The 72,089-nt window shown below is 38.9% G+C and overlaps 1 protein-coding gene across 9 annotated transcripts; it reads right to left on the reverse strand.

The window, feature by feature from the left end:
- Positions 1-3,462: 3,462 nt before the first annotated feature.
- LOC142166963 (peptidyl-prolyl cis-trans isomerase FKBP16-1, chloroplastic-like) lies at positions 3,463-19,367 on the reverse strand. 9 transcript variants are annotated; one of them, XR_012697486.1, is made up of 8 exons: positions 19,223-19,367; positions 17,745-17,933; positions 17,599-17,633; positions 16,469-16,562; positions 16,292-16,352; positions 4,094-4,139; positions 3,873-3,979; positions 3,463-3,724 (listed from the first exon to the last, which is right to left on the reverse strand). XR_012697486.1 is itself a non-coding variant. In XM_075227034.1 (8 exons), the coding sequence occupies exons 1-8, from the start codon at positions 19,285-19,287 to the stop codon at positions 3,647-3,649; spliced, it is 639 nt and encodes a 212-aa protein (XP_075083135.1). In that variant the 5' UTR covers positions 19,288-19,367; the 3' UTR covers positions 3,463-3,646. The 9 variants fall into 9 exon arrangements, 3 of the variants coding, with proteins under 3 accessions (XP_075083135.1, XP_075083136.1, XP_075083137.1); XR_012697485.1 differs by having other exon boundaries at positions 3,873-3,988; XR_012697483.1 differs by having other exon boundaries at positions 3,873-3,943; positions 4,071-4,139.
- Positions 19,368-72,089: the final 52,722 nt, after the last annotated feature.

Consider the following 72,089-nt stretch of genomic DNA (forward strand, 5'->3'; position numbering starts at 1 on the left):
GAGCGAGCCTAAGTTGTACCATTTGTTTGTAGATTTGACATTAAATGGATAAAATTCGCGAGTAAAAAATTATGTGAAAACAGAATATAAAAGGTAAAGTCAGGATTTGAAATTTATCGATCTATAACTCGTTTCAATTATTATGTACGAAATTAAATATTTATACATATTAGAGTTATTTAATACAAATGCAGAGTCTAATAAAAAATTACTAGATTCGACTGAATCCATAGCAATATTGTGGCTCAGCTCCTAACAGTTTGTTTGGATTACATATCGTTTCATAATGTATCGTATTGTATTGCACTGTATTGTATTATATTGTTTGATAAATATAATGTTTGGATAGATTGTATCGTTTGTTGTCATTTTATGATGTCACACACCAAGAATATGAAGAATAAACTTGCAACATTACTAAAAAAAAATAGAATACGAAGTAGAATTATTATATAAAAAGTAGGATAAAGGATAAATTATGATTATTTAATAAAAAAGGGCAAAATAAGAGAAAAAAGCAAGTTAACGCGTAACTTGCTTTATCAGTCGTTACATAAAATGACACTTTTCATCGTTATGTAACAATGGATTTAATGATACAGTACAATAAAATTTAAGTAACAATCAAGACAACATTATATTTAAAGTAACAATACGATACAATATAATAAATAACAACCATCCAAACAAACTGTAAATTACTGTCTTTGTGTTGGTAGATTTTTGGAGAAGGAAATGTTTATTAAATTATAGTTCAAATAATTCATGCTCTTGTAACCTTTTGTCAATTATTTAAGAATTTCGTATATTCTTGTTTTAATTGTCAAAACTTTCCTTAGACAATAAACAACAGAAATTTAAAAATGGCACAGAAACCGAAACATATTTTAGCTGGAGTCTGTTGATAAGTGGGCCTCGTTATTCTTACATCTTGGGGATCGACTTACTATTTTGGTAAAGCTGTAAGCTCGTACTTAATTGTGACTTCACCCCTTATTTCTTTTTTAAATTTGTTTTTATCGCATTTTGCAAAATTTGAGGAGCCTCAATCTGCCTGCACAAATGTCGACTTGACAGAGTGAGATCTCAAAAGTGTCTATAAGCCATGAGTCCGGAATCAAAATACGATATTTTTTTGAAGTTTTTAGCCAAAATTGTCCCTTATCTTTGGGTGTAAGTCTAACTTTGTCTTTTATGTATTGCCCTGAACACTTATTGACCTTTAAGTTTGCTAAACTTGAGTGGGTTTAGTCCATTTAACAAAAGATCCAAAGGAAGACCTAAAAACTAACAGTGATTTCACTGAGTCAACTGAGTAAAGAAACTTTCAGTACTCAAATTTTACAGAACCGATGTAGTGAACCTAAACCTGTTTAACGGGCCGGGTTGACCCGGTTCCGGACCGGCCTAGGACGATATTAAACCGGCCCGGCCCGGACTGGTGGAAAGGGGCCGGGTAGGGTTGGGTTTGGGGGGTTAAGGGGTTGGTTCGTATATAATTTTTTATCGGTTAACCGGACCGGTCAAACCCGGTCAATAAAAATTACTGTTGAACCGGTTAACCAGCCCGGTTGAGAAAAATAGTGACCGGACAGTCACCAATCCTGGCCGATTACCGAGTTTTTAAAACCGAGCTTAATGGGTCCGGGCCTATCCGATGAAAAATTAGGCTCGGCCCGGCCCATCCCTTTGTCACCTTTAAGATTGTAGAAACAAGTGTGATAATTTAAAATAAAAATAAAAAAATAGTCGTTGAACTGGGCCGGACCGGTCCCGTTAACCGGTTCAACAATAATTTTTATTGACCGGGTTTGATCGGTAAAAAAATATATACGGACCAACCCCCTAACCCTCCAAACCCAACCCTACCCGACCCCCTTCCACCGGTCCGGTTTACTACCGGTCTAGGCCGGTTCGGAACCGGGTCAACCTGACCCGTTAAACAGGTTTAGGTTCACTACATTGTTTCTGCAAAATTTGAGTAATGAAAGTTTCTTTACCCAGTTGACTCAGTGAAATCCCTATTAATTTTTAGGTCTCCCTTTGGGTCTTTTGTTAAATGGACTAAACTTGCTCAAGTTTAGCAAACTTAAAGGACAATAAATGTTTAGGGCAATAGATAAAGGACAAAGTTAGACTTAACCCCAAAGATTAGGGACAATTTTGGCTAAAAACTCGTCTTTTTTGACTCAAACGACCGAAATGCGTGGAAAAAAGATTTAGTGACCAAAATTCATATAGCACCCTTTAAAAGAGCGCTATATGAATTTAATGTACCAAAAAGAAAGTAGACTGCTGGGTGATGCAATGGTTAAAGGTTAGGAGATATGTTAGTTTTGTCCTTGAGGTCCAAGGTTCGATTCCCTCTAGCAACATTATTTTGTTTTCCTATTTCTTTTCATTATTTGGTTTAAGTATTTAGATATAAATACTTTAATATTTATAAATACTTTTCAATGTAATAAAAATAATTATTAAAAAATTAAGATTTTTGAATTCGAGCCTTGGATCTCAATGACAAAACCAAGTTATTATCAAGTCTTTAACCATTGTACCACCCACCAACCTGCTCTTCTTTTGGTACATTAAATTTTATTTATCTGATTTTCCTGCGCCATGTGTATAAAAGGCTTTAAACATATAGCGCCCTTTTATGAATTCTGGTCACTAAATCTTTTTTTCACGCATTTCGATCGTTTGAGTCAAAAAAGACCACAATTTGATTCCAGACTCTATAAGCCAGATCTCTGATACCTTGGTAAATTTACTAAATATGAGAGTTACTTCTTAAAGCGAATTCGATCCTATAACCATCTTTATTCGAAAAATGCACGAGGCTATGAACTCGAAAGCTCCTCTTTCTAAATAGAAAAAAAAATTATTTATAAGACAATATAGACTTTCTCAAAAAGCCTTCGCCCTCCTATTCAACGAGGCTGTTAGAGAACCATTTTCCTTCCTTAACTTCTTTTCAGTGAGTAACAACATGAGATATCAGGTTAAAATTTAACTATAATACTCTGTCTGAGTCCATTTGGCCGTTCAATAAATTAGTTAAAATGTATAGAGTCATGCCTCTTTATAACAACATGCCTATATAACAACAATTCACTATAAAAGTCAAGCTTTTTTCGGAACCAATTTTCATGTTATGTTATAATATATATTCTCTATAACAACACTTCACTATAACATACAAAAATAATTGGAACAAACGAAGTTGTTAATAGAGAAGTTTGACTGTATAAACTGATTTTGATATTATTGCATCTAACAAAAAGATGGTCATTCATTCACTGAAAAGAAGTCAAGGAAGATGTTATTGCATCTAAAAAAAGAGGGTCACTCACTCATTTGCATCTGCTGAATGTGTTATACTCTCACATAAATAAACTCGTATGTGAAATTACTACTAATGGTACTAAACAATATGTACTAGTCATTACAGTAACCAAGTAGAAATTGTGTCTAAAGAATAAGTTCCCTTAAACTAGAAATAAAAACAATATAACCAGTTTTGGAACATCCTGCAGCAGACAGTTTTAGCATATCTTGGCAAAAATTCAGTACATTGTTCAAGAGATCAAAGTAATGGAAGTTAATAAACTTACATAGTATAGTTAAGCACCAACAATAAGTATGATACTCATAAAACTTTCAACAGCTGCACTTCAAAAATTAGAGGCTCCTTCACATGAGACATAAGGCTACGCCTTGGTCCAAACTGCAACACGACAAATATGCGTTTGATGAACCAATAACATCAACTATAAAGCAGAAAAGGAACATATAATCATAGATTAAGATAGTTGGAGAGTGTAGGATAAGGGTACCAAAGGATGTTAAATGAATAAATTTCTGAGAACACATACGTCTTCAGGTACTGGTTTTAAGTTTTCATTGATGTATCCTAGCGAAGGCGGGATCAACGCTCTTCTTTTTCCTTGCAGTACAGGCCTTACAGCTCAAACAAATAGAACTGTATATTCTGAAAAATGGCAAATAAGTTTTCCTGGAGATCCTGTCATTTACTAAAGTTTGAATATATTTTGCAAACAAAAAGTGAATACTTTTTTAAAGGAGCAGGCACAACCTCCAGGCTTCATTCCAATCAAGACTTCCTTCAGACCTTCAATTATCTGCAGATTCACAGAGACTTGTAAGAAAAACAAGAATGCAGTTAATTATCAACTACCCCCTGTCACACCTCCTTTTTCCCCAGGGATAGGGGAGTTTTTCCAATTAAATTGACATTATTTATTTAATCAGAGTCGCCACTTGGAATAATTATTATGGTGTCCCAAGTCACCGGTTTATTTTCAAATCCCAAATCGAGGAAAAATGACTCTATTTATGGTCCGCGAACACAGAAGACCGTGTAAGAAATTCTATTAACCCGGGAGAAGGTGTGAGGCACTCCCGAGTTCCGTGGTTTTAGCACAGTCGCTCAACAATTAATACCTGACTTAATTATTACATGTTTTAGAACCTTTTATGCATTGCCGCTTTTAATGATTTTTAAACAATTATGGAGTTGAAAGTTGTTATTTTTGTACACATCGCAAATCACGCCATGTGAAACGTACCCGTAATTCACAACATGTTTATATTATTATTTGAAGTTGGGGTCAAGTCGCGTGAAACGTGCACTTGAGTTGGGATTTACGTATCATGACTATGCCACGTGAACCGTACCCATAGTCACGATGATTTATTTAAACGTGCCTAAAGCAAACTACGAATGGTTATAGGTTGATGATTTCCTAAGATTTGAGGCCACGAATTATGGATAAGATTAGGAAGAAGTAGGGATTGGATTACTAAATCGGTCATAAGATTGGGCGTGTTACATCTTAGTAAGTTGTTAATGCTTTACCTTTATCTAAAAGTGCCAATTGAAAACAGTGCCTTGAGCTAAATCTTTTGCTAATATCATAGCCAATTACCTTGATTCCAAACTTTAAAGCAACATACTAAAGCTGACGGTCCAACCAAAGTATAAGTCATGCCTTAACTGATTCACAGAAGAGAAATTACGAGATTAGCTAAATCATATTCAACCTAATCACACAACTACGAGAAAGTAAAGTGGATATCAATTCAGAATTAAGCCTAAGAAATCAATGATTTTCCTAACTCTTGTGATCATGTCCTATTACAATAATAACCACGATCTACAACTACAAGGATTACCAATTTATATTCCAACTTCACTTACATCTCACTCCAACATGAACCCTTTTTTAAAAAAAATCAAAACACTGATTTTTCATGTAACACTACAGATCTGGTGATTAAATAGCTAAATCAACAAACTATCAGTTTCAACATTAGATAAACAATCAGAATCAAGCATGACTTCATATTAGGCCAAATCTGAAAAAATACAAGTATAGGGAAGACATACCTAATGGTGTAAGGATTAAATCTAGAAGAAAAGGGGGGCCAAATAAAGGCAAAAAATCCAGCGGGTAAGAGTTCAGCAACCAGATTCTAAAGCAAGCACCAGAATCGAGCAAGTGATTTGAGGTAACATCACTTCTCTTAAACCTAGAATATGTAGAATAATCAACAACAGTGAATTAACTTTAAAAATCTCCTTTGGATCCCAGCTTTCTCTATTTTTGAAACCTTTTTTGTTGTTTTCAGCTCTCAAAATCTTCCAGAACTTTGATTTTTTTTTGTTGCTAAGTGCTTTTTGTGTGTGTTCATGAATGAGTGTGTCTGTGGGGCGAATTCTGATGAACCTCTATAGCCGTCTCTCTATCTCTATTGCGTGTGTGCTGGTGAGCGCAGATGAATGAGAGTCAATGAATATTCTGTCTCCCTCCGCGTGAATGTGATCTCTTCCTGGAGGAGCTCTAGATCGGCCATCACCTGGCGAGCGAAGGACATCACGGAAGCAAAAAACATAGATCTGGTCATATCCTCATATTCATGGTATTTCATTGCAACGTAATCGGCTATTTCTTTGATTCTCATTCTAATGACACCATTTTCTTAGAGCAAGCGTCCAATTTGCTGTGCACGGGCTTCCAACACTTGCGTGGCTATGTTGTTTTGGTCTTGCAACTTCTGCACGCTATCTTCTAATTGGTAAATCAGTGCATAACAATGTTCTCTTTGTGTTTTGAAGTCCTTTGTCTGCTGAACTATTTCATTTTCGAGGTTGGCCAGCTTTTCCCTTAAAATCGTGACTTCTCTATCATATCTTTGCTTTAACTGGTGGGCTGACCTTGCCTGTTCTTCTGCACTTTTTGCCAAGTCTTCCTCGGCCTTTGTCAGATCAACCGCATAATCATGCACTTTTCGCCTTAGGTTGCTTATGATCCTTTCATCTATTTCACTTCTTACCGGCGTTTCGGCGGCTATTTTCATTTTTCGGATCTGAGTTCGGAGGGCTTCGTTTTCCCGGGTTAACCTCTTCTTTTCTCTTTCATCCTCAGCAGCTTGCAACCCACTATCAAACTTGATGGTTCTTACTTGATCCTCTAGTTTGCTTATGGTGGTTCGATACATCTTTTTCTTTGGCCAACCAAGCCCACTGTTCTTGTGCTTCGTCCGTAAATTGTTGGACATAGGGCCCTTTGGCAGGCTGTTGTGGCTCTTGATCAACCCGGGCTCTCTTGCCATACCATGCAGTGTAATTAGACTCTACCTCACCAGAGGATAGATCCCGCATCTGAGTTGGTGTCTCCAAAAACCTACATTGGTTCCAAACCTGGCGAACCCTTTCTTCCGGGAATGCAGCCCTTGGGCATAACTCAATAACATGTGCACTCAGATCTTCATCGTGAGGGACTGTTTGATACCTACCCAATTGGCGTAGGACCCGATGCAGAGCATATGACCGAATACTCCGAAGACCCATCAATAAGAGAAAGCACACTTCGGCAGACATATAGATAACCTCGCTAACCGGAAGCCAACTGAAAGTCCACTCAATTTGCTTTGCGGTCAAAGAACCCAGATATGTGAACCATGCTTCAGTACCCTCCGACAAATCATAGCCATTTACCCTGTTTCCGTACTCTTCAATGCAATTGAGTCCGGTAAATCCGTAGTTCATGTACCTCGGGCGACGACAGAGATGTTCCACCAGCCACATTTGCAAAAACAAGTTACAACCCTCAAAGAACCTTGCACCAGCTCGACAGGCGCTTAAAGCTCGATAGATTTTTGCGAGAATCATTGGTATAAGAATACCATTGGCCTTCTTGACCATAAAATCAACCATTCCTGCCAGTCCCAATTCTATGTGTCTGTCAATCCTCAGGCATATCGGAGTGCCTAAGAATGCGACTACGAAAGCTAAACTCTTGTGCGCTTCCCACTTGTTTTTCTTTCCCTGGTGACTCAAACCAGTGTCTGGAGCCTCAAATCCGTGGGAATCCCCATACCAGCTATACAAGAAGTGGAATGTACAAACACTTTCGGCCAAATTCTCATTTATAACCTGCCAGTTAATACTCAGAAGGTCAAAAAACTTATGAGGGGTCACAGTTCTGGGTGCTAGGTGCTACTGGATATTGGTGCCTGAGATTCCCGTCAAACCAGTGTATCCTGCCATCTCTTATAGCGTAGGGGTCAATTCAAAGTCGGAGAAGTGGAAAACATTATTTGTTGGGTCCTAAAATGGTATCAGGGCCTCAATTAGATCAACCCTGGGCTTAATCTTCAAAAGACCGGTGAGCCCACCTAAAGCTTTAGTCACGGAACACTTGCTCACCTCCCCCAGGTCATTCCACCATATGTGGAGTCTTAGCGGAATCTCATCTACGACCCGAAAAGGTACGTTCTCAACGGTGCTCGTTCTGCACACAAATTGAGGACAAAGATCAAAACCGACACATTTTCCAAAAACACAAAGTGGCTAATTTTGAAAATTCAAATCAGTAACAAAACAGGGGTTGTTTTTGCAAATACGACCCTTCAACACTTGAGGAAAGTTTTTTGGGTTGTTTCTGCCAACTGAGGTTGGTTATAGGAGAAAGGACTGACTTGGGTTTATATTGCGGCTATTCTTGTGAAGACAGCCTTGCGGCGCCTCAGAAGAATGTTTTAAGGTTGTTTTGACAAGAACGGCTCCGGGTGATGATCATGTTTCAAAAGGTTCTTATTTTGGTGAGTTTCGCAAAAAATGAGGTCGTACCTGATAGGGGTTGCCTACGTATCTCACATCTGGTGAGAATCAGACCCGCGTAGTTCGGTAAGAAAAGCATGACCTCTTTTGAAAATATTTGGCGTATTTTGAAATGACTCCTACGCTGGAGGAGATAGCAGGGTACGCTGGTTTTGACGGGAATCTCAGGCACAGATCTTCTGAGTATAAATGAGAATTTGGCCGAAGGATTTTGTACATTCCACTTCTTATATAGTTGTTGTGGGGATCCCCACAGATTTGAGACACCAGGCACTGGTTTGAGTCACCAGGGAAAGAAAAACAAGTGGGAAGCGCGCAGGAATTTAGCTTTCGTAGTCGCATTCTTAGGCACTCTGATATGCCCGAAGAGTAACGGACACATAGAATTGGGACTAGCAGGAATGACTGAATTGGGACTCTTATACCGATGATTCTCGCGGAAATCTATCGAGCTTTAAGCGCCTGTCGAGCTGGTGCAAGATTCTTTGAGGGTTGTAACTTGTTTTTGCAAATGTGGCTAGTGGAACATCTCTGTCGTCGCCTAGGTACATGAACTACGGATTTACCGAACTCAATTGCATTGAAGAGTACGGAAACAAGGTAAATGGCTATGAGTTGTCGGAGGGTACTGAAGCATGGTTCACATATCTGGGTTCTTTGACCGCAAAGCAAATTGAGTGGACTTTCAGTTGGCTTCCGGTTAGCGAGGTTATTTACATGTCCGCCGAAGTGTGCTTTCTCTTATTGATGGGTTTTCGGAGTATTCAGCCATATGCTCCGCATCGGGTCCTACGCCAATTGGGAAGGTATCAAACAGTCCCTCACGATGAAGATCTGAGTGTACAGGTTATTGAGCTATGCCCAAGGGCTGCATTCCCGGAAGAAAGGGTTCGCCAGGTTTGGAACCAATGTAGGGTTATGGAGCCACCAACTCAGGTGCGGGATCTATCCTCTGGTGAGGTAGAGTCTAATTACACTGCATGGTATGGCAAGAAAGCCCGGGTTGATCAAGAGCCAGAACAGCCTGCCAAAGGGCCCCATGTCCAACAATTCACGGACGAAGCACAAGAACAGTGGGCTTGGTTGGCCAAAGAAAAAGAAGTATCGAACCACCATAAGCAAACTAGAGGATCAAGTAAGAACCATCAAGTTTGATAGTGGGTTGCAAGCTGTAACGACCCGACTTGTCGTTTTAAGAATTTACGCCCCGTTATGTGATTTAAGTATCGAGCAGCTTCTCAATATGTATTATGACCCGCGGGGTGTGATCGAGTTTGATTTACTAAATATTCGGAATTAAATTAAAAGAACAATCCTGAATTTGAAGCTTAAATGGAATGAGTTGACCGAAGAGTTGACTTTTGAGCAAACGACTCCGGAATGGAATTTCGAGGATGGCAATAGTTCCGTATGGTGATTTGGGACTTAGGAGCGTGTCCGAAAAATTATTTGGAGGTCCGTAGTGGAATTAAGCTTGAAATGCCGAAAGTTGATTTTTTGGGAAGTTTGACCGGAGAGTTGACTTTTGAGCAAACGATCCCGGAATAGAATTTCGAGGATGGCAATAGCTTCGTATGATGATTTCGGACTTAGGCGTATGTTCGGATTTGGATTTGGAAGTCTGTAGGACAATTCGACACATTTTGGCCAAAGTTGAAAAATATAAGATTATGGAAAAGTCCGACCGAACGGTGAATTTTTGATAACGAGGTCGGATTTTGATTCCGGAAATGGGAATAGCTCCATTAAGTCAATTATGACTTGTGTGCAAAATTTGAAGTCATTATGGATTGATTTGATACGTTTTGGCGCAAAATATAGAAGTTGGGAGATTTGAAAACTTATAATTCGATTCGTTGCGCGATTCGGAATTTCGACGTTGTTTGACGTGGTTTGAAGCCTCGACTAAGTTCTTATTGTATTTTTGGACATGTTGGTATATTTGGTTAAAGTACCGAGGGCCTCTGGTGAATTTCGGAAGGTTAACGGAGTTGATTTTTGGATGAGATAGCTGCTGGAAATTGCTGTTGTTTCTGGGCAGCAGCTGTTTGTTTCGCTTCTGCGGATGTTAGATCGCAGAAGCGACCTTGCAGAAGCGAGATGAAGCTCGCAGAAGCGAAATCTGGGCAGGCTGGACGTTGGTCGCAGAAGCGAGGGTCTGGGCGCACCTGCGACAGCGCAGGAGCGGAAACAAGCACGCAGAAGCGGAAGAAGGCAGCTGGGCATGTCTTCGCAGAAGCGATCGTTTTGTCGCAGAAGCGACATCGCAGATGCGCATTTTCTTCCGCAGATGCGAGCTCCTGTTGGGCAGTGGACATTGGGACTTCGCAGATGCGCATTTTGGCTCGCAAAAGCGAGTCCGCAGATGCGCAAATCTACAGAAGCGGAACTGGGCAGAAACATAAAGGACCAAAAATGGTCATTTCGCCATTTTCGATTGGATTTTTGGAGCTCGGTTTTGGGGCGATTTTGGAGGAGTTCTTCACGACTTCAACCTGGGTAAGTATCGTATATCCAAAAGTAATTATATTTCATAAATTCATGGTTATATTCATCATTTAATTCGGATTTAAATGGAAGAAATCAAGATTTTTATAAAATCTTCAAAAAACGAAAATTTAAGATTTGGAGGTCGAGTTGTTATTGAAATTCGATAAAATTGGTATGGTTGAACTCGTATCGGAATGGGTATTCGGATTTCATGAAAATTATGTTAGGTTCCAAGGGGCAGGCCCCACATTGACTTTTTGGAATAAATTTTTAAGTCGACGTATTATTATTTGGAATTGTTTCCGACGAATTTTAATGGAGTTATACAATTAATTTGGATAGATTTGAGCTGTCCGGAGGTCAATTCAAGCAAGAAGGCTTTTTGGAATATCGGCCTAACTTCAAAAAGGTAAGTGTCTTGCTTAACCTCGAGTGGGGGAATTACCCCTTAGGCATTGAGTCTTATGTGCCAATTGTGAAATGTGAAAAGCCGTGTACGCGAGGTGACGAGTACGTACTCGGGATTATATGCAAAATTCATTGAATTAAAGTCTTAGGTATTATTGTGTAGTAAATTAGGAAATTGTGAAAAATTATTAAATTATCTGTTTGCCATGCCTAAATCCTTATTGTTGAATTTGTTTTTATATGATAATTTGATGTGATTGTTACTTGAAATATTTATGAAATTTCGTGAGTATTGTTGGTTTAATATTTCTTGAGAACTTATTTCCAATATGAATTTTCCTCTGCAAATAATTAATTAAATGAGCTTAAGAATAGGTGTTAATATAATTATTGAAAATTTGAATTTAATGAAGACTTTGATTTATGTTGAGTAATTTCTATCTCTGTTAATTGTTTTTGGGTGTTATATATATTGTGTGGAGCCTTGGGCTATTTGTTGTGAAATTAATTGATTTTGTTATATCTTTGGAATTTGGTTGTGGCCATTGGGCCAATTGTGATATAAATTGATTTTATTATGTTGCTGTGATAATTTCCCGTGTAAATTGTTGTGTTGTGCGAGTTGTTATTTTGGGGAGATGAGGGTGGCATTTCACCGTTGATATTATGTGGGTATAAGGGTGGCATTTCACTGTTGTGTTTGTTGGAATATTGTCTGGGCGAAGCGATAAGGGTGGCTATAGGAGCGATAAGGGTGGCAATAAGAGCGATAAAAGTGGCTATTGGTATTGTTTGGGCGGAGAGATAATGGTGGCTATATGAGTGATAAGGGTGGCTATTGTCAGGGATGATATTTGATGATGCGGGGTTGTGGTGTTGATGATTTTCATGTGATGTGATTTTCTTGTGTTTATTTTTATACCTTGTGCAATTTGTCTTGTTGTTGGTAAATTGATAACAATCTGATTTATGTTGAAATTGAGAGCTTGTGGCTATTGCCAGGCGGATTATAAAATGAAATATGGGCACGAGGTATCATGTGTAAATAATGAGGATATTTGGCACGTGAATTGTCTGTGTAGTTGTGATATGAAATGTGGGCACGAGGTGCTGTGATGAAATGATAATGATATTTGGCACGTGAATTGTCCGTGCAGTTGTGATATAAAATGAGGGCACGAGGTGCCGGGGAAATATGATGATTTAATTATGGGCACGAGGTGCCGTGGAAATATGAAAATGGGCTGAGACCCGTGTTTACGAAAAATATGAAAATGGGCTGAGACCCATATTTTTATGATTATGAAATGAGGTGTCACATGGTGACTTTTTAATTGAAAGAATTATATTCAAAATATTTATTTGGAAGGATTTTTATTCAAAAAGAATTATATGAAAGAATTGTATTTGAAAGATATTTATTTGAGGAAATTATATTTGAAAAGATTTATTGAAAGAATTATATTTGAAAATAATTATTTGAGAAAACTACATTTGAAAGAGAGTTATTTGGAAGAATTATATGTGAAGGATATTTATTTGAAAAACTTGAATTAATTAGGCGTATATGTATTTATTAATTGTTGAGGGATATTTATGGTATTCTTGTTGTCTTGCTGCGCATACCACTAGTTGTTTTATCCTGCCCTTATTGCTATCTGTTTCCTAGTATTTTGTATATTATATTGCACAGGTTATTAGACTAGTGAGTGTCTTGACTGCACCTCGTCTCTACTCCATTGAGGTTAGTCTTGATACTTACTGGGTACCGACCGTGGTGTACTCATACTACACTTCTGCACATTTTTTTGCAGAGCCAGGTATTGGAGATATCGGACTCGAGCAGAGTTAAAGCGGGATCGTAAGGATTCAAGGTAGAGCTGCTTGGCCGTCGCAGTCCCTTGGAGTCTTTTCATTTCATTGTACTGTTAATTTGTGATCGAACAGTATTGTATATTCGGTCCTCGTGATCATTCCATGTATTCAGTTAGAGTTCGTGACTCAGTACTACCAGTCTTGGGAAGTTGTATATTGTAATTATTTCCGCTGTTAGTTTTAAAAAAATAAAAAAAATGGCTTCAAAATGTAATTGAAATTGGCTTACCTAGTCTTAGAGACTAGGTGCCATCACGACGCCTGTGGTGGGATTTTGGGTCGTGACACAAGTTGCTGAGGATGAAGGAGAAAAGAAGAGGTTAGCCCGGGAAAACGAAGCCCTCCGAACTCAGATCCGAAAAATAAAAATAGCCGCCGAAACGCCGGTAAGAAGTGAAATAGATGAAAGGATCATAAGCAACCTAAGGCGAAAAGTGCATGATTATGCGGTTGATCTGACAAAGGTCGAGGAAGACTTGGCAAAAGCTCGAGCAAAGTTGGCAAACCGTGCAGAAGAACAAGCAAGGTTAGCCCACCAGTTAAAGCAAAGATATGATAGAGAAGTCACGATTAAAGGGAAAAGTTGTCCAACCTCGAAAATGAAATGGTTCAGCAGACAAAGGACTTCAAAACACAAAGAGAACATTGTTATGCACTGATTTACCAATTAGAAGAGAGCGTGCAGAAGTTGCAAGACCAAAACAACATAGCCACGCAAGTGTTAGAAGCCCGTGCACAGCAAATTGGACGCTTGCTCCAAGAAAATGGTGTCATTAGAATGAGAATCAAAGAATTAGCCGATTACGCTGCAATGAAATGCCATGAATGTGAGGATATGACCAGATCTATGTTTTTTGCTTCCGTGATGTCCTTCGCTCGCCAGGTGATGGCCGATCTAGAGCTCCTCCAGGAAGAGATCACACTCACGCGGAGGGAGACAGAATATTCATTGACTCTCATTCCTCTGCGCTCACCAGCACACACGCAATAGAGATAGAGAGACGGCTATAGAGGTTCATCAGAATTCGCCCCACAAACACACTCATTTCATTCCCTAAGACACTCATTCACGAACACACACAAAGCACTTAGCAACAAAAAAAAATCAAAGTTCTGGAAGATTTTTAGAGCTAAAAACAACAAAAAAGGTTTCAAAAATAGAGAAAGCTGGGATCCAAAGGAGATTTTTAAAGCTAATTCACTGTTGTTGATTATTCTGCATATTCTGGGTTTAAGAGAAGTGATGTAACTTCAAATCACTTGCTCGATTCTGGTGCTTGCTTTTGAATCTGGTTGTTGAACTCCTACCCGCTGGTTTCTTTGCCTTTATTTGGCCCCCCTTTGCTTCTAGATTTAATCCGTACACCATTAGGTATGTCTTCCCTATACTTGTATTTTTTCAGATTTTGCCTAATATGAAGTCATGCTTGATTCTGATTGTTTATCTAATGTTGAAATTGATAGTTTGTTGTTTTAGCTATTTAATCACCAGATCTGTAGTGTTACATGAAAAATCAGTGTTTTGATTTTTTTTTTTAAAAGGGTTCATGTTGGAGTGAGATGTAAGTGAAGCTGGAATGTAAATTGGTAATCCTTGTAGCTGTAGATCGTGGTTATTATTGTAATAGGACATGATCACAAGAGTAAGGAAAATCATTGATTTCGTAGGCTTAATTCTGAATTGATATCCACTTTACTTTCTCGTAGTTGTGTGATTAGGTTGAATATGATTTAGTTAATCTCGTAATTTCTCTTTTGTGAATCAGTTAAGGCATGACTTATACTTTGGTTGGACCGTCAGCTTTAGTATGTTGCTTTAAAGTTTGGAATCAAGGTAATTGGCCATGATATTAGCAAAAGATTTAGTTCAAGGCACTGTTTTCAATTGGCACTTTTAGATAACCGTAAAGGTAAAGCATTAATAACTTACTAAGATGTAACACGCTCAATCTTATGACCGATTTAGTAATCCAATCCCTACTTCTTCCTAATCTTATCCATAATTCGTGGCCTCAAAGTAATCTCAAATCTTAGGAAATCATCAACCTATAAACATTCGTAGTTTGCTTTAGGCACGTTTAAATAAATCATCGTGACTATGGGTACGGTTCCCGTGGCATAGTCATGATACGTAAATCCCAACTCAAGTGCGCGTTTCACGCGACTTGACCCCAACTTCAAATAATAATAATATAAACATGTTGTGAATCACGGGTAGGTTTCACGTGGCGTGATTTGCGATGTGTACAAAAATAACAAGTGCGCGATACCGCGACTTGTTTAAATCAACTCCATAATTGTTTAAAAATCATTAAAAGCAGTATAAAAGCGGCAATGCATAAAAGGTTCTAAAACATATAATAATTAAGTCAGGTATTAATTGTTGAGCGACTATGCTAAAACCACGGAACTCGGGAGTGCCTCACACCTTCTCCCGAATTAACAGAATTTCTTACACGGTCTTCTGTGTTCGCGGACCATAAATAGAGTTATTTTTCCTCGATTTGGGATTTGAAAATAAACCGGTGACTTGGGACACCATAATAATTATTCCAAGTGGCGATTCTGATTAAATAAATAATCTCATTTCGAATAACATCACTTTAATTGGAAAAACTCCCCTACTTCCCTATCCCTCGAGAAAAAGGAGGTGTGACAGCTCTGACAACGCTGCTAGGGATGTGAGTGGGGGACATGAGTGGGGAAAGTGGGAGGGTGAGTGGGGGAAGTGGGAAGTGAGTGGGGGTGTGGGAAGTTAGGTATTGGGAAGATGAGTGGGGAAAAATTCAAGCATGGTCAAAAATTAGGTGCTCACACCCCAACCCTCCCCAAACTAGACGCACAGAAAGAAAAGTTAGAAACGTTTGAGCACAATACATCTTTATTGTTACGAGGTGACGGCAGTATAAATTCTTTATCTGAAAGATTGAAATAATTTTGTCGCTCAGCAAGACAGCAGCTTGTCCTGGCAGCACAATACGTTACCTAAACAAAGGTTATTCTTCTCGTTACTAGTTTAGCTTATTACTAAGTTTCTCTGCGTTTCTTCTCTCCACTTTTTTTCTTGTGTATGTCCTTCGGCAATATGTACCAAGACTTTTCTAGCATGTCTTTAAGGAAGTGTAAGAAGATAGGAACAAAGATATTTTTGAACTCATTAAGAAACCTTGTTTACAAGTTACCTCGACCTATTTGATTAACGAAGTGGCACTATTGGACCACACATTTTGAAGGCACAAACGAGTTCATAAAAAAATAGATGCAATATAACTTCTTGACAGCTTCCAGCCATGCCACATAATGGAAATCAGAAGGTTGCTATCTGACCTTTAAGATGTTCTATTTTAAGCCCAAAGCTATAACAAAAACGGTAACCTGTGTATCATCCAAAGGAAGTATGACAGGGGCGCTTTCTCCGCTGAATTGGTCCACAGTACTACATTGAAGCAAAATGAAGAAGTTCAATGTCAATTCCACAGAATAAGAAAGTATGACATGGATTTACTGACGAACAAATATCTGGAGGAGCAGTACATAAACTGAAAACAGTACCTGTGGACAAAATATCCATTTGATCGTCGGCAGACATAATTAATTTCGACGCTATCTCCTTCATGAGCCTCTGGTCCTTCCCCTTCAACAACATCTTTAGAAGATGCAACAACTCATGTTAATACTCGGAAATAAAATAAGAATGACACCGAGGGCTTGATATGCCCCCTTCCCAGCATAATATGAATGACTTCTTCATTAAATGGAACTTAAAACTGTACGGAATGAGATCATTAAACAGTCATTTTTAAATGTAAGTCGCTTTTCCTCTTAACCTTATATATGGCTGTATGCACGCTCCAAGCGTTAAAACATATTTAACTGCAGCACGTCAAACATGGAAGCATGTTCAACTCAATTAGAACAGCTCGAGCTCCAAATGATTGAAAGAGTCCGGAAGAAAACTCAAGTGGACTTCCTGTAACATCAAACTTGACTTGTTTCTTCAATAAAGAAACACACGCTAGACTATTTTCTTCAACTTTCTCGCTGGGTCAAATTATACAATTTCTTATCCTGTATATATGCTGTATGCTTGATCCAAACGTTAAACATATGAAACTACAGCACGTCAAACATGGAAGCAAGTGATCATCTTCCATTCAACTATAGCAGCTCAAGCACTAAAATGCTTGAAAGAGCCGTGAGAAAACTCAACTGGAATCGTGAAAAATCAACCTTGACTTGTTTAATGAAACACACACTAGGCTATTTACTTCAGTTATTAACCAAGCCAAAAAACTCGTCTCGACTCATATAATGTTCACCAATATCTTGAACATGCATATACATTTTTATTCACCACACATAACTCCTTTAAGTCACTTTTGTTTTCAATTATTAATAATTATAGAGGGGACACTTGATAATGAAATCACACAGCACACTAAACCTTTGTTTCAATTTTACCACATGCAAGCCCCTAAATTAAGATTTCAGGTTTTGATGATATTGTCCCTAACAAGCCAAGCTAAGCTGGAGCTTGAGCTATACTATTCATTAAATAAGTCAAATAGCAATGAGAACAGCTACAGCCAGGGTTGTTATTAGCTCGAAGTATAGCTAATAAAAAATCTTAATTAGAAAACTGCTTGAAAATATTTGTTTTATAACCTTAAAAAGGGATGTACCTTGTATCCTCACTCCACTAGCAAGCTTTAGAGTCCTGAATGCTTCAAATCCAAATTAACAACACCATTAAAATAATGACAGCACTTATTCTAGGCCATATAGACAATTTAATTGTGGAGATTAAAGAAATGGAAACAACATTTACCGGATAACATCAGGTTCTTTCATCTCCTGAACTGGCGCAGATAAGACAGGACGAGTACTTATGAAAATAGGACTCAATCCAACAAGTTGCAGAACTGACCTTCTTAGCAACTTTTTGACATTTAGAGATGGCACCCTTTCATCTGAGCTTTTAGGTGCAGCAATCTTACAATGCTCAATGTCTTTAAAACTGTTAACATAAACAAGTTACAAATTACAAGTAGGATTAAGCAAATGAAACATCTAATTTTCTTCTTCTTTTCTTCTTTCTTTGTCTTCTTCTGTTTTTTTCTCTAACTACAAAAATTCCATTCATCCATAAATTGGACCATCTTGCATCAAGTTTGTAAAATCTAGGCTCTAACTATTCCGTGGTGGAGCCGTATGTATTGAATCTCCTTTATCCGAAAATTATATTGTGCTAGTGGTGCCAAAATGGTTAAAAGAAAACAGTTATCCACCCATATTATCCGGATAACCAATGGATAATTAATGGGTTTAACTATTACATTTATAAAGCCTCAAATTTGGGGTTCCTCAAGTTTGGGAGACTAGTTATTCTCCCAAAAATGATCATATTCAAGAAGTCATGGATAATATGGATACCGTTTTTTATCTGTATTAAATATGAGTCGGGTTGGATAATTTATCTGTTTTGCATTACCCGTTTTAGACCCGCGATATCCGACCGACCCGCCCGTTTGCCACCCGTACAATGTGCAACAGGATATTATAATTTTTTGTCTATATATAAATTTTGAATCCCCTTGAATTTTTTTTTACAAAAAGCTTCTAGTGGAGTTGCAAAAGTGGTTCAGAAATATTAGGGATATTGGTCCTTGTGATATATGGTTAAGCATATTCAATTAACTATAATGTGCACTTTTGATCCCTGTGCTTGTGAATTTTCATAGATTTAATAAATTATTAACTGTTAAACTATTTAATAACTAAAACAATAGTGTCTTCTGTCATATGACCGCCACAAACCAAAAGCGAATTCGTGCATATAGTACTTTTAACCACTACTCCTTCCCGATAATAAATGCGAATTTAATATAAATACATCATGAAACTAACGATTTCTGGTTAACAAACAACTAGATAAACTAAAAAGTATTTTGAAGCCGGGATTTCAATTTCTACGTGTTTTTAGAACAACGATTTTAAATGCTAATAAGTTGGTTCTAAATTTAATATTTATACATACAACAATAATAACCCAGTAAAAATAACACAAGTGGGGGTCTGGGTAGGGTAGAGCATAGTCACACGTTACCCCTGACCCGGAGGGGTAGAGAGTCAAAAATTTTCATGAATATTTATACATATTTAATGAAAAATTTAATACAAACACAGTGTTTGAGCAAAAACTAATGGGTTCAGCCCAACCCGTATTCGGGCTTCTAGCTCCACCCTTGTTCCGAAGGATACTAATTAAAGCAATCGAAGATGGAGATAAATAAGAATGCTCGTTACCATGGGCTTTGGGACGCCAAGAAACGTCTGAATTGGAGACTGGCTTGAAATTGAGGAGCTTCCATTGTCGATTGAAGGTTACCAATTGAGCAGCTAAGTGGTGGGGAACTTTTTTTTCGCACTAACAGATAAGAAAGAAACAAAAGGTGGTAGCATATAATGGCGTTTGGACCATTTAATTTAAAGACCAAAAAACCCTATTATTTTAATATTTTTATACTATGATGATTATTAGTAAATGGAGTAATATTTATGTGTGAAAGTTTAAATTAATTCAATGTTAGAAATCCTACAAATAGAAGGGCGAAGTGCACCAATAACCATTTTTAAGCCCGTTATTTAAAATATATTCATAACTTATAATGTATTTAAAGATTAGTCAATTCACTCAAACTTCAGGACTAAGTATTCTTAATTTGGAAATTGAGGACTTAGTGTCGTGAATTATTGAGCTATTAATTTAACATTTAGGACTAAGCATTTTTGAACTACTAATTTAAAATTCAGGGCATAAGATTCGAACTTCTGGACACAATTTTCGAACTTTAAGACACGATGTCCTGAAGTTTGAGCTTTAAAATTTAAACTCTAAGACGTTGTGTCCTGAAGTTTAAGTGAATTGGTTAATCTTTAAATACATTGTAAAATGTAGATATATTTTAAACAGCATGCTTAAAAGTGACTATATAGTGTCATTCCACAATAGAATCATTAAGTTGATTATGGATCCATATCTAATATCTAACTTGAAGACTCTTTAATTTCAAATTGCCATTTTGCTCCTAATGATATTAACTTATTGATTTGACATGGCTTGTGTAACGACCCGACTAGTCGTTTTGAGTTCTAGCGCGTCGTTCGGCAGTTTGAGGCCTTGAGTAGCTTAACTTCAGGTATTATGACTTGTATGTGTGGTCGGAATTGAATTTCGGTAAGTTCGGAGTTGATTCAGATGGAAAATTCTAAATTCAGAAGCTTTAAGTTGGAAGAGTTGACTCACGTTTAACTTTTGAGTAAATGACGTCGGAATCGGGATTTGAAGGTTCCAATAGGTTCGTATGATGATTTCGGACTTGGTCGTATGTTCGGGTTGAGTATCGGGTCGCCCGGGAGCATTTCGACGCTTATTATGGAAAGTTGTCATTTTGAAGGTTTTAGAATTTTCTAAGTTTGGTTTGAGGTGGACTTTGGTGTTATCGATGTCCATTTGGGGTTCCGAGTCTTGGAATAGGTTCGTATCGTGATTTATGACTTGTGCGTAAAGTTTGGTGTCATTCCGTAATGTTTAAGCATGAATCAGATGCGTTCGTCGAAGTTTGAAAGTTTAAAGAAAGATTTCGATCGTCAATTCATAGTTTTGATGTTGTTTGGTGTGATTTGATGCCCCGAGCAGGTTTGTGTCATGTATTGAGACTTGTTGGTGTGATTGGACGGGGTCTCAGGGGCCTCGGGTGTGTTTTGGAGGGTCTACGGGTCATTTTGCCATGTTGAGTTGTTCTTTTCTGACGTCTGGTACGCCCTACTTCGCGTTCGCAAGGAAAGGGCCGCGTTCGCAAAGAGAAAAATGGGAGAGAGGGGTCTATGAATCACGTTCGCGGAGGCACATTCGCGTTCGCGAAGAAGAAATCTCTGTTGTAGAGGGCTGACGTTGGAAGCTTATATCTTGCAATCTATAAGGAATTGGGAGATGATCCAAAAATAAAATTTTAGCCCTTGGTGTCTAGTTTTCAGAAAGTCAAACCATTTGTCATTTGGATTTTTGTACAAAAAAGTTATGACCATTATACTAGAGGCTATCTGGAGGAGTTGGACAACTTGCTCTTCGTGATCGCGATTGGTTTTCCGTGATCGCGAAGGGAAATTTTGAGCTGAGAAAAGTTATGCTTCGCGATCGCTTCCGCGATTGCGAATGGTTAATACTGTTACACCCCATATTGTTTTACGTGAGAGTATATCATAAGTCAATTGATGTAAACTCATAAATGAGATCGTCTTTGAAAGTATATAAAGTAAGTTAATCATGTTACCTTGGAGGTTACAAATCTTTAAGATCATGGATAACAACTACCAAGATGGTTGAAAGGCTTAGGAGCTAAGCAAATTAAAGAAAATATGTTTCGTCGAATATCGACAAGTTGGGAGTGTTAGAGTATGTACTTTTGGGGTTATATTAGGGTTCTTAATGTGATAAGGAAGTTATGTTATGAGTTATTTTAGTCGTATGATAGTTGTGTGTTACATTTTGAAGTTAAACGAGTTTTGGAACAAAAGTTGGCAAAGGTCATCACAAGTTACATTCATAATGTGCTGAATATTAGGTTAAATGTAGCAGAGCTTTTCTCCTAATATACTTGGAATTACAGGATAATACACATATTAAATTGAAAATCTACGACTCTAGTTTCTAACGCATTAAATCGTTCATCGATACGACATCATAGTAGAGAGATATTTGTAGTTTCGTGAGACTGCGCAGACTGCATAAGTGACAAGTAGGTGGGTCACTAAAACTTTTTGAGCAATACCTTTCGTGTGCTATATGAGGTCCTTTTGGGACATATTATATACCAAATTGAAGGTCTTGGAATTTAGTTTCCAACGCCTTTAACTGTTTGTTCATACGACATACATATACAAAGCTATAAGCGTTGGAAGAAGGGTCAATGCTAGGGTGCCAAATAGCACCTTTTTGACTTTTCAACAAAATGGATATCTATATCCCTTATGTTGCCTCTTTCTTCATTTTTCCAGAAACCACGACCAAATAAGACCCATAAACTTACCCTTAAGCTCTCTACAAGGGTTTCAAAGAAGATTAACATTCCGAGTACGAAATCAAGAAGTGATAACATTAGAACGATCCCTATGACATAAGTATCGCTATATCGCCTCTCGTTTTCTTTGTAGTTTGAGTTTTGGAAGGCATTTAATAGTTAATAAAATGCCTACTTTCTGTATTTAAGATTTTACATATCAAGGAAGGTTGATAAATTCGTTTGGAGTGGGCTGCTTTGTGGGTTGTTTCGTGTTGTTTTTGAGTTGTCTATTTTGCTACTGTTTAATGGAGTTTTAGAGGAGAAATGGTTTGGAGAAACACCACATAATGGCAAAATGGTGAATTAGTCGTTCTTTGTAACATTTTCGGGGTGTTTGACACTACTATAATTGTCGTTTTGGGAATGAAGTGATTAGGGTATGTTGGGTTGTTGTAAGCTAAATATAACATGAATTTCGACTTGAATCCATCATATGAGGTAATTATATTGTGTTCTTACATGTGCTTAAGGTTATCTTGATGTTGATTAAGTTAAATGGACGGGCTAGACATGAACTAGTGAATAAAGTTACTAATTGAGGATAGTTGGAGTTGTGGATTATTTTCTTTGTTATAAATATATGGTATAAGGCTGGATCATTGATGAATGACTTCATTATCATGTTAATGATACAGTTAAGTTAATTTAAGAAGTCTATAAGGGGTGATATGGGGTATACATGTTTTAATCGGAGCTTGTCGCTCATCGTGAAGTAGTTGTGACTTGTTGTTGTTATATGGTGTCTTGTTATTAATAGTTATGTATTGATGGATTGATATGGTCATTTTTGTTGGTATATGATATTGGAGGAGGCTCTTGTTACAAGGGAGATGCTGCCAAATTTACATAAACAAGCTACTAGTTTAAGGTGCAGACTTAGCCTTTACTCAACACTGATTTTAAATCTCTTTATTCTATGGTAGATTGAGTTGAGTTGCTTGAAAAATTGCTTTGAATGTATTAAGGACTCAATGGAGTTAAAGTATGTTAAGTCTATCCCTTATTTCCTTTTGGCATGATCCATATGATGCAACGAAACGAGCAAGCACGTAACTTTCACAAATAATTCTATTCCTAGAAGTACTAGGGTTGCCTATGTTCTTGATTCCCCATATGTCCTACTATCATATCGTCTGTTCATGGGTCTCATGACATTCCGAGAGATCTTATTAATTTACTTCATCATGCATTGCATTCATTTATACATGTATATTGACCCATGACCAGATGACGTTATATACGCGTATAGTATTTGTATATGGGGTATGGCATTATATACGCATCTCCACCCGATCAGCTGGTCTACGTTGATGATTTCGCCCACAGAGGCCGAGATGATATAATGGGATACCCTCATAGGCTTAGTGATATTATGTACGTACACACCTATGCATGATGTGACATTTATACGCATATGCATGACATTATAAATGTTACATGATTCACAGAGCTATTCAGACTTACAAGTTGAGTTCTTTACTCCATATTTCTTTCATGTCTTTTATATACTGCTTTTATGCCTTACATGCTCGATACTTTATTTGTACTGACGTTCCTTTTGCCTGGGGATGCTGCATTTCATGCCCGCAGGTCCCGATAAATAGGTTGAGAGTCCTCCTATAGGCTATCAGCTCAGCGGATGGTGTTGATACATTCAACTTGCTCCGGAGTTGCCTATTTGGTCAGTATGATTTGGACATGTATTGATTGGTATGGCGGGGCCCTGTCCCGACCTTTATGACGTTTGTGCACTCTTAGAGGCTTGTAGACATATCTCATGTATATGGATACTTGAATGGCCTTGTCGGCCTATGTTTTGAGTGTACAAATGATCATGTCGGCATTTTAGGCCAGTATGTCACATGTATATGTTTGTATTCCTTGTTGAGTCATCATATGTCGAGTATTCCCTTATGTTTTATTCTAGTTATATCACGACGACCTTTCTGGCCCATTTACCCATGATGGTATGATAAGAAAGATACGTTACGTTAGTGCTCGGTTAGGTAAAGCAGCGGGTGCCCGTCGCGGCCCATCGGTTTGGGTCGTGACAAAAGTAGTATTAGAGCAGTTCTGTCCCAGGGAGTCTACAAGCCGTGTCTAGTAGAGTCTTGTTTATGAGTGTGTTGTGCACCACACTTATAAGCAGGAGGATACATGGCATTTAGGACTGTCATTCTTTCTTCTTACTCTAGATCGTGTGGTAGAGCTCAGTTGTAAGAATTCAAACTCCTAAATTCTATTTTATTTGTAATACAACGATATCTACATCGAGAAAAATAGTTGGTAAGAGATTGAATGTGGTTGTGGAAGAGTTGAGTCAGAGGAACTCGATTTTGCATCATGCTTATGATGAGTTCGTATGATGAATTCGGACTTGGGCATATGTCCGGATCGAGTTTTAGATGACCCGGGAGCATTTCGGCGCATATTGTGGAAGTTGGCATTTTGGAAGAATTTCATAAATTTGGGTTGAAGTGCATTTCAATGTTATCAATGTCTGTTTGGGATTCCGAGTCTGGGAATAGCTCCGTATGGTGATTCTGGTATTGGGAGCACGTTCGAAAGTAAATTCGGAGGTCCGTAGGTCATTTTGGAGTCATTTGGCTAAAGCTAGAAATTTGGAGGTTTTTAAGAAGTTTGACCGGAAGTGGACTTTTTGATATCGGGGTGGGAATCTGATTCTGGAAGTTGGAGTAGGTCCTTAATATCAATTATGACTTGTGTGCAAAATTTGAGGACAATCAGACGTGATTTGATAGGTTTCGGCATCAATTGTAGAAGTTAAAGTTTCAAAGTTCATTAAGTTTGAATTGGGGGTGCGATTCATGATTTCGATGTTGTTTGATATGATTTGAAGGGTCAACTAAGTTCGTAATGTATTTTGGGATGTGTTGGTATAATTGGTTGAGGTCCTGAGGACCTCGGGTGTGTCTCGGATCGAGTTCGGGCGAATATTGGACTCTTAGGAATTGCTGGTTTCTGGGCATCTGGTTTCCTCTTCCGCGATCGCGAAGAAAGAGCCAAGAAAGGGCCGCGATCACGAAGGGTTAAGTGGACTGGTGGGACTTTTACTCTATGCGATCGCGTATAATAGTTCGCGTTCGTGGAGGGTCAAGCTGGAGGTTCTTCGCGTTCGTGTCGGGGCCATTGCGAACGCGCTGTGTTAATAGAGCTGGCCCGTTTGGTAAAGGTTGTTCTATGCAATCGCATAGCGGGGTTCGCGATGGCGAAAGAGGAAGGGGCTGAGCTGTGCGATCGCGTTTTGAGTATCGCGTTCGCGAAAGAGAAGCTTTTAAGTAGCTGTTGATTGGCTTTCGCGATCGCGAGTGGATTTCTGCGATCGCGAAGGGGAAAGACCTGGGCAGTGTTCTTTTAAAATCGAGGTTTTGGCTCATTTGCACTTCATTTCCTCCATGGGAGCCGGTCTTGGAGCGATTTTGGAGCTCCATCTTCATCATCTATGTCAAGGTAAGTGATTCCCACCTATTGCAAGTTAAATACATGGTTTATATAAGGATTTAGACGTGAAAATTTGTAGAAATTTGGAATTTTGAAGAAAAACTTAGAAATTGGTATTTTTGGAATTTGACCACGAATTTGGGTAAGGAATTGAGAACAAATTTTATATTTGAGCTCGTAATGCTATGGGTAATGTTTATCTTCGAAAATTTTTGAAATACGGGCACGTGAGCCCTAGGGTGATTTTACCGATTTTTTGAACGGAGTTGGAAATTGTAGTTAATTGAATTGTTATGAGTATTAGAGTATATTTTCATTGGTTTGCGCATTTGTTTGGCTAGTTTTGGAGCGTTGGGTATCGGTTTGAGGTGTTAGAATGACGTTGGAGCCGGTTATGGAATTTCGGAGCAAGGTAAGTCTCCTTTCTAACCTTGTAAGAGGGAATTAACCCCATAGGTGAACTAAATTATTGTGTGCTTCTATTTGTGGGGGCTACGTACGCACGAGGTGACGAGAGTCCGTACGTAGCTACTAGTTATGCCTATGTCCGGGTAGTTTTAGGCTCACATCATGCCTTGTTGATATTGTTATTGATTTATGTTTAGTGTCTGTCTTGAGAGGGAGCGAGATTGAGTTTGCTTATTAAATGTTTTTGAAAGAAGTTGAAATTGAATAACGTAAGATTTAAAAGGGTTCGTTTGAATTTCGTAATTTCGAAAAGGATTGAGTAATGCTAATAGCTTAAGAAATCTATGTGTAACCGCATCGCATGTATGTTTCGCGAGCGGGGTAATTTCCTTAAAACGCTACAAGGTGAATTTCCCTTATTTTGAAAAGAATCAAGAAAGAGATATGATTTTAATGTTAAATTTATATTTGATCGTGTCGCACGTATGATTCGCGAGCGGGGTATTTCCTTCTACCACTCTTATGGGATCGGGTCGTTCGCCTCGGCAGGATTTATGTACCACACTCTCATGGGTGCGGGTTATTCTCCTCGGCAGGTTAATAGATGCATCTATGGTTCGCGTCGTTCAACCCTCGACAATGCACAATTTACTTTTATGTTGGATCGGGTCATACGCCTCGGCATTTCCTATATATATTATCCTCATGGAATCGTGTGTAACGTTTGGCAAGAAGCCAGTGTATCTGAGGGTTCTTCCCTGATTTGGATTATGACAATCTCTTTGATGAAATCCACTATATCTATACATATACTCCGGTTACGGAGGGAATTTTCTAGTTGAGAGCTTAAGTAAATTGTAAAGAGAAAAAATTGTACTACGTATTTTATACTTGTTTGTTTCATATATTTACTCTGTCTCATATTCATTCATTTCTTTACTGTACCTGATATTATTGAACCACTAGTAAGTGTCGAAGTCGACCCCTCATCACTACTTCTTCGGAGTTAGGTGGGATACTTACTGGGTACGCGTTGATTTACGTACTCATGCTATACTTGCTGCATACTTTTGTGCAAGTACCATATGTTTAGCGGCCTTATGGGCGCAAAGGCGCGATTATGGCAGGGACTTAGGTGAGCTGCATTCTATACAACGCACCGCATCCAACAGAGTTTCCTTCGGAGTATTGTATTTTCTTTCCTGTCCAAGTTGTATTCCGGACAATTATTGTATTTTATTTTAAATTTCTAGAAAAGTCTCATGCACTTGTGACATCGGGTTCTGGGATGATTATGGGATGTTCACTATTGGAATGAGAAAACATTGTTATTTATTTTGTAAATTCATCTTTCACTAGATAAATTGAAGTAAATTTACCATTTCAAAAAATATTAAAATGAGGATTTAATTAACTATTTAGTGTTGGCTTGCCGGACAGTGGAGTCCGGCGCCATCACGACCTTTATGGATTTTGGGTCGTGACAACATGGGGACACTGCGTTTCATGCCCGCAGGTCCCGATAGATAGGTTAAGAGTCCTCTTAGTAAGCTATGAGTCTAGCGGAAGGTGTTGGTGCACTCCACTTGCTCCGGATTTGCCTATTTGGTCAGTATGATTTGGACATGTATTGATTGGTATGGCGGGGCCCTTTCCCGACCTTTATGACGTTTATGCACTCTTAGAGGCTTGTAGACATATCTCATGTATATGGATACTTGTATGGCCTTGTCGGCCTATGTTTTAAGTGTACAAATGATCATGTCGGCCTTATAGGCCCGTATGTCACATGTATAAGTTTGTATTCTATGTTGGGCCATCCTATGTCGAGTATTCCCTTGTGTTTTATTCTGGTTATATCATGACGGCCTTTCTGGCCCATTTACCCATGATGGTATGATAAGAAAGATACGTTACGTTGGTGCTCGGTTAGGTAAGGCAGCGGGTGCCCGTCGCGGCCCATCGGTTTGGGTCGTGAAAAAAGTGGTATCAGAGTAGTTCTGTCCTAGGGAGTCTAGAAACTGTGTCTAGTAGTGTCTTGTTTATGGGTGTGTTGTACACCACACTTATAAGTAGGAGGCTACACGGTATTTAGGTCAGTCACTCTTTTTTCTTACTCTAGATCATGTGGTAGAGCTCAGTTGTAAGAATTCAAACTCCTAAATTCTATTTTATTTGTAATACAACAATATCTACATCCAGAAAGACAGTTTGTAAGAGATTGAATATGGTTGTGGAAGAGTTGAGTAAGAGGAACTCGATTTTGCATCATGTTTATGATGAGTAAATGTAAGGTCTTCAACAGATCATGTGTGTACTAAGACGTGTAAGCTTCTTGATAAGGAGCCCTAAGGCATGAATATCTATCCACCATATGGTAAAAGCAACGAGAGAATCAGAAGGTCGATACAAGTTTCAACAAGTAAAAGAATCAAGGTGAAGAAGGATACAAGGTACCCAGTTAGTGAAGATTATCAGTATTTACAATTGAGGCAGAGAAATATAAACATTCTGAGTTACTTTCAACAGTAATAGAGATATATATAATTGACCACACATATCTCAAATATGCCCTATGGGAGCAAACATATATAGTTTAAGAGAAGGATGAGATATCATGATCCATCTAGGGTTAGAGTAACCTAAAATTGTGAATGGATTGTTATCATTAGCTCACATTTCCGAAGGATATTGCAAATGTGGTATAGTTCTCCTTGTGAGACACCTAGATGTTGCACTCTAAAGTAGTACAGTCAGATATGAACACTACAATGTTCAGAAATTTCAGAAGATAGGCAGTGAAATCCTAGAAGGGATAAATATTTACCTTAGTATGACTCCCGTCTCTAGAAAAAAAAAGGAGAGAGAATGTTAAGCGTCCCGAAGAGCCAGCGAGGGAGCTATAAGTGAAAGAATATTTTGTTGAAGTTTTTAGAATAAAGTGATAGATAGAAATATTAGCGGGAGAATAGGAAGAGAGTAAATGAAGCATTATAAGTAAGATGTAATAAATGGATGATAATGGTAAATCAAAATATGAAAGAATTACAAATTCTATAGTCAAATGAAGAAAAAGACAATAGGTGACAAGCCTTGAGACTATAAAAGAGTATAAGCCATAAAGTCATGTCCCCATTTCGAGAAATGAGTTGGTAACTCGTACGTGATTACCAGAAGGAAAAGTTATACCCCCGGAGTAATAGAAATTAGTATGGGCTAGTGAATAAGATAAACTGAACATGAATTCGGGACCGAAAAATTTTATAATAGTCGACATCGTGAGAATTTCAGAGATCGCTTTCCGGCGATAATAGAATGAACAATAGAAGAATAACCTTTAAAGGTCATTCAGGAAGACGCTTCCCTAAAGCAAGCACTGTGAGCAGAGTTAAGCTTAAGGGACTAAGTATGCCAGTTACACTAGGTGTCACCTTCATGCGTAAAATAAATTTCAGTTATCCTTGGTACAGAAGGGTTACCGCAAGATGAGTAAGATGTGAGTGAAGATGTAAAAAGACGCCAAAGATGATGAGGCGAAAGGAATGAGATTGCATTTATTCAGATCCCACAGATATGTTACGAGTCCAGAACATTATGTAAGAACGACACCGGGGAGAGGAAGTAAGGGTTCCCACCCGAGATGTTATTGATAAATAAGTGCGAATAAACACTTGATACATAAAGAGCCAATGCGAGAGGTAAGTTAAAACAAAGGACATATCCTAAAGGGAGATTACGCGGAATATAGATATGAGAATAGACCAAAGGTACCATATAAGTGTTACAAAAATAAAAGACAATGCCACTGGGAAGACAGTCAAAAATTTCAGTTCAGAAGCAACCCTACAAGCACAAGGGCACAGAGGTAAGTAACTAAGGATAATTATAGGCGAGTAAGAACATCAAAAATTCTTTTGGGTATATGATGTAATAAGGTCGCAGCCTTACAAGAGTCAAAGGGTCTCCCCTAAGTACTACAAAGAAAGACTAGCTGAGGAAATAAGGAAGAAGGCTTCAACTTAAGCATAATGACATAAAGAAGAAATGGTCTTGTAACAACTGTCTCACTACAACATTGTATGCACTCCATAAGAAAGTGGCACCTATCGTTGTTAATGAATGGGAAGAAGAAAAAAAAATAAAAGTTGATATTTGAGATCATATGAGTTACATGAAATTCCAGTATTCATGGGCAGTGAGATAAGCCATGTATTCATGCAACAAATGGCAGAATGACCAGGAAAAATAATTGCTTATGTTTAAATGTAACTGAGAAGGCACGAAAGGAAATCTATGGTGCTAGCAAGTTAAAGGAAGGTTGTGAGTAGTATGAATAGATATGTGTAGGCCGCAAGCTAAAGTATCGTAGAACGACAAAGGTTTAGGTAGATAAGAGTAAGGATAATTAAATATGAGTGAGAAGGTGACAAGAATAGGTAAGGCCTCGGGATTAAGCCCATCAAAATAAGAGAGCTGATGGTTTTCGTAAGTTATAGAAAGCTCAGTATAGCTTGAATTGACTCGGAGGAGTCCAAGACTAGGAGCAATTAGAAGAGATGAAATGCTGCCCTGGTAGTAGAATAAGGGTGTACTTGTGATAGATAAGAGGATAACTTTAGGCCTTTGATAGAGTAATGATTTTGAGAAAAAAGATTTTCATGAATTGCACTGGATTAGAACCCATATGATGAATCATGTTGGGATGCTATGAAATACGGTTATTGAAGTATAGTATTGTCCCTAGATGGATCAATAAAATCACTTCAAATGTTCCCTGATAAGACGTGAGCCCTAGTGATAAGGTATTAAGTAAGAGGTTTCAAGTTATCAGTGGTGGATTATAGATCAATATTAAGGTGAATCGACAATAGAGGGGTAGAGGTTCCAAATTATGGGATGAGATTAGGTCGTCAATATTAAGATGAACGGTAATTAGGAAGTATTAAAGGACTTAGATTTATATGTATAGGATAAGCAGCGAGAGAGTAACCTTGAGTTGGATAGCAAACCTCGGTAACAATAAATCGAAGTAAGAGTTATGGTATAGTATGGAGAAAAAAGAGAAAAGAGTCGCATAGGCACTTACAAGGTCATTGTCGTACATGCTACATGATAGAAGGTAACAACAGTTACAAGATTGAATGGATTCCGACCACAAGTCCTGGTGTGAGAAAGAGGCCTAAATGGGGGAATGCCATGACCTTTGAATTTATTCATAGAACAGTTGCCTAGATGGCAAGGACAATATTAAAATATTCATAAAAGCTATAGGTTATGAGACTGATAGGCGTAACAGTCAACATTCTAGGATGAATGTTCCAAAGGGGGGAATGATGTTACACCCCATATTTTCGTACGTGAGAATACGTCATAAGTCAATTGATGTAAGCTCAAAAATGAGATCGTCTTTCAAAGTACATAAAGTAAGTTAATCATGTTACCTTGGAGGTTACAAATCTTTAAGATCATGGATAAAAACTACCAAGAGGGTTGAAAGGCTTAGGAGCTAAGCAAATTGAAGAAAATAAATTTCGTCGAATGTCGACAAATTGGAAATGTTATAACATGTACTTTTGGGGTGATACTAGGATTACTAACATTATAAGGAGGTTATGTTATGCATTATTTTAGTTGTATGATAGTCTTGTGTTACATTTTGAAGTCAAGCGAGTTTTGGAACAAAAGTTGGCAAGACATTTATAATGTGTTGAATATTAGGTCAAATGTAGCATAGCTTTTCTCCTAATATACTTGGAATTACAGGATGATCCACATATTAAATTGAATATCTGTGAGTCTAATTTCTAATGCATTAAACCGTTCGTTGATACGACATCGTAGTAGAGATATATTTGCAGTTTCGTGAGACTGCACATACCACATAGGTGACAAATATGTGGGTCACTAAAGCTTTTTGAGAAACACCTTTCGTGTGTTATATGAGGTCCTTTTGGGACATAATATATACCAAATTGAAGGTCTTGGAATGTAGTTTCCAACGCCTTTAACTGTTTGTTCATACGACATACGGATAAAAAGACATAAGTATTGGAAGAAGGGCCAATGCTAGGGTGCCAAGTAGCACCTTTTTGACTTTTCAACAAAATGGATATTTATATCCCTTATGTCGTCTTTTCGAGAGACCACGACCAAATAATACCCATAAACTTACCCTTAATCTCTCTACAAGGGTTTCAAAGAATATTAACATCCCCGGTACGAAATCAAGAAGCGATAATATTAGAACGATCCCTACGACGTAAGTATCGCTATATCGCCTCTCTTTTTCTTTGTAGTTTGAGTTTTGGAAGGTATTTAATATTAATAAAATGCTTAATTTCTGTATCTAAGATTTTACTATCAGGGAAGGTTGATAAATTCGCTTCCTAATAGTTATAACTCACGGGACGGCGATCGGAAGTCGTGAGTTTGAGTTATTCGACTTGTAGTGGACTCTTTTGTAGGTTGTTTCGTGTTTTTTTTGGGCTGTCTATTTTGCTAATGTTTAATAGAGTTTTGGATGATAAATAGTGTGGAGAAACCCCACATAATGGCAAAATGGTGGATTAGTCATTTTTTATAACATTTTTGGGGTATTTGACACTACTATAGTTGTCGTTTTGGGAATAAAGTGATTAGGGTGTGTTGGGATGTTGTAAGCTAAATATAACACGGATTTTGACTTAAATCCACTGTATGAGGTAATTATATTGTGTTCTTGCATGTGCTTAAGGTTATCTTGATATTTATTAAGTTAAATGGATGGGCTAGACATGAACTAGTGAATAAAGTTGCTAATTGAGGATAGTTGGAGTTGTGGATTGTTTTCTTTGTTATAAATATATGATATAAGGCTGAAATTATTGATGAATGACTTTATTATCATGTTAATGATACTATTAAGTTAAATTAAGAAGTCTATAAGAGGTGATATGGGGTATACATGTTTCAATCGGAGCTTGCCGCTTGTCGTGAAGTAGTTGTGACTTGTTGTTGTTATATGGTGTCTTGTTATTGATAATTATGTATTGCTAGATTTCTCTAGTCATTGTTGTTGGTATATGGTATTGGATGAGGCTCTTGTTACAGGGGATATGCTTCAAAATTTACATAAACGAGCTACTAGTTTAAGTTGCGGACTTAGCCTTTACTCAACACTGATTTTGAATCTCTTTATGCTATGGTAGATTGAGTTTAGTTATTTGAAGAATTGCTTGTAAGGTATTAAGGACTCAATGGAGTTAAGGTATGTTAAGGCTATCCCTTCTTTCCTTTTGGCATGATCCATATGATGCAACGAAACGGACAAGAACGCAACTTTCACAAATGATTATATTCCTAGAAGTACTAGGGTTGCCTATGTTCTTGATTCCCCATATGTCCTACTATCATATCGTCTGTTCATGGATCTTGTGACATTACGAGAGATCTTATTGACTTACTTCATCATGCATTGCATTCATTTATACATGTATATTGACCCATGACCAGATGGCGTTATATACGTGTATTGTATTTGTATATGGGGTATAGGGAAGGGTTATGGCGTTATATACGCACCTCCACCTGATCAGCTAGTCTACGTTGATGATTTCGCCCATAGAGGCCGAGATGATATAATGGGATACCGTCATAGGCTTAATGATGTTATGTACGCACACACCTATATATGATGTGACATTTATACGCATATGCATAACATTATAAATGTTTCATGATTAACAGAGCTATTCAGACTTACAAGTTGAGTTCTTTACTCCATGTTTCTTTTATGTATTTTATATACTGCTTTTATGCCTTACATGTTCGGTACTATATTTATACTGACGTTCCTTTTGCCTGGGGACGCTGCGTTTCATACCCGCAGGTCCCGATAGACGGGTTGAGAGTTCTCCAACTAGGCTATCAGCTCAGTGGAAGGTGTTGGTGTGCTCCATTTGCTTCGGAGTTGCCTATTTGGTCAGTATGATTTGGACATGTATTAATTGGTATGGCGGGGCCCTGTCCCGACCTTTATGATATTTATCTACTCTTAGAGGCTTGTAGGAAAATGTTATGTATATGGATACTTTACGGTATCTACATCGAGAAAGACAGTTGATAAGAGATTGAATGTGGCTGTGGAAGAGTTGAGTCAGAGGAACTCGATTTTGCATCATGCTTATAATGAGTAAATATAAGGTCTTCAGCAGATCATATGTGTACTAAGACGTGTAAGCTTCTTGATAAGAAGCCCTAAGGCATGAATATATATCCACCCCTATGGTAAAAAGCAACGAGAGATTCAGAAGATAGATACAAGTTTCAACAAGTAAAAGAAGCAAGGTGAAGAAGGATACGAGGTACCCAGTTAGTAAAGATTATCAGTATTTACAATTCAGGCAGAGAAATATAAACATTCTGAGTTACTTTCAACATTAACAGAGATATATACAATTGACCACACCTATCTCAATTATGCCCTATGGGAGCAAACAAATATAGTTTAAGAGAAGGATGGGATATTAGGATCCATCTGAGGTTAGAGTAACCCAAAATTGTGGATGGATTGTTATCATTAGCTCACATTTTCGAAGGATATTGCGAACATGATAATAGTTCTCCTTGTGAGATACCTAGATGGTGCACTCTAGAGTAGTACAGTTAGATATAAACACTAGAATGTTCGTTTCCTATGGCCTTGTTGTGTAAATAGATCCCAGAAGAGTTATGGCAGTTTAGACCACGACTTGAGGTTTGTATTTTCTGTGGTCGTGGAAATTCAGTTGCGTGTTGCAATGGTTTTTCTAAAAGATGTTAAGTAAAAGGTTTCTAGCCAATGAAGTGTTTATTCTCCTAGTAGTTTAGGGGTTATGAGGAATTCTTATACTCTCGCATCGCGGTATGATAGGTGTAGGGAGAAGCATGGGAATTGGAGGTTGAGGATTAATGTTGCAACTCGGTGTTGATAATAATGTCACGAGCTCGGATGGGCAGGGAAGAATTCATATGTTTAGAGTAAGCTGGCATTAACTTAGTGTCGCCTGAGAATGGTGTCTTGTGGAAGAGGCATTGTGTGTTGATTTATGGATTCGTAATTTTCTTTACAAAATTAATACGTTTGGTGGTATGGAGGTGCAAACTTTGCTACCTGGTGCGGAAGGTCGTGAGAGCGTATCCCACAGAACAATTTTGTAAGTATGATATGTTAGTCACTTGATTGTTAAGGATTGAAACCAAGTATGGAGATTCTGGTACTATCGCTAATGTGAGAGTTTATGCCGGAAATGATCTCTATTCCTTTGGTTGTGGACTGTGAGAGTTTGTTCCTGATTGGACGGCTACTCGTGTGCGTCATGAATAGGGCCATTGTGGATCCTTGAAAGGTTGTTGGCCCAGTATGGTATTATCAGAATCGGCTTGAGGTCCGTTGGTGGGTCTAATGTGAATGTGTGCTCTACGTCAGGTCGGATGTGTTCATTCGGCATAACATTTCTTACCGAGGAGTCTTCGGGTGTTGGATGTTATTCCCGTCGTCAGCTATTCTATGTAATACTCTATCGTGCCAGGTGGGTTGTGAGACGATTTGATTATTCGCGCATGTGTTGTGATCCCGTGTATCTTGTGGTGTTATATGAGCAAAATGGCTCTCGAGATCCAAATCATTTATTGCACCTTAGTCGTGCTTGGGTTTTTGTAGCGTATGGCGCTATCCGTCTCCCCAGGGTTGTATTATGCACCCGGCATGCTTGTGATCGGTATTCGGGCATTTCGTAAGTATTAGCATTTCGACTTGATGGGTATTTCCTTATTGATTGTTATGAGTGGATCGGGTGGCACGTCGCCACAGGTGGACTTTGGTGTTATTGATGTCCGTTTTGGGTTTCGGGCCTTGGAATAGGTTCATATCGTGATTTATGACTTGTGCGAAAAGCTTGGCGTCATTCCAGAATGTTTAAGTATGAATCAGACGTGTTCGTCGAAACTTGAAAGTTTAAAGAAAGATTTTGATCATCGATTCGTAGTTTTGATATTGTTTGGTGTGATTTGAGGCCTCGAGCAGGTTTGTGTCATGTATTGGGACTTGTTGGTGTGATTGGATGGGGTCCTAGGGGCCTCGGGTGTGTTTCAGAGGGTCTACGGGTCATTTCGCCATGTTTAAGTGATGTTTTATAAGGTTTGGTACTCCCTTTTTCGCGTTCACAAGGAATGGGTCGCATTCGCGAAGAGAAAAATGGGAGAAAGGGGTCTACGAATCGCATTCGCGGAGGCAGATTCGCGTTCGCGAAAAAGAAATCTCTGTTGCACAGGGCTGGTGTTGGAAGCTTATATCTTGCAATATATAAGGAATCTGGAGATGATCCAAAAATGCAAGTTGTAGCTCTTGGTGTCTAGTTTTCAGAAAGTGAAACCATTTGGCATTTAGAATTTTGTACAAAAAGATATGACCATTAAACTAGAGTCTATCTGGAGGAGTTGGGCAACTTGCTCTTCACGATCGCGATTGGTTTTCTGCGATCGCGAAGGGCATTTTTCGCGATCGCGAAAGGTTAATACCTGGGCAGAAGCTATATTTCAGGGGTTTGATTCATTTTCACCTCATTCCTTCCATGGGATTCGACTTTGAGGCGATTTTGGAGCACCATTTTTATCATCAAATTTAGGTAAGTGATTTCTACACCTTGTGAGTTAAATACATGGTTTATATGTGGATTAAAACATGAATATTTATGGAAATTGTAGGATTATAAGAGAAAAACCTAGAATTTGGTATTTTTGGATTTTTACCACGAAATTGGACATGGAATTGGGAATAAGTCATATATTTGAGTTTGTAGTGTTATATGTAAAGTTTATCTTTGAAAATTTTCAGAATCCGGGCACGTGGGCCCGAGGGTTGAATTTATTGACTTTTCGAGTGAAGTTGAGAATTGTTATGAATTGATTTATTATTTAGAGTACATTTTTATTGGTCTGCACATTATTTGACTAGTTTTGGAGCGATGGGCATCGGCTTGAGGTGTTAGAGTGGCGTTGGAGCCGGTTATGGAACTTCAGAGCGAGGTAAGTCTTATATCTAACCTTGTGAGGGGGAAGTTACCCCCTAGGTGATGTAATTGTTATGTTCTACTTGTTGCAAGGGCTACGTACACACGAGGTGATGAGAGTCCATACGTAACTAAATTCATGTTATGTCCGGGTAGGCTTAGGTTCACGCCGTGCTATAATTGTACTATTGGAGTTATCTTTTTTTCGCATTACGACTTGAGACTAGACTTGCATAGTGATAGACTTGCTATTGTAGAGATTTGACGAGCTTCATGATTAGCCGCGGAATAATTGTGCTCTTACGGATTTCTCTCGCGCTATGCATTTTCTTCGAAAGGTTTTCCTTAAAAATTCATAACTCACACGTTTATTCGTGAGTGAGGTCAAGTACCCATTAAAACTTCTCATTCTAATGGGATCGGGTCATTCGCCTCGGTAGCATTATGTAGCACACTCTTATGGGAGCGGGACGTTCGCCTCGACACTATAATAGATGCATCTATGGTTCGTGTCGTTCGACCCTCGGCAGTGTACACAGTATAATGTGATCGGGCCGTTCGCCGCGACATTTCTATAAAACACTCTTGTGGATGGGCCGTTCGCCTCGACAGCGTCGTACGTAATATCTAACAAGAAACCAACTCATCCGTGTATTTTTTTCTGATTTGAGTTGTGATGACCTATTTGGTGAGGTCCGTTCTAGATATACTCCGGTTGAGGAGGTAACCACTTAGTGAGAGCTTGAGTTTACCGTTTAGAGGAGGATTGTACCTCGTATTTATATTTGTTCATATCGTTTATCTGCTCTGCCCCATATTTGTTTACTTCTTATTGTACCTGTCTTATTGGACCACTAGTAAATGTCGATGTCGACTCATCGTCACTACTTCTCTGGAGTTAGGCTAGATACTTACTGGGTACGCATTGATTTACGTACTCAATCTACACTTGCTTCACTTATTGTGCAGGTATATATATGTTTCTGGTGGTCCTCTGGGTGCAGAGGTGCGGCTATTGCGGAGACTTTATGGTGAGCTGCATTGCATGTTACGATCCGCAGCATACAGAGTCTCCATCAGAATTATTTATATTCCTCTGTCTAACTTGTATTTCAGACGGATGTTGTATTATTATTGTACTCCTTAGTAGATGCTCATGCACTTGTGACACCGAGTTTTGGGATGTTCTAGATGTTGTGGTGATTTTACTTAGCATTTACACACTTTTATTATCTATTCTATTTAAAGTGTAAGTTTCCATGATTTAATGCGTTGATTTATTCATCTAATAAAACGCACGGTTTCGAAAATAATAAAATGTGTAATCAATTTGGTAGTTCACCATTGGCTTGCCTAACAACGACGTTGGGCGCCATCACGGCCTATAGTGAGTTTTGGATTGTGACAGCTTATAGTTTGTTTGGTCAAGGTGTTAAAATTAGCTTGAAGCTTCTTGGCAACTGTAGTTTTTGTTTAGCTAATTTATTTGAAGAGTTTATTTTTACTAATTCTTTTTAAAATGTACCTCTAAGAATCAAATTATAAAAAAGGAATATGCATATAAGTTGAGTCTATTTATCAATTAGCAGGATGACTCACAAAAATTAATTAAATAATTATTTTTATGAATAAATTAATATTATTATTTAAATGATAATGAGCCTGCATATTATAATTTTTAATGTCGTTTAACTTCTTAATGGAATATGCTTACCAAATAAGTAGAGAAGCAAATATAAAAATTAAAAATTACAACAATAAAAAAATTCCGACTAAAGAAAATTATTGGTACTCTTACAATAATGATGTAAAAGAAAATAGAGCAAAATATGTGTTGAATACATAATTGGTTGAACAATTAAAACAAAAGAACCTTCGATATTTTAAAATCAAATCCTTCTTCTAGCGACGCGCAAAGTATTATTTATCTATATCTATACTATATTAAAAGCATGAAGGTCATTAGCGAAATATCGTTCGCATTTTTTACCCTTTTAAAATAGTCTTCACAATAGACAAAATTGTAATTTAGTTTTTATTTTCCTAATACTTAGGATTTTGAAATCAACTAAAAGTTTCGTTATTAAATCTTTGAAAAATCCTAAATTTCCCAATTTAGTTCCTTTTGCCATCCCTCTAGTTTCCTTTGTATCTCCTGTCAACTCATTAGTTTGGACCATATATGTCAGGCCAGTCTGGAGGACATGAGGCCGGGTTTTGACTGTAGCTTTAGCACTGAGTTTTTGATTGTGTGAGCGCGTACTTGCGATACTTTTGGGGATATTTAAGAGAGTATTCAGCGGCTTATGAGCCTTAGGGCGTCGTGGTTTTATGCTTGGGTCTCGTGTGGTGAGTCTGGGTTGAGGATTGTGGTGTTATGGCAGGGCAAAGTATCAATTTGAAGGTAATTCAGAAAGAACTCGGATAGGTAGGACATCTTGGTAGTAGGTTGGATCAGCATGGCAATGAGTATGATTAGTTCTTTGGGTGTGTATGAGGTAATGAGTTCTACAGGTGTTTTGTGGCAATGTCCTTGGGTTTTTGGTGGTCTGCGTAGCTTGGTTGAGTTAGAAGGATTCATTCCTGACGGATTGTTTTTGCGCCATTGGGAATCGGAGAGAGTTCTTGATGGTTTTGAGAACAACTATTGGCACGTTCGAGGACGAACGTTTGTTTAAGAGAGGGAGAATATAACGACCCGGCCAGTCATTTTGAATATTATAACCATGTTCCCCCATTTACTGCTTAATTTATGTCTTGCAATTGATTTATGACTTATCGAGTTAGTTGGTTTGGGTCCGGAAGGAACTCGGAGTGAAATAAGACACTTAGTCTCATAATTGAGAAATTTAAGTTAGAAAAGTGGACCAGATATGGATCTATGTGTAAACGACCTCGGAATTGACTTTTGATGATTCCAATAGCTCTGTATGATGTTTTAGGACTTGTTGGTATATTTGGTTGAGATCCCTAGGGGCTCGGGATGATTTCGGATGGTTAATGAGAAGTTTGGAAGTTGAAAATTTCATAAGACTAAAGTTTCAAGTGAGTTCGCACAAAAACTAATTTCCAATTAGCATAACTCTCATTATACTAAGTGTGGTGTATTACCTATAAAATAAAATATCTTTGAGTCTAGTTTCTTACGCCTCAAACCGTTCGTTGTTTGGACATTCCTACAAAAAATTATGACCAAATTACCAAAGGCTGGAAAAATACAATTCTGCGACCAATTATGCGATCGCAAAACAGTTATGCGATCGCAAAACTGCTTTTGCGACCGCAAAACAGGTCGCAGAATGGACAAAAGAGCCCAGTTTTAGGCGCCGATTTTGCGATCAGTTTTGCGGCCCGCATATCCATTCTGCGGTCCATTATGCGACCGCAGACCTGCTTTCGGAGGGTTAATTTCTTTATTTTTATAACCCGATCCCATTTTGATAAATAGGCTTTGGGACTCATTTTGGAGCAAAAATCTGACATTTTTAGAGAGAAGGGAGAGTGTTCTAGAGAGAGGAAGAAGCTCAAGTGTTTTGTTCATCAAGATCCTGTTCAAGCTTTGAAATCCAACAAGGAAATATCACAAGATCTTCACCCAAGAGGTAAGGTTCTAACCCCTAGTCTTCAATTTCGAGTTTGGGTAAAGATGGGTGATTAAGAGTATGATTCTTGGGTGTAATAGTATCATTTATACATATCAATAAGGTTTATGGAAAGATTGTTGAGTTCAAATGGGTATAGGTTGGGTTGAAAATGGTAGAAATCTTCAAAGACTTTAATTGAAGATTTGAGGGTCGAGTTGATGTCGGAATTTGGTGAAATTTGTATGGTTAGGCTCGTGAGAGGACGAGGATTAATATTCTGTCATTTTTGAATGGTTTCGAGACGTGGGCCCGAGGGCCGGGTTTTGGCCGATTTCGAAATTTTGGCCTATTTATGTAGTTTTTCGTTGGAATTCGGTTCTTTAGCCTATGTTGATAGTATTATTCTAATTATGGATAGATTCGGAGCTTTTGGAGACCGAGTCCAGAGACGAGGGCATCTCGGAGTAGAATTTTTACACTGTTAAGGTAAGTAACAGTTTTAACTCTGGCTTTGAGGGTATAAACCTGGAGATTTGACATCACGTGATTGTTTGGAAGTGATACCCATGCTAGGTGACGAGCGTGTGGGTGTGCACCGCGAGGAATTGAGACTTGGTCCGTCTCGTGAGGTTGTGAGGCCTAATGGCTATTATCTGTGGTTTTGTGTTTATTTGTTTTTGAACTTGTTTGCCTTCATGTTAGAAATCATGCTTAGGATTTATTCATGCTCACATTATTTATACTCAGTCATAGAAATTATTGTACATGTTTACCTCAGTCTCTATTATTTGCTAATATGCGGTGATACTTGATGTGAGTTGTGTTCCCTTATTTGTTGGCGATGATGAGGCTAGTGAGGTACATGATTGAGTGAGGCCGAGGGCCTGGTTGTGAGGATATTAATACCATAACGCGTGAGTTGTCCGCGTAGCACATGAGTTGACCGTGCGGGTCCAGGTATTGATACCATAGCACATGAGTTGTCCGCGTAGCACGTGAGTTGACCGTGAAGATCCAGGTATTAATATGATGGCACGTGAGTTGTCCGTGCTTAGCGCTTGGGCTTTAGGAGCCCCTCGGGAGTCTGTACACACCCCCAGTGAGCGCAGAGTGTTGAATGTTTTGAGTGTTGAGTGCTAAGTACGAGTGATGAGTGATGGAGTGACACTGCTGTGAGGTTGTATTTATTTGTGTTGTTGCTGCATTTATCTGTTAAACTTCTTTGTGGCATTTATTGAGTTATGGAATTTACCTGTTTATTTCTGTTTATTTTTAAATTGTGAAAAAATAAATAATTGGACTGTTTTACTTAGCTCGTCACTATTGCTCAGTTCCTTAGTTATTTCTATTACTTGTTGAGGTAATTGTACCCATGCTACACCCTACACTTTATGTGCAGATTCAGGTGAGTTAGAGCGCGGTGATCGTTGAGTTCAGGCCGGCTATCTGTGGAGATTGCAAGGTAGCTGCTAGCGTCCGCAGGACCTTGTTACTCTTTTTATCATTTCTTTTTTCGGATTGTATTGACAGTTAGACAGTTTTATTTCTTAGTTCATAGATTTAGACACTCATGACTTAGTGACACCCCGATATTTAGGGCTCGTTTCCGTATTTCTAAAATTATATTTAGAGTTTATTTAGTTTATGAGAAATTCAATGTTGAAATATTTTATTAAATTCTTATAATTGGTTTAGTAGAAATATTTTGGGAAGTAGGCTTGCCTTGTAACACGATAGGCGCTATTACGACCATGGTCAGATTTTGGGTCGTGACAGTTTAAAAATGGCTAATATTATTCTAACGTTGGCTTTCCTAACAAGTTAAATGTTAGGCGCCATAACGATTCCGAAGGTGGAAATTTCGGGTCGTGACAACTACATACTATACAAGACATGAGGAGTTTATGGGATAGTTTCAGAGGACTCACACAAATAATTCAGGGGCCTTGGCTAGCAATGGGAGACTACAACTCTATATTAACTATGGAAGATAGGCAAAATGGGACACCCGTACAAGATGTAGAATTGGTAGAGAATAAACATGGACAAACAACCATGTCTATAGCAGGATTGACATGGACTTAGCCAACTCAGATTGGGTCACAATGCTTCCAACAATACAAGCACTAGTGATGGAACCATACTTCTCGGATCACTCTCTACTATGGATAAAGTTTGGCAAGCAACAAAGCAAATGAGCTAAACCTTTTAGATTCTTTAACTGCTTGGCAGAGAGTTCAGAGTTTCTACCATTAGTAGAGACTTGTTGGAAGGAAACTAGAGAACATGGGTGTATGGAAAGGATATGGAATAACACACAGAAATCACATCTCGCACTTCATCCAGGAAATCAGAAGCTGTCGATGCACAACTGATACCAAGCGCCCATGTGCGCATACGAATGCGTGGAAGGAATTCAAAGAGTTACAATTCAAGCTGAATCAATACCGCACGATAAGAATTCAAGAATGTGAAGTTTTCCTAAAGGTTCTACAGCCTCTCGAAGATAAGTACAGACGTCTCTGTACCGATCCGCAAGACTCTACTAAACCCGCTCATGACTCGTGAGACCTATATAACCTGGGCTCTGATACCAACTTGTCATGACCCAAAATTTGACCATGATCGTGATGGTGCCTATCGTGTTACAAGGCAAGCCTACTTCCTAAAATATTTCTACTAAACCGATTATAAGAATTTAATAAAACATTTCAACATTGAATTTCTCATAAACTAAATCAACTCTAAATATAATTTTAGAAATACGGAAATGAGCCCCAAACATCGGGGTGTCACTAAGTCCTGAGCGTCTAAATCTATGAACTAAGAAATAAAATTGTCTAACTGTCAATACAATCCAAAAGAAGAAATGATAAAAGGAGTAGCAAGGTCCTGCGGACGCTAGCAGCTACCTTGCAATCTCCACAGATAGCCAGCCTGAACTCAACGATCACCGCGCTCTAACTCACCTGAATCTGCACATAAAGTGCAGGGTGTAGCATGAGTACAACCATCTCAGCAAGTAACATAAATAACTAAGAAACTGAGCAATAGTGACGAGCTAAGTAAAACAGTCCAATTATTTGTTTTTTTTCACAATTTAAAAATAAACAGAAATAAACAGGTAAATTCCATAACTCAATAAATGCCACAAAGAAGTTTAACAGATAAATGCAGCAACAACACAAATAAATACAATCTCACAGCAGTGTCACTCCATCACTCATCACTCGTACTCAGCACTCAGTACTCAAAACACTCAACACTCTGCCTCACTGAGGGTGTGAACAGACTCCGGAGGGGCTCCCAAAGCCCAAGCGCTAAGCACGGACAACTCACGTGCCATCATATCAATACCTGGATCCGCACTGTCAACTCACGTGCTACGCGGACAACTCACGCGCTATGGTATCAATACCTGGACCTGCACGGTCAACTCATGTGCTACGCGGGCAACTCACGCGCTATGGTATTAATATCCTCACAACCAGGCCCTCTGCCTCACTCAATCATATACCTCACCAGCCTCATCATTGCCAATAAATAAGGGAACACATCCCACATCAAGTATCACCACATATTAGCAAATAATAGAGACTGAGGTAAACATGTACAATAATTTCTATGACTGAGTACAAATAATGTGAGCATGAATAAAGCCTAAGCATGATTTCTAACATGAAGGCAAACAAGTTCAACAACAAATAAATACATAACCACAGATAATAGCCATTAGGCCTCACAACCTCACGGGACGGACCAAGTCTCAATTCCTCGCGGTGCACACCCACACGCTCGTCACCTAGCGTGGGTATCACTTCCAAACAATCACGTGATGTCAAATCTCCGGGTTTCTACCCTCAAAGCCAGAGTTAAAACTGTTACTTACCTTAACAACGTAAAAATCCTACTCCGAGATGACCTCGTCTCTGAACTCAGTCTCCAAAAGCTCCGAATCTATCCATAATCCGAATAATACTATCAACATAGGCTAAAGAACCGAATTCCAACGGAAAAACTACATAAATAGGCCAAAATTCTGAAATCGGCCAAAACTCGCCCCCGGGCCCACGTCTCGAAACCAGTCAAAAATGTTAGAATATTAATCCTCGTCCTCTCACGAGTCTAACCCTATAAATTTTACCAAATTCCGATATCAACTCGACCCTCAAATCTTCAATTAAAGTCTTTGAAAATTTCTACCATTTTCAACCCAACCTATACCCATTTGAACTCAACAATCTTTCTATAAACCTTATTGATATGTATAAATGATACTATTACATCCAAGAATCATACTCTTAATCACCCATCTTTACCCAAACTCGAAATTGAAGATTAGGGGTTAGAACCTTACCTCTTGGGGTGAAGATCTTGTGATATTTCCTTGTTGGATTTCAAAGCTTGAAAAAGATCTTGATGAACAAAGCACTTGAGCTGCTTCCTCTCTCTAGAACACTCTCCCTTCTCTCTAAAAATGTCAGATTTTTGCTCCAAAATGAGTCCCAAAGCCTATTTATCAAAATGGGGTTGGGTTATAAAAATAAAGAAATTAACCCTCCGAAAGCAGGTCTGCGGTCGCATAATGGGTATGCGGGCCGCAAAACTGATCACAAAATTGGTGCCTAAAACTGGGCTCTTCTGTCCATTCTGCGACCTGTTTTGCGGTCGCAGAAGCACTTTTGCAATCACATAACTGTTTTGCGATCGCATAATTGGTCGCAGAATTATATTTTTCCAGCCTTTGGTAATTTGGTCATAACTTTTTGTAGGAATGTCTAAATGATGAACGGTTTGAAGCGTTAGTAACTAGACTCAAAGATATTTCATTTTATAGGTAATACACCATATAACACTTTGTATCATGAGAGTTATGCTCATTAGAAGTTAGGTCTTGTGCGAACTCACTGGAAACTTTAGTCTTATGAAATTTCCAACTTCCAAACTTCTCATTAACCATCCGAAATCATCCCGAGCCCCTAGGGACCTCAACCAAATATACCAACAAGTCCTAAAATATCATACGGAGCTATTGGAATCATCAAAATTCAATTCCGAGGTCGTTTACACATAGATCCATATCCGGTCCACTTTTCTAACTTAAATTTCTCAATTATGAGACTAAGTGTCTTATTTTACTCTGAGTTCCTTCCGGACCCGAACCAACTAACCCGATAAGTCATAAATGAATTGCAAGACATAAATTGAGCAGTAAATAGGGGAACGTGGTTATAATATTCAAAATGACTGGTCGGGTCGTTACATTCTCCCCCTCTTAAACAAACGTTCGTCCTCGAATGTGCCAAGATTTGTTCTCAAAACCATCAAGAACTCTCTTCGAACCCCAATGGCACAAAACCAATCCGTCAGGAATGAATACTTCTAACTCAACCAAGCTACGCACACCACCAAAAACCCAAGGACATTGCCACAAAACACTTGTAGAACTCATTACCTCATACACACCCAAAGAACTAATCATACTCATTGCCATGCTGATCCAACCTACTACCAAGATGTCCTATCTATCCGAGTTCTTTATGAATTACCTTCAAATTGATACTTTGCCCTGCCATAACACCACAATCCTTAACCCAGACTCACCACACGAGACCCAAGCATAAAACCACGATGCCCTAAGGCTCCTAAGCCGCTGAATACTCTCGTAAATATCCCCAAAAGTACCGCAAGCACGTGCTCACACAATCAACACCTCAGTGCTCAAGCTACAGTCAAAACCCGACCTCATGTTCTCCAGACTGGCTTGACATCAACACACAAAAATCACATCTCGCACTTCATCCAGGAAATCACAAGCCGTCGATGCACAACTGATACCGAGCGCCCATGTGCGCATACGAATGCGTGGAAGGAATTCAAAGAGTTACAATTCAAGCTGAATCAATACCGCACGATAAGAATTCAAGAATGTGAAGTTTTCCTAAAGGTTCTGCAGCCTCTCGAAGATAAGTACAGACGTCTCCGTACCGATCCGCAAGACTCTACTAAACCCGCTCATGACTCGTGAGACCTATATAACCTGGGCTCTGATACCAACTTGTCATGACCCAAAATTTGACCATGATCGTGATGGTGCCTATCGTGTTACAAGGCAACCCTACTTCCTAAAATATTTCTACTAAACCGATTATAAGAATTTAATAAAACATTTCAACATTGAATTTCTCATAAACTAAATCAACTCTAAATCTAATTTTAGAAATACAGAAATGAGCCCCAAACATCGGGGTGTCACTAAGTCCGGAGCGTCTAAATCTATGAACTAAGAAATGAAATTATCTAACTGTCAATACAATCCAAAAGAAGAAATGATAAAAGGAGTAACAAGGTCCTGCGGACGCTAGCAGCTACCTTGCAATCTCCACAGATAGCCGGCCTGAACTCAACGATCACCGCGCTCTAACTCACCTAAATCTGCACATAAAGTGCAGGGTGTAGCATGAGTACAACCACCTCAGCAAGTAACATAAATAACTAAGAAACTGAGCAATAGTGACAAGCTAAGTAAAACAGTCCAATTATTTGTTTTTTTCACAATTTAAAAATAAACAGAAATAAACAGATAAATTCCATAACTCAATAAATGCCACAAAGAAGTTTAACAGATAAATGCAGCAACAACACAAATAAATACAACCTCACAGCAGTGTCACTCCATCACTCAACACTCGTACTCAGCACTCAGTACTCAAAACACTCAACACTCTGCCTCACTGAGGGTGTGAACAGACTCCGGAGGGGCTCCTAAAGCCTAAGTGCTAAGCACGGACAACTCACGTGCCATCATATCAATACCTGGATCCGCACGGTCAACTCACGTGCTATGCGAACAACTCACGCGCTATGGTATCAATACCTGGACCCGCACGGTCAACTCATGTGCTACGCGGGCAACTCACGCGCTATGGTATTAATATCCTCACAACCAGGCCCTCTGCCTCACTCAATCATATACCTCACCAGCCTCATCATTGCCAACAAATAAGGGAACACATCCCACATCAAGTATCACCGCATATTAGCAAATAATAGAGACTGAGGTAAACATGTACAATAATTTCTATGACTGAGTACAAATAATGTGAGCATGAATAAAGCCTAAGCATGATTTCTAACATGAAGGTAAACAAGTTCAACAACAAATAAACACATAACCACAGATAATAGCCATTAGGCCTCACAACCTCACGGGACGGACCAAGTCTCAATTCCTCGCGGTGCACACCCACACGCTCGTCACCTAGCATGGGTATCACTTCAAAACAATCACGTGATGTCAAATCTCCGGGTTTATACCCTCAAAGCCAGAGTTAAAACTGTTACTTACCTAAACAGCGTAAAAATCCTACTCCGGGATGCCCTCGTCTCTGAAATCGGTCTCCAAAAGCTCTGAATCTATCCATAATCAGAATAATACTACCAACATAGGCTAAAGAACCGAATTCCAACGGAAAAACTACATAAATAGGCCAAATTTCCGAAATCGGCCAAAACTCGCCCCCGGGCCCACATCTCGAAACCAGTCAAAAATGTTAGAATATTAATCCTCGTCCTCTCATGAGTCTAACCCTATAAATTTCACCAAATTCCGATATCAACTCGACCCTCAAATCTTCAATTAAAGTCTTTGAAGATTTCTACCATTTTCAATCCAACCTATACCCATTTGAACTCAACAATCTTTCCATAAACCTTATTGATATGTATAAATGATACTATTACACCCAAGAATCATACTCTTAATCACCCATCTTTACCCAAAGTCGAAATTGAAGACTAGGGGTTAGAACCTTACCTCTTGGGTGAAGATCTTGTGATATTTCCTTGTTGGGTTTCAAAGCTTGAATAAGATCTTGATGAACAAAGCACTTGAGCTGCTTCCTCTCTCTAGAACACTCTCCCTTCTCTCTAAAAATGTCAGATTTTCGCTCCAAAATGAGTCCCAAAGCCTATTTATCAAAATGGGGTCGGGGTTATGAAAATAGAAAAATTAACCTTCCGAAAGCAGGTCTGCAGTCGCATAATGGACCGCAGAATGGGTATGCGGGCCGCAAAATTGATCGCAAAATCAGCGCCTAAAACTAGGCTCTTCTGGTCCATTCTGCGACCTGTTTTACGGTCGCAGAAGTAGTTTTGCGATCGCATAACTGTTTTGCGATCGCATAATTGGTCGTAGAATTGTATTTTTCCAGCCTTTGGTAATTTAGTCATAACCTTTTGTAAGAATGTCCAAATGACTAACGGTTTAAAGCATTAGAAACTAGACTCAAAGATTTTTCATTTGATAGGTAATACACTATATAACACTTCTTATCATGAGAGTTATGCTCATTGGAAGTTAAGTCTTGTGCGAACTCACTTAAAACTTTAGTCTTATGAAATTTCCAACTTCCAAACTTCTCATTAACCATCCGAAATCATCCTGAGCCCCTAGGGACCTCAAAAAAATATACCAACAAGTCCTAAAATATCATACGGAGCTATTGAAATCATCAAAATTCAATTCCGGGGTCGTTTACACATAGATCCATATCCGGTCCACTTTTCTAACTTAAATTTCTCAATTATAAGACCAAGTGTCTTATTTCACTCCGAGTTCCTTCCGGACCCGAACCAACTAACCCGGTAAGTCATAAATCAATTGCAAGACATAAATTGAGCAGTAAATGGGGGAACATTGTTATAATATTCAAAACGATTGGACGGGTCGTTACATAAACAATTTTAATTTAGTTACTAACAAAGAAATAAATGCGGAAATAAATTCTGAAATAAAGCGATTAATCCATAATAATAGCGATGTGTAAAAACCATCCCAGAACTAGTGTCACAAGTGCATGAGCTACTAGAATAATACAAATAAAGGTCTGAATAAAAATAAAGTTGTCTAAAAGAAATACACAACTATGATAAAGTGGAAGGGGACTTCAGAACTGCGAACTCCATACAACTATACCTCAAGTCTCCTGCGAATAGCTGAATTCGAGCAAGTCTACTGTGCGCCTTTAGGATCAACTTTGGTATCTGCACAAGAAGTGCAGAGTGTAGTATAAGTACAACCGACCCCATGTACCCAGTAAGTGTCGAGCCTAACCTCGACGAAATAGTGACGAGGCTAAGGCATGTCACTTACATTAACCTGTATGCAATAATTATAATAGTAACAATAATAGGAACACAGAAATAAAAATTTAACAGATAAATCATTTCAACAATCGAAGCCAACCCGGCAGTCATAACTAATTTTTATTTCAATCAATTTCCATTGTGACGTACAACCCGATCCCACAATATATTCATATTCAATTCCGTTACGGCGTGCAACCCGCTACTCCAATATATTCATTTCAATTAATTCTGTTACGGCGTGCAACCCGCTCCTCCAATATATTCACTTTCATTTCTGTTGCGGCGTGCAACCCACTCCTCCAATAATATAATTTACCAATTCTTATAAAAGAAATTACTCCAATAAATGCAACAACTAACATGAAATTATAAGACAACAAGCATACAATAATTATGATTTATTTAGAAATAAGTGATGACAAGTAGCAATTAATTGTGAAAATTAAGGAGGAAATAGACATTTTAATAATTAGTATGCTAAATGTCAAGTAGCAATTAAGTCACATATATAAAATAAGCATGTAGCAATTATAGCATGGATTCAAGACATAATATTTAGCAAGGAATACGAGAGAAACAATTGATATAATATTTAATTCATGATTTAAAATAATTTATGATTTTTCAAGTAATTATGCAAATAATTAATTTGACGACGTATAGACACTCGTCACCTAGCCTATGTGTCGTTCACATGAATTTCACATAACAAATAATTCAAGGGTTCTATTCTCACAAGTCAAGGTTAACCACGACACTTACCTCGCATCGCAACCAATTTCAAGATTCCAATATACCTTTGCCTCGCGAATTCGTATTCGAAAGCTTCAAATCTAATCACAAACAATTCAACATACTCAATACGAATCGTAGGAACTAATTCCATATGACATCATAAATTTTTCGGATAAAAATCTAAAATTTATTTTAAAAATAGATTGTGGGACCCACGTCTCGAATCCCGGAAAAATTTATGAAATTCAAACACCCGTTCCGATACGAGTTCAACCATACAAAAATTATCGAATTCCGATATCGGATTGCCTTCCAAATCCTCAATTAACGTCTTTGAAGATTTCTACCATTTTTAAACCAATGTTTACCCATTTGAACTCAACAATCTTCCCACAACCTTATTGGTACAAGCATGTATAACTAATACTCTCATATCCAAGCATGTATAACTAATTCTTTGAATCGCTCTCTCCTAAGAAAGAACCATCTCAATCTCTCTCTCTCTCTCTCTCTCTCTCTCTCTCTCTCTCTCTCTCTCTCTCTCTCTCTCTCTCTCTCTCTCTCTCTCTCTCTCTCTCTCTCTCTCTCTCTCTCTCTCTCTCTCTCTCTCTCTCTCTCTCTCTCTCTCTCTCTCTCTCTCTCTCTCTCTCTCTCTCTCTCTCTCTCTCTCTCTCTCTCTCTCTCTCTCTCTCTCTCTCTCTCTCTCTCTCTCTCTCTCTCTCTCTCGGTAGCAAGCAGAAGAAGAGCATGGCGGGCTAGATCTACAAAATGGGTCTCATACTGAGTAAACGACATACTGTCCTACTGGAGATGCTCAAACTGTTTGCGGTAATTCTCCCTCAGTGTGATAGGAAGGAACTTCTCCAGAAATAGTTGCGAGAACTGCTCCCAGGTAAGTGCAGGCGAACCAACTGGTCTAATAAATACATAATCTTTCCACCACCTCTTGGCGGGACCAGTTAACTGAAACACAGCAAAATCAACCCCACTGCTTTCAACTATTTGCATGTTTTGCAATACTTCATAGCAGTGGTCCAGAAAATCATGTGGGTCCTCAGAAGGTGTACCACTGAAATAGATTGGAAATAGCTTGGTAAACTTGTCCAATCTCAGCAAAGCCTCAGAAGATAAAGCGAGCCTATCACCGGCCTGTGCCGCAACAACTGGTTGAACTACCCCAACTGGATGGGATACTAGAGCCTGATTTTGGGGAGCTATCTATTCCGGAGCGGGAGTAGTGGGAGTTTGTGCTCCTCCCCCAGCCTGTGAGATGGCTGGTTCCACTGGAATTGTACCATTCTGGGTCACGCCATCCATACGGCTAACCAAACGGACTAGAGCATCCTAAAGCACTGGAGTAGCTATGAATCCTTCCGAGACCTGAACCGGTCCAACGGGTAACGTCTGCGCTGGAACCTCCGCTTCTAAATCCACCTGAGGTTCAACAACATGTGTTGCTGCTCGAGCTCTAGATTGAGCCCTGCCTCTGCCTCTACCTCGGCCTCTAGCGCGACCTCGACCTCTGCCCCTAGTTGTAGCTGTCACTGGGGGCTCTGGATCCTGTCTGGCTGTAGACGTAGTGCGGTGTTCTCGCCATCTGCTAAAGAACAAGAATAGAAGAGTTCAATCGTCCATGATAGAATAAAATCGCACGACAGAGTAGAATAGAAGTGAAATTATTCCTAACTCCATAGCCTCTGGAAGATAAGTACAAACGTCTCTGTACCGATCCTTCAGACTCTACTAAGCTTGCTCGTGACTCGTGATACCTATGTAACCTAGCGCTATGATACCAACTTGTTACGACCCAAAATTCCCACCTTCGGGACCGTGATGACGCCTAACATTTCACTTGCTAGGCAAGCCAATGTTAGAATAATATTAGTCATTTTAAATAATTTTAATTTAGTTACTAACAAAGAAATAAATGAGGAAATAAATTTTGAAATAAAGTGATTAATCCATAATAATAGCGATGTGTAAAAACCATCCCAGAACTGGTGTCACAAGTGCACGAGCTACTAGAATAATACAAATAAAGGTCTGAATGAAAATAAAGTTATCTGAAAGAAATACACAGCTATGATAAAGTGGAAGGGGACTTCAGAACTGCTAACGCCATGCAGCTATTCCTCAAGTCTCTTGTGAATAGCTGAATCCGAGCAAGTCTACTGTGCGCCACTAGGATTAACTCCGGCATCTGCACAAGAAGTGTAGAGTATAGTATGAGTACAACCGACCCCATGTACCCAGTAAGTGTCGAGCCTAACCTCGACGAAGTAGTGACGAGGCTAAGGCATGTCACTTACATTAACCTGATCACAATAATAATAATACTAACAATAATAGGAACACAAAAATAGAAATTTAGCAGGTAAATCATTTCAACAGTCGAAGCCAACTCGGCAGTCATAACCAATTATTATTTCAATCAATTTCCGTCGCAGCGCGCAACCCGATCCCATAATATATTCATATTTAATTTCGTTGCGGCGTGCAACCCGATCCACAATATATTCATTTTCATTTAATTCCGTTGCGACGTGCAACTCGATCCTCAATATATCTTTTCAATAAATTCTGTTGCGGCATGCAACCCGCTCCTCCAATATATTCATTTCAATCAATTATGTTGCGATGTGCAACTCGCTCCTCCAATATAGTCACTTTCATTTCTGTTGCGGCGTGCAACCTGCTCCTCCAATAATATAATTTACCAATTCTTATAAAAGAAATTACTCCAATAAATGCAACAATTAACATGAAATTATAATACAACAAGCATAAAATAATTATGATTTATTTAGATTTAAGTGATGACAAGTAGCAATTAATTGTGGAAATTAAGGAAAAAATAGGCATTTTAATAATTGGTATGCTAAATGTCACGTAGCAATTAAGTCACATAAATCTAATAAGCATGTAGAAATTATGGCATGGATTCAAGGCATAATATTTAGAAAGGAATATGAGAGAAATATTTGATATAATAATTAATTCATGATTTTAAACGATTTATGATTTTTCAAGTAATTATGCAAACAATTAATTTGACGACGTATAGATACTCGTCACCTTGCCTATACGTCGTTCACATAAATTTCACATAACAAATAATTCAAGGGTTTTATTCCCTCAAGTCAAGGTTAACCACGACACTTACCTTACTTCGCAACCAATTTCAAGATTCCAATATATCTTTGCCTCGCGAATTCATATCTGAAAGCTTCAAATTTAATCACAAACAATTCAACATACTCAACACGAATCGTAGGAACTAATTCCATATGAAATTACAAATTTTCTGGATTAAAATACGAAATTTATTTTAAAAATCAACAGTGGGACTCACGCCTTGAATCCCGAAAAAATTCATGAAATCCGAACACCCATTCTGATACGAGTTCAACCATACAAAAATTATCGAATTCCGACATCAGATTGCCTTTCAAATCCTCAATTAAAGTCGTTGAAGATTTCTACCATTTTCAACCCAATATTTACCCATTTGAACTCAACAATCTTACCACAATCTTATTGGTACAAACATGTATAACTAATACTCTCACATACAAGAATCACACTCCCAATCACCCATCTTTACCCAAACTCGAAATTGAAGACTAGGGGTTAGAACCTTACCTCTTGGGTGAAGATCTTGTGATATTTTCTTGTTAGATTTCAAAGCTTGAACAAGATTTTTGATGAACAAAGCACTTCATCCACTTTCTCTCTCTAGAACACTCTCACTTCTCTCTAAAATCATCAGATAATTGCTCCAAAATAAGCCCCGAAGCCTATTTATCAAAATGTGGTCGGGTTATGAAAATAGAAAAATAGACCATCCGAACTCAGGTATGCGGTCGCACAATGGATTGCACAATGGGTATGCGGGTCGCACAATGGACCACAAAATTGATGCCCAGAACTGGGCTGCACTGGTTAGGTTTGAGACCATTTTGCGGTTGCATAACCCATTTTGTGATCACATAATAATTCCGCGGTCGCACATCTAACCGCAGAATCACATTCTTCCAGCCTTTGGTAATTTGGTCATAACCTCTTGTAGGAGTGTCCAAATGACGAACAGTTTAAAGCGTTAGAAACTAGATTTGAAGATCTTTCATTTTATAGGTTGATCATCACACAACTCTTTATATATATTTATATATATTTGTCCAAAGTTGGGTCTTGTGCGTACTCATTTGGAACTTTAGTCTGTTATGAAAATTTTCAACTTGACTTAGACTTAGGCCTCTCCTTAGATCCCACATCACTTATAATATGCCTCGTACACTTATTATCATATCCAATTGATATTCATCATATTAATAGTCCTCAAATGAGAAGTAGAGTCTGCCCCCAAACACATAACATAACTTATCTCTTCTTTCACCCATTTCAATTTCCTGAATTTTTACTAACTCCCAAAATTTCCTAAAATTTCGCCAGAGTTTCCTTTGTAACCGGGCCTATCCACCTGCCAGAGAATCCCAAAAATCAATCCTAACAACATATACATAATCCAATCAACATCACACAATATGAAAACAATACTAACAGTGGCCTTATAAGCAATATATTACTAGAAAAGTGAACACCATTAACATCAACTATTTAGGTGATACGTAACACATAGCAGGTAAGCTCTCAACATCTTCATAGAACACAGAAATGAACGTTTAAATTAAAGATAAAATTTTTGGGTCATCATATTCTCCACCTCTAAAATAAACGTTCGTCCTCGAACGGACTTAGAGAAGTACTTGAGCTGGTGAAAAGATGTGGATATTTGCTCCGTATGTCCGACTCAGACTCCCAGGTAGCTGCCTCAATCGGCTGACCTCTCCATTGTACCCGAACTGAAGGATAACTCTTAGACCTCAACATACGGACCTGCCGAGCTAGAATAGCTACCAGCTCTTCCTCATAAGACAAATATTTGTCCAATTGAACTGAGTTGAAGTCTAATACATGGGATGAATCACCATGATATTTTCGGAGCATGGATACACGGAATATCAGATGAGCTGCTGATAAACTAGGTGGTAGTGCAAGTATGTAGGCTACTTCATCCACCCTTTCAAGAATTTCAAAGGTCCGATATACCTATGGCTCAACTTGACCTTGTTTCCGAACCTCATTACACCTTTCATAGGTGAAACCCGGAGCAATACTCTTTCTTCTGCCATGAATGCAATGTCACGAACCTTACGGTTGGCATAACTCTTTTGCCTACACTGAGTTGTGCGAAGTCGATCCTGCATAATCTTGACCTTATCCAAGGCATCATGTACCAAATCGGTACCCAACAACCGAGCCTCTCCCTGTTCAAACCAGCCAACTAGCGAGCGACATCGCCTCCCATATAATGCTTCATATGAAGCCATCTGAATGCTCGACTGGTAACTATTATTATAGGCAAACTTCGCAAGTGGCAAGAACTGATCCCAAGAACCTCCAAAGTCTATAACACAAGCGCGAAGCATATCTTTCAATATCTGAATAGTGCATTCTGACTGTCCGTCTATTTGTGGATGAAATATTATACTCAACTCAACCTGCATGCCTAACTCACGTTGTATATCCCTCTAGAAGTAAGAGGTGAAATGTGTACCTCTATCAGAAATGATAGACACGGGCACACCGTGAAGGCGGACAATCTAGCAGATGTAAATCTTAGCTAACCTCTCTGAAGAATAGGTAATTGCCATTGGAATGAAATGTGCTGACTTGGTCAACCTGTCTACAAAGACCCATACTGCATCGGACTTCCTCTGAGTTCGTGGGAGCCCAACAACAAAATCCATAGTATTATGCTCCCACTTCCACTCAGGAATTTCTAACTTCTGAAGCAGACCACTAGGTGTCTGATGCTCGTACTTGACTTGCTGACAGTTTAAACACCGAGCTACATATGAAACTATATCCTTCTTTATTTTCCTCCACCAATAATGTTGCCACAAATATTGATACATTTTGGCGGTACCCGGATGAATAGAATACCGAAAACTATGGGCCTCCTCAAGAATCAATCCACGAAGCCCATCCACATTAGGTACACAAATATGACCCTACATCCGTAGAAATCCATATTCTCCCACAGTAACCTGTTTGGCACCACCATGACGCACTATGTCCTTAAGGATAAGCAAATGGGGATCATCATACTATCACTCTCTGATGCGTTCATACAAGGAAGACTGAGTGACTGTGCAAGCTAGAATTCGATTGGACTCTAAAATATCTAACCTCATGAACTGATTGGCCAAAGTCTGAACATATGCAGCTAACGACCTCTCACCAACCGAAATATACGTAAGACTGCACATACTCACAGCCTTTCTACTCAAAGCATCAACTACCACATTGGCCTTTCCGAGATGATACAAAATGGTGATATCATAGTCCTTCAACAGCTCCAACCATCTTCTCTGCCTTAAATTGAGATCTTTTTGTTTGAGCAGATACTATAGACTACGATGATCAGTAAATACCTCACACAAGACACCGTAAAGGTAATGCCTCCAGATCTTCAGCGCATGAACAATGGCTGCCAATTCTAAGTTGTGAACAAGATAATTCTTCTCGTGTAATTTCAACTGTCGCGACGCATAAGCAATCACTCTGCCATCTTGCTTTAACACTACACTAAGTCCAATACAAGATGCATCACAATACACCGTGTACGATCCTGAACCTGTGAGAAACACCAAAACTGGCGCCGTAGTCAACATAGTCTTGAGTTTCTGAAAGCTCAACTCACACTCGTCTGACCACCCGAATGGAACACCTTTCTGTGTCAGTCTGGTCAATGGGCTTGCTATAGATGAAAACCTTTCCATGAACTGGCGATAATAACCTGCCAAACCCAAAAAACGTTGTATCTCTATAACTGAAGTAGGCCTAGGCTAGTTCTGAACTGCCTCAATCTTCTTGAGATCCACCTTTATGCCTTCTGCCGATACAACATGCCCCAAAAAGGCAACTGAGTTTAACCAAAACTCATATTTTGAAATTTTGGCATATAACTGATTATTCTTCAAATTCTGAAACATAATCCGAAGATGTTGCTCATGCTCCTCTCGACTGCTGGAGTAAATCAAGTTGTCATCAATGAATACAACCAAAAATGAATCCAGATAGGGCTTGAACCCGATTCATCAAATCCATAAATGTTGTTGGGGCGTTGGTAAGCCTGAATGACATCACTAAGAATTCATAATGCCCATACCGGACCCGAAAGACTATCTTAGGGACATCAGATGCCCTAATCTTTAACTGATGATAGCCAGACCTCAAGTCAATCTTCAAAAATACCTTGGCACCCTGAAGTTGATCAAATAGATCATTGATTCTTGGCAACAGATATTTATTCTTGATAATGATCTTGTTCAACTGTCGATAATCTATACATATCCGCATAGAGCCATCTTTCTTCTTTACAAATAACACTGGTGCACCCCAGGATGAGACAATAGGTCTAATGAATCCCTGATCAAGCAAGTCTTGTAACTGCTCTTTCAATTTTTTCAACTCTGACGGGGCCATACGGTATGGTGGAATAGAAATGGGCTGAGTTCCCGAAGCCAAATCAATATAGAAATCAATATCCCTATCGGGTGGCATCCCCAAAAAATATGCAGGAAATACATCTGGAAACTCACGGACAATTGAGACTGAATCCATAGAAGGAACATCCGCACTGGGATCGCGAATATAAGCCAAATAGGCTAGACACCCCTTCTCGACCATACTACGAGCCTTCATATAGGAAATAACCTTACTGGTAGAATGGCCATGAGTTCCTTTCCACTCTAATCGAGGTAACCCCGGCATGGCTAAGGTCACCATCTTGGCATGATAATTCAATATAGCATGATAAGGTGACAACCAATCTATACCCAGTATGACGTCAAAATCTACCATGTCAAGAAGTAGAAGATTCACGCTAGCTTCAAGACTCCCAATAGTAACCACACACAAACGATAGACATGTTCTATAACAATAGAATCCCCCACCAGCGTGGACATGTGCACAGAATCACTCAAAGAATCAAGAGGCACAACCAAATATGAAGCAAAGTAGGAGGACACATAGTAATAAGTAGATCCTGTATCAAATAAAACTGAAACATCTCTATGGAAAACTGGAACAATACCTGTGATCACGACGTTGGATGACTCGGCCTCAGGTCTAGCTGGAAAAGCATAAAATTGGGGCTGGGCCCCACCGGTATGAACTACATCTCTAGGAAAGGCCATAGCTTGCTGGCCTCCACCTTTAACTGTCTGACCCCTGCCCCTAGCTTGTAGGGCGGGCGGTGGAGCAACCTGTGCCGGTATGATGGCACGAGAATTCTACTGAGATCTGTTATTCAACAACCTAGAGCAATGCCTCCTGATGTGACCAATGTTCCCACACTCATGACACCCATCATGCTGTCGTGGTTGCTGAAGTTGAAGATTACCCGAACGGGTCAGATAACTACTGTAGTGACTCTGAATTGGTGGTGCACTGATAGGAGCTAAGTGTGCACTGAATGCTGGCTACCTAGGGTAAGGAACATAAGGGCCATGACTCCCTGAAGCACCGTGAGAAGTCTGAAGTGCTGAATAAAATGACCTGGGAGGATGTCCCCTACCAAAAGTACCCCTGCCACCAGATGAGGCACCTCTGAAGTTACCGGAATGACGAGGCCTCTTATCTGACATTGGCCCTCTCTCCTGAGAAAGAACCATCTCAATCCGCCTGGCGACATTAGCAGCCATCTGAAAAGAAATCTCACTCCCAGTCTCCTTGGCCATCTGTAGCTTGATAGGCTGGACGAGTCTATCAATGAACCTCCTCACCCCCTCTCTCTCGGTAGGAAGAAGAAGAAGAGCATGACGGGCTATATCTACAAAGCGAGTCTCATACTGAGTGAACGACATACTGCCCAGCTAAAGACGCTCAAACTGTTTGCAATAATTCTCCCTCAATATGATAGGAAGGAACTTCTCCATAAATAGTTGCGAGCACTGCTCCCAGGTAAGTGCAGGCGAACCAATTGGGCTAATAAATACATAATCTTTCCACCACCTCTTGGCGGGACCAGTTAACTGAAACACAGCAAAATCAACCCCACTGCTTTCAACTATTTGCATGTTTTGCAATACTTCATAGCAGTGGTCCAGAAAATCATGTAGGTCCTCAGAAGGTGTACCACTGAAATGGATTGGAAATAGCTTGGTAAACTTGTCCAATCTCAGCAAAGCCTCAGAAGATAAAGCAAGCCTATCACCGGCCTATGCCGCAACAACTGGTTGAACTACCCCAACTGGATGGGCTATTGGAGCCTGATTTTGGGGAGCTATCTGTTCCGGAGTGGGAGTAGTGGGAGTTTGTGCTCCTCCCCCAACCTGTGAGATGGCTGGTGCCACTGGAATTGTACCATTCCGGGCAACTCCCTCCATAAGGCTAACCAAACGGACTAGAGCGTCCTGAAGCACTGGAGTAGCTATGAATCCTTACGGGACCTGAACCGGTCCAACAGGTATCGTTTGCGCCGGAACCTCCGCTTCTAAATCCACCTGAGGTTCAACAACATGTGTTGCTGCTCGAGCTCTAGATTGAGCCCTGCCTCTGCCTCTACATCGGGCTCTAGCGCGACCTCGGCCTCTGCCCCTAGTTGTAGCTATCACAGGGGGCTCTGGATCCTATCTGGCTGTAGACACAGTGCGTGTTCTCGCCATCTGCGAGTGGACAAGAATAGAAGAGTTCAATCGTCTATGATAGAATAAAATCGCACGACAGAGTAGAATAGAAGTGAAATTGTTCATAACTCCATAGCCTCTGGAAGATAAGTACAGACGTCTCCGTACCGATCCTTCAGACTCTACTAAGCTTACGCGTGACTCGTGAGACCTATGTAACCTAGCGCTCTGATACCAACTTGTTATGACCCAAAATTCCCACCTTCGGGACCGTGATGATGCCTAACATTTCACTTGCTAGGCAAGTCTACGTTAGAATAATATTAGTAATTTTAAACAATTTTAATTTAGTTACTAACAAAGAAATAAATGCGGAAATAAATTCTGAAATAAAGTGATTAATCCATAATAATAGCGATGTGTAAAAACCATCCCGGAACTGGTGTCACAAGTGCACGAGCTACTAAAATAATACAAATAAAGGCCTGAATGAAAATAAAGTTGTTTGAAAGAAATACACAGCTATGATAAAGTGGAAGGGGACTTCAGCTATACCTCAAGTCTCCTGTGAATAGCTGAATCCGAGCAAGTCTACTGTGCGCCGCTAGGATCAACTCCGGTATCTGGACAAGAAGTGCAGAGTGTAGTATGAGTACAACTGACCCCATGTACCCAATAAGTGTCGAGCCTAACCTCGACAAAGTAGTGACGAGGCTAAGGCATGTAACTTACATTAACATGTACGCAATAATAATAATAATAGTAACAATAATAGGAACACAGAAATAGAAATTTAGTAGGTAAATTATTTCAACAGTCGAAGCCAACTCGGCAGTCATAACCAATTATTATTTCAATCAATTTTCATTACTGTGTACAACCCGATCCCACAATATATTCGTATTCAATTCCGTTGCGGCGTGTAACTCGATCCACAATATATTCATTTTTATTTAATTCCGTTGCGACGTGCAACTCGATCCTCAATCTATCTTTTCAATAAATTCTGTTGCGGCGTGCAACCCGCTCCTCCAATATATTCATTTTCATTTCTGTTGCGGCGTGCAACCCACTCCTCCAATAATATAATTTACCAATTCTTATAAACAAAATTACTCCAATAAATACAACAATTAACATGAAATTATAAGACAACAAGCATACAATAATTATAATTTATTTTGAAATAAGTGATGACAAGTAGCAATTAATTGTGGAAATTAAGGAACAAATAGGCATTTTAATAATTAGTATGCTAAATGCAAGTAGCAATTAAGTCACATAAATCAAATAAGCATGTAGCAATTATATCATGGATTCAAGGCATAATATTTAGCAAGGAATATGAGAGAAATAATTGATATAATAATTAATTCATGATTTAAATTTATGATTTTTCAAGTAATTATGCAAACAATTAATTTGACAACGTATAGACACCCGTCACCTTGCCTATACGTCGTTCACATGAATTTCACATAACAAATAATTCAAGGGTTTTATTCCCTCAAGTCAAGGTTAACCACAACACTTACCTCGCTTTGCAACCAATTTCAAGATTCCAATACATCTTTGCCTCGCGAATTCATGTCCGAAAGCTTCATATCTAATCACAAACAATTCAACATACTCAACACAAATTGTAGGAACTAATTCCATATGAAATTATAAATTTTCTGAATTAAAATCCAAAATTTATTTTAAAAATCGACAGTGAGACTCACATCTAAAATCCCGAAAAAATTCACGAAATCTGAACACCCGTTCCGATATGAGTTCAACCATACAAAAATTATCGAATTCCGACATCGGATTGCCTTTCAAATCCTCAATGAAAATCTTTGAAGATTTGTACCATTTTCAACCCAATCTTAACCCATTTGAACTCAACAATCTTCCCACAACCTTATTGGTACAAGCATGTATAACTAATACTCTCACATACAAGAATTACACTCCCAATCACCCATCTTTACCCAAACTCGAAATTGAAGACTAGGGGTTAGAACCTTACCTCTTGGGTGAAGATCTTGTGATATTTTCTTGTTGGATTTCAAAGCTTGAACAAGATTTTTGATGAACAAAGCACTTCATCCACTTTCTCTCTCTAGAACACTCTCACTTCTCTCTAAAATCATCAGATAATTGCCCCAAAATAAGCCCCGAAGCCTATTTATCAAAATGTGGTCGGGGTATGAAAATAGAAAAATAGACCATCTGAACTCAGGTATGCGGTCGCACAATGGACCGCACAATGGGTATGCAGGTCGCACAATGGACAGGTAAATCGATGCCCAGAAATGGGTTGCACTGATGAGGTTTGCGACTATTTTGCGGTCGCATAACCCATTTTGCGATCGCATAATGATTCTGCGGTCGCACATTTGACCGCAGAATCACATTCTTCTAGCCTTTGGTAATTTGATCATAACTTCTTATAAGAGTATTCGAATGACAAACGGTTTGAAGCGTTAGAAACTAGACTCTAAGATCTTTCATTTTATAGGTTGATCATCACATAACTCCTTATATATATATATATATATTTAGATATGCTTGTCCAAAGTTGGATCTTGTGTGTACTCATTTGGAACTTTAGTCTATTATGAAATTTTCCAACTTGACTTAGATTTATGCCTCTCCTTAGATCCCACATCACTTATAATATGCCTCGTATACTTATTATTATATCCAATTGATATCCATCATATTAATAGTCCTCAAATGAGAAGTAGATTCCGCCCCCAAACACATAACATAACTTATCTCTTCTTTCATCCATTTCAATTTTCCAAATTTTTACTAACTCCCAAAATTTCCAAAAATTTTGCCATAGTTTCCTTTGTAACTGGGCCTATCCACCTGTCAGAGAATCTCATAAACCAATCCTAACAACACATACATATTCCAATCAACGTAACACAACATGAAAACAATACTAACAGTGGCCTCATAAGCAATATATTACTAGAAAAAGAACGCCATTAACATCAACTGTTCAAGTGATACGTAACTCATAGCAGGTAAGCTCTCAACATCTTCATAGAACACAGAAATGAATGTTTAAATTAAAGATGACATTTTTGGGTCATCACAGCAGCCCATAGACAACAATAAATTGGAACTCTAGTTTCAAATTGTATATTCTAACTTGCCCATGTATATATTGGGGGCATGTATCCAACATACAAAAGTCAAGTATGCTTGGATTCCAAATTATCTATATTCTCCTTTTTTAGTTGCTGCTCATATTTGACACCCAACTCCAACCTGGAATTATTTTTGTTATTATTTTCTCAGCTTTTTGATCATACATCCTATGCTCTAGTATAGCAATTAGCCCCAACTTATTCTCCTTTATAAACTCCTTTAACTCATTTTGTTTGTAAGTTTTATTCAAACCTCTCACATTCCATGTAACTATCATTATGGGATAGAGTATAAATTTGAGCCCCCTTCTTCACTCCTATTACTACTTTGCCCTCTTTCATAGCCAGACCATCTCTGCTGATTTTGGATATCCCTATGCTCGAGAAGGTTGAAACCATTATGTGTATCAATATTAATCTCCTCACTCAGTATTGGGTTTTTAGCCTTTGCAACAGATTTTCCTCTAACTTCTATCCACTTATCAGCTGAGACTTGTTGGGGTTCAATTAACTTTACAACTTCAGCAGCTTTTTAAGACTCCTGGGACGCAACAATCTTTACTGGTTCAATGGGTACCTATTTTGCCATATTACTTTCATTCTTCCTCCAAAGCTGTTTCATTTTCTGGTTTTTATTCTTGTATGGCTGTGAGTTCCCTTTCTGAATAGTCGCAGGTTTACAACCGTGTCCTATATCATACAATTTTTTGCAGAATTCTGGTTCCTAATCACACTCTACTTGTTGCTCAAAGACATTTCCTTTTGGATCCTGTACTTTCACATACTTTGGTAATAGACGTGTAATTTCCATTTCAATCAGCAATCTAGCATAGGATATCCGAGCTACACTAGTTGTACAATCATCAGCAAATAGTGGATTTCCCAAGCTACTTCCAATTTTACTTAGGGTTCTCATACTCCAGCAGCTTAACGACAAATTATGTAGTCTAATCCATATTGGTATAGTACTCAACACTTCTTCATACAAGTTGAACTCAGGGGTCCATAACCTCAGAATCACAGGCCTATTGTTAATAGTATGAGGTCCTTAGAACATCACCTCATCTCTTTCCTCCATGCTGCTAAATTTGATGACAAGATAGTCCTCCTGGTGATAGTAAATTTGTGGTTTTTATTCGAACTTCCATTGTGAGTTGAGAAACCTTTCTACAGCTGTAACGACCTGGCCGGTCGTTTTGAGAGTAATATCCTCGATTCCCTATTTACTGTTTTCTCCATACCTTTTTCTGTTTATATGACTTACTGGGAGGTTGTCGTTGTGGTTTCAGAGTGATTTGGGACACTTAGTCCCTAAACAGAAGCTTAAATCTTAGGATTTTGATCGTAGTCGGAACTATATGAAGATGACTTCGGAATGGAGTTTCATCGGTCTGTTAGCTTTGTTGGGTGATTTTGGACTTAGGAGCATGTCCGGACTGTAAATTTGAGGTCTGTAGCTGATTTAGGCTTGAAATGGCGAAAGTCGAATTTTTGGAGATTTTGACCGGTAGTGAACTTTTTGATATGGGGATAGGATTCCAATTCCGGAAGTTGGAGTAGGTCCGTAATGTCGAATATGATTTGTGTGCAAAATTTGAGGTCAATTGGATGTGATTTGATAGGTTTCGGCATCGGTTGTAGAAGTTTAAAGTTTCAAGTTCATTAAGTTTGAATCAGAGGGTGATTCGTGTTTTTAGCATTGTTTGATGTGATTTGAGGGCTCGACTAAGTTCGTTTGGTATTTTAGGACTTGTTACTATATTGGGTTGAGGTCCCTGGGGGCCTCGGGTGTGTTTCGGATGCTTAACGGATTGAATTTGGACTTAGGCAAATGGCTGAAGCTTCTGGTTTCTGGTATTTTCGCACCTGCGGTGAGGAGACCACATGAGTGGACTCGCATGTTCGAAAGGAGGATCGCAGACGCGGGCTGGAGGAGTTTGGCCTGGGGTCACAAGTGCAACATGAAGGCCGCAGGAGCGGAGTTGCTTCTGCGGAAGCTTGAACGCAGAAGCGGAGACACCTGGGACGTTTGGGATCGCAGGAGCGGAAGAGTCTCCGCAGAAGTGAAATCGCAGGTGCGATCCCTGGTCCGCAGAAGCGAAAACCCCGGGCATAAGTGGAATCTGCACCTGCGATGATTTTTCTGCAGGTGCGGCATCGCATGTGCGACTGGTGGTCCGCAGATGCGGAAATGCCTGGGCATAACCATTTTAAGCGAGGCTTAGAGATTTTTGGCCATTTTCTTCATTCTTGAGCTCAGGTTGGCAATTTCTTGTGAGCATTTTCGGAGGATTTCGTGAGGTAAGTTCCTTGTGCTTATTTTTGATCAATAATTTTGCTTCCCATTTATTTTTCCACCTAGTTAGTGTATATTTAAGGTGGAATTTGGGAGTTTGAGACTAGGGATTTGAAGAGTTTGATTTTGAGTTTTGAGTGGTCATTTGAGGTTGGATTTTGATAAATTTGGTATGGTTGGACTCGTGAGTGAATGGACTTTTGGATTTTGTGATTTTTGCCCGATTCCGAGATGTGGGCCCGGATCGACTTTTAGGACGAATTTTGGAATTTTTGTTAAAGTCTTGATTTCATTAATTAGATTAGTCTATTATAGTTGTATTTATGATATGCAATTATTTTTGGCTAGACTTGGGCCATTCGGAGCCGGATATTCGTGGAAAGAGCATTGCTATCGATTGATTGAGCTTGGTTCGAGTTAAGTGGCTTGCCTAACCTTGTGTGGGGGAACTCCCCTTAGGATTTGGTACTGTTGTGATATATGAGCACCGTGTACGCGAGGTGACGAGTACATATACGGGCTATTTGTTGTAAAAACTGATTTTACTGAGTAGCAGCTTGTTTTCCTTTTAATTTGGGTTATACCATTTTTGTGAGTAATAATCTGCTTTTCATTCTTAATTATGTTATACCAACCTATGTAGTTATCCTGGTTAGTCTAATATCGCATGTCTACGTGCATTAGCAGCTTATTTGAACTCTGTGAAGCATGCCTAGTTGATTTCCTATTTTCCTTGTTCTTTATCAGTATTGACTGTAGAAATCTTGCTGTTAATTGTTGTATTTATCGGTTTGAGTTGTGTGTTTACTTTTGAGACTACGAGGCGGTTCCTCGGGAGTCCTCCCTACACATTTACTTTTGAGACTACGAAGCAGTTCCTCGTGAGTTCTCCCTGCACATTTACTTTTGAGACTATGAGGCAGTTCCTCGGGAGTTCTCCCTGCACATTTACTTTTGAGACTACGAGGCGGTTCCTCGGGAGTTCTCCCTGCATATTTACTTTTGAGACTACGAGGTGGTACCTCGGGAGTTCTCCCTGTATATTTACTTTTGAGACTACGAGGCAGTTCCTCGGGAGTTCTCCCTGCATATTAGCTTTTGAGGCTACGAGGCGGTTCCTCGGGAGTTCTCCCTGTATATTTACTTTTGGGACTACGAGACGGTATCTCGGGAGCGCCCCTGTTGTTATATCATTTTACGGTGTCGTTATTGCTTTGTGAATACTTCATGTTGTCTTCTCCGTTTTACTTCATTTTTATTATAGCATCTATTTTATTATTATATCCCAGTAGGGCCCGGACCTGACCTCGTCACTACTCTACCAAGGTTAGGCTTGGAACTTACTGGGTACCGTTGTGGTGTATTCATACTACTCTTTTGCACATGTTTTGTGTGCATATCCAGGTACTTTTTATCAGCCCCGCTACTAGCTGAGAGTGCTTGCTGCTGTACGGAGACTTCAAGGTATATCTGCCGCGTCCGCAGACCTCGGAGTCCCCCTCTATTCCCTCATATGTCATTTACTTTCCTTCTTTTATTAGACTCTGGTGTATAGAGATACTAGTTTCCTTCTGTAGGTTGTGACTTATGATGTTCCGGGTTTTGGGAAACTGTGTATATCTAGTGTTTTGGTTATTGTATATGCCGAGCGACATTATTATTGGTTATTCAGTATCTAATACAGTTAGATGTTTAGTTTTGCTTCCATTATTGATATTTCCGCAATCTATTAGGCTTACCTAGTCGTAGAGACTAGGTTCCGTCACGATATGTCTCGGAGGAAGTTTGGGTTGTGACAAGTTGGTATCAGAGCTCTAGGTTCATAGGTGTTGTGAGTCACAAGCAAGTTTAGTAGAGTCTCGCGGATCGGTACAGAGACGTCTGTATTTATCTCTGAGAGGCTATGGAACTGTTAGGAAAGATTACACTTCTATTCTCTCACAGATGGTGAGGACACGTACATGCGGATATGATGACCAGGCACCCGCGACCCCTGCTAGAGCCGCGAGAGGCCGGGGCCGGGGTAGAGGCCGAGGACGTCCACGCGGTGTAGCCAGAGCACCCGCACGAGCTGCTATAGAGGTGCCCCAGTAGCTCCAGCTGGAGGGCAGACACCTGCGATACCTGTTACTGCGCCGGCCCTCCAGAAGACTCTAGCCTAGTTTCTGAGCATGTTCAGCACCTTAGCTCAGGCTGGATTGATTCCACTTGCTCCTGCCACATCTCAGGCCGGGGGAGGAGCACAGACTCCCGTCGCCGATACTCCAGAGCAGCAGGTTCAGGTCGACCAGGTTCCAAAGATCATACTGATGCAGCCGGTAGCTCCAGTTCAGCCCGAGGTTAGGGCAGTAGTTTCTGAGGCGGAGCAACTCAGACTTGAGAGGTACAAGAAGTGCCACCCACAAACCTTCAGCGGATTGGCTACACATGATGCTTAGGGTTTTCTCGAGGAGTGTCATCGTATTCTCCGTACTATGGGCGTCGCGGAGACGAGTGTTGATACCCAATTTTGCCCTCATATTTTCTCAAATAATATATATACTTTCAAAATATTATTTTTGCATCATTATTTAGCTTACAAATCTATACGAGCATTTTCTATAATATTTAGAGCTTTTAAATTGATTTTCCTGTACTTAAATTACTTGAATAATTATTAATTACCCCTTCAAATTATTGTGATGACCTAGTTACCTAAAATTATTATTTTGCACCTATAATACATGTTTCAAATATTTTTACTTCATTATATATAATTACATTAGCATTTTTAAGCTATGTGCACAATTTAGCAGTAATAGCCTATACTCATCCATAATTGCTGTTATTTATGTTATTTATGTCAAAATAGTATTTTTATATTTTTATAACGCTAAATTATTATTTATAATCATTTTAGTGCATAAATAGTATTTTTATTTATTTATTAATCATTTTTATAAATGATTTTTAATAACTTTTTCATATTTAAATAGTAGCCCAGATTTAAACCATTCTTTCGAAACAAAATGGCCCAGCACCTTATCCCAAAAAACCCCAAGCCCAAACCAGGCGACCCTTGTACCCAATCCGGTCGCGACCCGCTTAATAACCTGCCCCGCTTCCCCGTTTGATCTTGGCCATTGATCTTAAATGATCAACGACCCATAATTAACCTACCAATTCCTTTATACTATCCCTTACCCAAAACCCTAGCCCATTTCTACCAACCCACCGCCCCTAAACGCTAAATCTCCCCTTCACTCTTCTGAAGAACCCTAGCTGCCTCCCCTTAATTCCCTCTCCTAATCCTACTGATAATGGGATTCCCCCATTATTTACTTACCATATCAGTGTTCCTTCGTTACTGGGTGTTTCTCCATGGTGTTACATAAGTACTTGGTTTGTTTTGTCAAGTGTAAACCTCTGAATCAAGGGAGATTAGCTTCACCCTTCAAAATCTGGATGATATCTCGTCCATATGCATCATGGCGAGGCTATACGTGTTCTATTAGCCAAGATCTCTGGCCAATCTCCGATTTCTGTCAACTAGGGTTTACCTAATTTTTCCCTAATCTGACTTTTACTGATCCTACTTGATATTATTTCCTTATTTATGTTAAGTTTATAGTATTGCCTTGTTTGTTGGCTGGATTTATACAACTATATAAACCCCTCCCCATTCCCCTTGGGGGGGGGGACCTTAATTGCTAGATTTTCACTAAAAATTGGAGCTATCACTTTATTGTTCTCTCGTTCTCTTGTTCTATACCTTGATTCTGGGCCGGCTGAAATCCAAGGCCATTGGGATTCGACTTTTCAACCTATTCTTGGTGCGAGCACTGCCCGGGTTCCTTTGAAGCCCTTGGGAACTTTGACGCATTGAGATTCTGGGCTCTTGTTCTTTGTTTATTCTCAGAAGCATTATGGAATTTGTTCTTTCTTATTGTCCGTTTAATTGGTAAGTCACTTGGCTTTGCAATTTCGTTCTTATGTGTTTATGATTCACACATTCTTACCTCTGAAATTCTTGGCTTAATGTGTTTTTGGGCTACTTTTGAGTGCAACTTTGATTAGCTTTGCATTTGTTTTGAACCTCTTTAGTATTTAATTTTACCTAATGATGCCAGTTCTAAGACATTTTTATGCCTAATTTGAATAATTTGAACCTTCTTAAGTACATTAGTCTACTATGTCAATACCTGAATGCCTACGCTTGCTATTTGACATGAGCTTGCTTTCCCACTCTATTCTGAATCTCTGTAATGACATACTTGCACATGTAATGTGTTCTAATCTATGTTAAGAACTTTTCTATCAACTATGATATGCTCCCCTGTTGATGTGTCTCACAACATGTCTCTGTTTTGCTTAATCTGATATCCTTAGTAACTGTTTGGAACATTTAGAATGGTTATCTTAGTTTATGTTTTCATACCATGTTTGATACTTTTCTGCTTCATGATATAAGTTAACATGGGTGTCTTATGATATTGTGATGAAAGCTTAGCATAATTTGGACCTTTAAGCTTTAAACCTTTAGGTTAGTGCCCCACTTAGACTTGTTTGATAATATGCACCTTAGTATGATAATCTGGTTGATCTTGTAATCTTAGGTAACTTGATTCTCCTCCAACTCCCAATGTGCTTTCTGCCAATGTGTTATTTTTGCTAAGTGTTGCACCTGCTTCTAACTCTTCTTGACCTTTTTGATTAACTGTTCTGTGTTCTCAACTTTGCTATGTCTGCTTTCTAAACTATAAGTGTATCTCCTCAACTTTTGTCCCTTCACCACTGTCCACTCCCCCTCATTTGTTACATGTGCTATTCTGAACCTATAACCCTTGGGCGGCTAAAAGTCAAGGCCGCCAAAACTCTCTCTATTGACCTCCCTAGTGTGAGCACTGATCGGGGTCCATTTGAGACCCTTGTGAACTCTGACACACTAGGATTTGGGATCTTTTAGCCACTCTCTTTACTACTGAGATCTGAGCTATCTCTGACACTCAGCTCTTTCTTCCTACTGTCTACTGAATATGCAAACTGGTTGGTTTAAGTGATTCAATGTCTGGGTAATATTGGTCAATATATGGTTGTTTGGTTTGGCTTGAGTTCTCCTATGGCTTCTGGTTTGTGCTGATGAATATAGTTCTCTATTGGGAATCTGGGTATGCTATGTGAGAGTTGTTGAAGGCCCAGGCAATGCTGGGTATTTCCTTTTGGGCCTGCTATGGCCTACTGTCATTGCTTGTATAATATTTTGTAATTACGTTTTTCATTGGGTCTGTAATAACTCTGTAATGAACAATTGGGGTGATAGTGAAACTGGGGAACGGGTATACTTTGATATTTGCGTGCATGGGTAGAAAACATGACCATAGGATTCATGGGATTTACTTGTTATCCGACTTGCTATATATGTCAGTTAACTTCCACTGGTAGAAATCATGCCTTTAGGAAACTCACACACTCATATAACTTGTCCACCATCAAAGCACGGGTGTAAACCCTCTATTTATTCTACTGCTATGTGCTACTAGACAGCATACAGGAAATAAATACCAGTGAACTTTCTTTCGATTTGTATGATTATAGCATATTCATTAGATACCCTACCTATAGGATCTTACTAGCTTATGTTCTATTTTCACCTAGAAATCATGCCTATAGGACCTTGACTAATCAATTAGCTATTGTTATTGTTATTGCTCCGCCTAGATAACCTACTCATAGAAGTGTTATAAAATCAAGGTTCGATTGTCAATTGTTACAGATCTTGCCTATAGGATACTATCATTCGCTTAATATTGTTTATCCCCTTGTCAAGGCTGGGTTCCCAGAACTATTTTTATTTGCTTAACTATGCCACTATTAGATATCATGTCTGTAGGACAATATCACCTTTCTAAAACTGGTATCTAAAACCAGTGTTAACAACAAATGGTTTACTGCTTCCTCGTCTAAGCCACTAGAAGCAATAATGTCATATATGCACGTTTGAATCCAAGGTCACATAGAAATCATATCTATAGGGCTTAAGGTTCTTAATTCTGAAACGGCTTAACACGAAAACCTGTTTCGCGTGAATTTGTTGCTTAAGTGTAGAGGTTACCCGCCCATATTTGAAGTCCAATATGTGTTTTGTATGTCGCCTAGTTTTGACATTTCTGAGCCACCTAAGTAAGGTTTATAACCACCCTAGTAGAGGTCCAATACCTCCTGGACCACAGGAATGGGGCGGGTAGTATACGCATAGAGCACGACTTAGAATTAAATTAGTGCACTTCAGGTAAACAACTTTAACATAGTAATCGGGTAGCAGGAGATGATAGTCTGTGCCCGCTGAATAATATGAGTAACTCCCTATCTCAAGGGAGTTGTGAAGTATTATTTATATTGTAAGGGGTGATCCTTTAGGCTAAAAAACTTAGAACCCCCTCCCCCTCTTTTATATGTTGTTATTATATCCAAATAGTTGTATCCCTATATTCGTACTAAGATCTGTACTAATCATGTTATAATGAAATTCTTTGACCTTTACATTCACTTTGTTTATTTGATCACT

The sequence above is a fragment of the Nicotiana tabacum genome, chromosome 12 (assembly GCF_000715075.1).
Source record: "Nicotiana tabacum cultivar K326 chromosome 12, ASM71507v2, whole genome shotgun sequence".
In the NCBI taxonomy this organism is placed as follows: domain Eukaryota; kingdom Viridiplantae; phylum Streptophyta; class Magnoliopsida; order Solanales; family Solanaceae; genus Nicotiana; species Nicotiana tabacum.

Excerpts from the sequence above, each read along its gene's own strand:
- LOC142166963 (XM_075227034.1), bottom strand. The coding sequence starts at position 19,287 with ATGGAAGCTCCTCAATTTCAAGCCAGTCTCCAATTCAGACGTTTCTTG. Across the intron at positions 16,563-17,598 it reads TAGTGGAGTGAGGATACAAG|ATGTTGTTGAAGGGGAAGGA; the intron begins GTACATCCCTTT and ends CATCTTCTAAAG. Across the intron at positions 3,944-4,093 it reads GATTGGAATGAAGCCTGGAG|GAAAAAGAAGAGCGTTGATC; the intron begins GTTGTGCCTGCT and ends CTGTACTGCAAG.